The sequence below is a fragment of the Mytilus californianus genome, unplaced genomic scaffold (genome assembly GCF_021869535.1).
Source record: "Mytilus californianus isolate M0D057914Y unplaced genomic scaffold, xbMytCali1.0.p SCAF_10, whole genome shotgun sequence".
In the NCBI taxonomy this organism is placed as follows: domain Eukaryota; kingdom Metazoa; phylum Mollusca; class Bivalvia; order Mytilida; family Mytilidae; genus Mytilus; species Mytilus californianus.
This window is the reverse complement of record NW_026262582.1, coordinates 995,711-1,067,799: the sequence shown is the minus strand read 5'-3', so window position 1 is coordinate 1,067,799 and position 72,089 is coordinate 995,711. Positions and strand designations below refer to the sequence as shown.

Sequence of the window (72,089 nt, the reverse complement as noted above, 5' to 3'; positions counted from 1 at the left end):
AAAGACCAACAGACAAACAGACAAACAATAGTACACAAAATACAACATAAAAAACTAAAGACTGAGCAACACGAACCCCACCAAAAACTGGGGGTGATCTCAGGTGCTCCGGAAGGGTAAACAGATCCTGCTCCACATGTGGCACCCGTCGTGTTGCTCATGTTAGTACAAACCCGGTAATAAGTCTAATTCGGTAGGTCACATTCGGAAAAAGGGGACGGGATTGTAGTTACGACATTAGGAACATATCCGCTATCATCTGTGAAACGTATATTCCGTAACGGTCAACCAACCCGTGATGGCGTCCGTAAAATTTACGAAGGGATGATTTCAACTTCACCACATGGAACTCTTGGTTTAATGACTTCCTTGTGAGCAGCAACCCTCTATAAAGGAAATCATGATAGGAAATACAAGCCCTGGAGTATCGTATCAACTGGGAGATATATACTCCGTATGCAGACGCTGCTGGAATGTTGCTACATAAAAATTGGGAAGCTGAAATCATCTCTTTTGTCATAAAGTTTTGTTTTCAACCGACCCTCATTGTCAATTTCTAGATGTCAGTCAAGATATGAGGTAGGCTTAACTGTATCTGTTGGAACATATCCGTCGCCAACAGTGAAACAGATATTCCGTAGTGGTCAACCAACTCGTGATGGCTTCCGTAAAATTTTCGAAGGGATGATTTAAAAGGAGTAGGTCCGGTAAGGGCCGATTTTGGCCTCAAATTTCAGGTGTATCTGACGAAAGATTTTGGACACTTTTTAAACACTTAAGTGTCTATTTTGCTTGATTCTATTAGTTTATGTGAAATATTTTAACTGATTTACTCATTAAAAACGCTCCGATTCAAGCTTAAATATGAAAAATCTATCAAATATGACAAAAAATGTCACTTTTCAAATGGTTTTTGCCAAAAATGAAAATGGCCGCATCCGTGTTCATCCTCAACCTTTATATATGTTATGTATTATCATCAAATACAACTTACATTTCAATATTAAGAATGAACACAAATGCGGCCACTTTCATTTAAGACGGAAACCGTCTAAAATTTAACTAAAATGCTAAAATTGTGAAGATTTCAGTAACTTAGCATGACTTAATGATGCTAGTTCCCGATATATGTGCATTGTATGGTCAAAAACAGCCCATATTTATGTAGCAGAAGCATTCTACTTTCCAATAAATAACTAAAAGTTTACATTTTAACAATTTTGTAAAACTGCTTTATTTTGGGGCCAAAAAGGGGTCTTACTGGACTTACTCCTTTACCATTTTAAACTTGTAAGCAGCAACCCCCTGTCAAGGAAATCATGATAGGAAATATAAGCTCTTGAATATTAATGCGTTTTGTATTGTATATCGTGATCGCAAGCTTGGTTGAGGCGTTACTGATACAAATACGTCTGCCATTACAACTTTTCTATATACATTTAAGGAATGACTGTGATATTTTTTCTGTCTATGAAGAAATAACATAAAAAATGTGGTGCACACTGAATAACCCGCGTAGCGGGTTATTTATAGTGTGCACCACATTTTTTAGGTTATTTCGAATAGACAGAAAAAATATAACGGTCATTCCTTACAATTTAATTCTAAATTCCATTTATAAGGAGTAAATTTTGAAAAAAACGTTGTTGACGTCACGGTCACATGACAAAATTATGTCTATGAGCTGATAGACAAAAAACTTTCAGCCAATCAGAAGACGTGTTACATCCAAAATAAAATTATTCAACAATAACATTATCGTACATCACAATAACTCGACGTCACCAAGAAAGCGGCCACACCGCAAACGGTTAACGTAACGCAATTCTCAACATTCTGGGGTCGCAAGAAATGATATTTAACTAAAATGTGAAATACAATGCGAACTTTTGTTGAAATATTAATGTTTCTGCGCAATTGCGTAACAAAATTAAATAAAACTGTACTTAAAGTCTCTCAATAATTCTTTAAAAACTTCACTGTTAACTTTTGAATAATTTAACACTTTTACAAGTCAATCTCATAACCGTATAGTTAATTTGAAAAATCTATACATAAACTAATTTCTCCCAGGCGGAAAAGGTTTATTCCGTATTTCTAACGGGTAGAGCTTCACAATTGGACGGTCGGTAATTCCTGTGTCGGTCTTAATAGGAGCTTATCAAACCAGTCGGCATCTTTTCCGCGAACTAAATCTTGTACAACTGCTAATTTTCACATTATACGATTATTTCATTTTATACATTTTCGACTTTGCGTTTTTGCCCTATAGAATATGAAAGGCGAAATGGCCTTTCTCGTTTTTTATATAGATTAGACCGTTGGTTTTCCCGTTTGAATGGTTTAACACTAGTAATTTTAGGGCCCTTTATAGCTTGCTGTTCGGTGTGAGCCAAGGCTCCGTGTTGAAGACCGTACTTTGACCTATAATGGTTTACTTTTATAAATTGTGACTTGGATGGAGAGTTGTTTCATTGGCACTCATACCACATCTTCTTATATCTATTAACCAGTCACCTAAGTTTGAAGTCTTGTTCATACTGAGAACTTTCATTCTATATGCTATTCTTTCCACTAATTTTTTCACAGAACACAATAAAAACGAGATCGAGGAGCTATTAAGGGCTCCCTTTAGGATCCAACTTTTTGTTCAAAACATTATTTGTTCTTTTTTTTTATTTAATTATATATTTTATGTTTAAAGGATTGGTGCGTTTGACACATTTTGCAATTAATGCTTATGGATTTGGCAAAACTAGTTATCCTACATATTTATACCCCAAACAATTGGTTGCAACTAAGCTATGGTTCCGTCTTTTACATTACGAAATCCCAAAAATTAATCTCATAAAACAATGAGTATGGGATGCACATCTTCAGATGGACATTACATATTAAACTGTTTACACATAGATATGTCTCGCCAGCTCCTTTTGTAACGCAAAATCAAAATAAGAAATATTGATACACTAATAGATAACCGCATGTATTGTCTCATTGGCACTCATACCACATCTTCCTATATCTATGTATATGGAAGTGGATATCCATATGACTCATATTCTTATCAAACGTTTATTGCAAATACGCCAAAGGAACTGTTTTTTCAAATATAAACGAACTATTTCTTCATTAACATACCTTTTCAATAAAGATGACTTTTAATCAATACAAACTTTCCAGTTATCGAAGCACGCTTATTGTTTTAAAATTATTTAAAATTAAGGAATGTATCTCCCTCATGCAAAGCTCTGATTCCTTGCCCGGCTTTGGCTACAATTTTTTGTTCTTTTTGGTTTATAATAGCTCTTCATCCTTTTATAAGCTTTGGATTTTCAAATATTTTTGCCTCGAGCATCACTGAAGAGACATTGATTAACGAATCTGGTGCAGAAAATTTGGTACCGTTTATGTTATTGAATAAGAGGTTTGTGTCATAATGATATAACGCTAGGATGTAACTGTATACCGAATATCAAGGTCCCAGTATAAACACTCTAAAAAATGTAAAGAAAAACAACTTATTTGACATTTGAAAAAAAAAATATATAATTCCAAAGTCACTGCAACATACTCCCGAAAACTGTAGAATAATTCCTCATGGAAACTATATATTATTGTACATACCAAATAGCAATTAATAGTCAAGAATGTGTGTGAAATATTTGCCGCTGGAAGTTGGGCATTAAACAATTAACTTATCAATTTCTAGTGTTATGGCTTCTGTATACACGTCAGTTATAGAAAACATTTAAAGAGGCCAAAAGTGTGTCAGCAAGCACTGAGCTTTGAATGGAATGTCAAAAATATTTTTTTCATAAAATTGGTGTTTAATGATGTGTTGCATGTAATGTAACACAAAAAAGATGAAAATGTATCTTTTTTTTCAAATCTACTGGTTTCCATGGCAACAAATTTCATTTCCTGAAGTACCACCCAAAAAAACGTTGTAAAATATGCAGAACTCAATACTGCAAAAAAGTCCTTTCTCAATCTTATATAGTAAAGACGACATCTTGTCTTGATCACAGTATTGAGCAATTTAATATTTTTGAAGCATTGCTATGGCAACCTGAAATAGTAGGATTTCTGAATTTTGAAAATTGTACAAAAAATTGTAAAAAAACAACATTTAATTGCCTTTATCTAAAAATCTGGATAGCTATTGTATTGCCCCTTATTGTATTCTTGATAGTACTGGTACTGTTTGAAAAAAATATAATTGGGTAAGCATTCAAAAAGGTAAAGGAGTAAATTCGGTAAGGGTCATAATTGGCCCCGCATATAAAGTTCATTGTATTATATAAAAAAAAACACTCTAAGCACACATTGGGGTCATAAACAAACAATCTGAAATAAAATGGTTGCTTAGCAACACATGTATACCTTGGTAACAGAGTTCATTTCTAAGTAACTAAGTACAGATAATTTTTGCTAAAGAAATAATCGGATGTGTTTGATGAGCAGTTTACCAGCTTTTCCTGAATCAATTTATTTTGTATAATTTGTAGACTACATATTTTATTTTTTTAAAGTCAGTTTTCCATGTCTTCCTTCCAAAGGGAAGGTTGCTAGGCTATAAAAGGGGACAATTACAATATTATCATATTGCCTTGAAAATAAGTACAAGATTTTTTGGCATTTTATCTGAAAATATGTTCATGGGTGTTTCTCGTTTCTCGTTTTTTTTGTATAGATTAGACCGTTGGTTTTCCTGTTTGAATTGTTTTGCACTAGTCATTTTAGGGCCCTTTGCAGCTTGCTGTTCGGTGTTGGCCAAGGCTCCGTGTTGCATGAAGGCCGTACTTTCACCTATAATTGTTTACCTTTTACACCTTGTAACTTGGATGGAGAGTTGTATAATTGGCACTCATACCACATCTTCTTATTTCTATTAGATTATTTCCAAGTGCTTACAAATTAATTATATATTTTCTATAACTTGATATGAAAATTTGCTCCTCAGCAACAGACATAATCCTAGGCATCACACTTATGCTTCCCTTCTCAGCAATAGACATAATCCTAGACATCTCACTTATGTTTCCCTCCTCAGCAATAGACATAATCCTAGGCATCACACTTATGTTTCCCTCCTCAGCAATAGACATAATCCTAGGCATCACACTTATGTTTCCCTCCTCAGCAATAGACATAATCCTAGGCATCACACTTATGTTTCCCTCCTCAGCAATAGACACAATGCTAGGCATCACACTTATGTTTCCCTCCTCAGCAATAGACACAATCCTATGCATCACACTTATGTTCCCTCCTCAGCAATAGACATAATCCTAGGCATCACACTTATGTTTCCCTCAGCAATAGACATAATCCTAGACATCACACTTATGTTTCCCTCCTCAGCAATAGACATAATCCTAGACATCACACTTATGTTTCCCTCCTCAGCAATAGACATAATCCCAGACATCTCACTTATGTTTCCCTCCTCAGCAATAGACATAATCCTAGGCATCACACTTATGTTCCCTCCTCAGCAATAGACATAAGCCTAGGCATCACACTTATGTTTCCCTCCTCAGCAATAGACACAATCCTAGGCATCACACTTATGTTCCTCTCCTCAGCAATAGACATAATCCTAGGCATCACACTTATGTTCCTTCCTCAGCAATAGACATAATCCTAGGCATCACACTTATGTTTCCCTCCTCAGCAATAGACATAATCCTAGGCATCACACTTATGTTTCCCTCCTCAGCAATAGACATAATCCTAGGCATCACACTTATGTTTCCCTCCTCAGCTATAGATATAACCCTAGGCATCACATTTTGTTTTTTTTTATAAAATTTTAAAATATCTATTCCGCAACCTCGGACCATTTGTACATCCCCAAATTTAATGAAAAATTATTATTTTAAAAACACTTATCAACAAATTGCACTGCTTAGAAACATTTATCTTCATCTTAATTCTGATAGTACAGATTTGCCTAATGGAGTGAAGAAAGCCTCTTGTTGATTTTGAATGTGCTATGTTTAAAGTCAAAACACAGCAATTGTTAGTCTGTAATTGGGGCAAACATTTCGTTACTGTGTTATATCTTTTGAAACATAAGTCATAGTCAGGGGTAGATGTTATATAGAAGATGTTTATTTCCATTAAATGGGCTCACAAGGAGCATAATACAATATACATGTAAGTCATTAATAAGACAATAACAAAATGAAACAACAATAGTCTAGTATACATACAAAGAAAATAAAAAGCAGTTTGAACATCATGAACTACACACATATATAGATATATATATATATATAAACAAGTCTAAATTGAAAACAACTTTCAAACCTATGATTGCGTTGGATAAAAACCGCAATTTTTATACGTGTGCATGCAAAACAAATTTCTTGTTAGAGGGGTCTAAATACAGCACAAACAACATTTTCCAAAAGACCAAAAACTGAAAAAGTATATTTTAACAAAACGCATTTGACTAATAGGTCTAACAACAAATGTTCATAAACCCTGCTGACTACCATTGGCGATTGCCAAATAAACGGATCACCGATGTAATAAATGGATCTTAATTATAAATTTAATACTAAACAGAAAACAATAAATATATGCTACATCATAATAATGGAAAGTTGATGAAAAGAATACTGCAATTATCACATTTTTTCATTTATCGTATTTAACATTTCTTCATCAGTGTCAATTTCAAGAAAAAAGATGTACAGAGAATAAGAGAATAAGCATATTTATTATTCCACTCAAGGGCCCTTGATGGGCAGCATGACATGTAGACATTAAACAATGCATTGCGATTTGTAACAGAAAAACCTTTTTTAACATTGAAATGAAATATGAAAAGTTCAGAAAGATGTTATTATGATAGAGCTACATATATTTCTTCATTTTATAAAAGTCATATACATCTAATTCCAGGCAAGACCAGAACCATATTTCATTACAAATATCATGTATAAGGGCGATCACAAAAATAGTAAATACTAGTACAAATCATTGCAGTTTAAGTTTTAGATATAGTCTTTCTATGAATATTATAGTTAGAAAATGAGAGTAATCCGTAAAATGACAAAATTTGGCACACTCCTGGCTGTTGGGATCAAATATGTCCGATATGTATAGAAATAAGGGAACGACCATTTAACTTCAAGGGGGGGGGGGGGGTTACCACAGGACCATCGAGGCGAACACACAACCACAGGACCAACAAGGCGAACATACTTCCACAGGACCATCGAGGCGAACACACTACCACAGGGCCACCGAGGCTAACACACTACCACAGGACCACAGAGGCGAACACACTACCACAGGACCACCGAGGCGAACATACTACCTTTTACCTTTTACCTAACCTGTATTTGCCACCTCTATCAGATGAACCACTTGCACTGTTGTCTTTAGTCAGTGCAGATTCTCGTTGAATCCTTATGAATTGTCACAATATGAATATTCTCGGACACAATAAAAACGATGCACTTATAAAATCAGTTCGTTTATTTTTTGTCGTGGCATTGTCAGTTCGTTTATTTTTTGTCGTAGCATTGTCAGTTCGTTTTCGACTTATTAGCTTGATTATCTATTTGTATCTTTCGTCTCTCTTTTGCTACTCGTGCTTATTTTTCCGTGGCTTCGACGCAAGAACATTTTATTTTCACTTTTGTATACAATAGTTATCAAAGGTACCAGGCTTATAATTTAATACGCCAGACGCGCGTTTCGTCTACATAAGACTCATCAGTGACGCTCAGATCAAAATATACAACTATTTCCTGCATTTTGTGTGGCAGAATATTCATTATCATTCTGATTTCTGCAAGTTTAATTATTTGCAGCTCTTACAAGATAAAAATAAGGAGATGTGGTGTGATTGCCAAAATGAGGCAAAAGTCTATTAACTTATATGTCTATTAATTTATTAAAGGTTTGGTATTTTTACCATAAAGTTTTTTAATGTTTTTGGTAAATCTTGGACCATAATTGAATGAAAAGATTTTATTATACACAAATATATTTTAATCATAGTTCAATATGAAAATAAGAAGATGTGGTATGATTGCCAATGAGACAACTATCCACCAAAGTTCAAGGTTATTTTTATCTTATTCATCAGATATAAGGGCGATCACAAAAATAGTAAAAAAGTATGATATGGGATCAAATTGGACCAAATATTATTTGTATTTAAAAACTGTCCCTGATTGGAAAAAATAAACGTTGATTCTAGATACTAGTACAAATCATTGCAGTTTAAGTTTTAAGTTATAGTCTTTCTATGGATATAACAGTTAGAAAATGAGAGTAGTCCGTAAAATGAAAAAATTTGACACACTCCTGGCTGTTGGACTCAAATATGTCCGATATGTATAGAAATAAGGGAACGACCATTTAACTTCAAGAGGGAGGGGGGGGGGTATGTGTTTTTTTCCTAAAAAATATTCTGATCCCCAATTTGATAAAAAAAAATTCTGAATCTTGATATTCCCCATACCATATAGTGTTAAATTTTGAAGGAGAAAAAAACCCTTTTTGAAGTTAAATGGTTGCTTCCTAATATATGTCACAATCGCCAGCAAAAAGATATTCAACAGAAAGTGTTTTTTTACGTTAACACGAACAAATTAAAGTTAAGGCACAATGCTTGTCAATTTTATTTACAAACAGAGATAATCTAATTTAAGCCTAAGTCGCTCACCTGGGATCTATGTGTATTTTCAACATTGAAGACAATAATATAATTCATGACCTCTTATTTGTTGATTTTGTATTTTTTGTATTTTTAGTTTCTCTCTGTCTAATATAGTTTTTCGTACAAAATACAAAATAAGGATAAACATCTCATTCAAGGGCAATAACTTCTATAAGAAGAGAACTTACAATTTTGCCTTTTTTGGAGTATTTGTAGATATTGTTTTGCTGATCATTTTGTAGATCTTGTCCTGCTGATCATTTTTGCTATGAAAAGTTTCTCTTAAAACCCTGCTTTGTTCTAGATCAATACTACCACAGGACCACCGAGGCGAACAAAGGATCACGGCCAACATACTATCAAAGGACCACCGAGGCGAGTATACTTTCACAGGACCACCGAGGCGAACATACTACAACTGGACCACCGAGGCGAACACACTACCACAGGACCACCGAGGCGATAATACTATCACGGGACCACCGAGGCGAACATACCGGTACTACCACAGGACCACCGAGGCGAACATTCTACCAAAGGACCACCGAGACGAACATACTACAACAGGACCACCGAGGCGAACATACAACAACAGGACCACCGAGGCGAACATACTACCACAGGACCACCGAGGCGAACATACTACCAAAGGACCACCGAGGCGAGCATACTACCACAGGACCACCGAGGCAAACATACTACCACAGGACCACCGAGGCGAACATACTACCACAGGACCACCGAGGAGAACATAGTTACTACCACAGGACAACCGAGGCAAACATACTACCCTTTACCTTTTACCTAACCTGTATTTGCCACCTCTATCAGATGAACCACTGGCACTGTTGTCTTTAGTCAGTGTAGATTCTCGTTGAATCCTTATGAATTGTCACAATATGAATATCCTCGGACACTATAAAGACGATGCGCTTATAAAATCAGATATAGATAAAATGATCAAACAAATACTCTGTACACTTTACATACCCCACCAACTTTATATCTACAGAATTACAGTTTCCATTTCTGATGGGACTGCAACTTAAATGTCATCACAATTGTATCTTGTCCATATCACATACCGGTATATCCATGCAAAATATGAATATAGATAGAAAATATAGTGAGATAGATATGACATTTAAATGGGAGACTATATTTCTAAGGAAAAATTGTATTCTGTTTTAAAAGATAGTAGCACCAGAGATGAAATTCTTGGTTATGAAAATACACCGTTTAAAATAAATTGTTTTGGGGTTGAGAAAGCAGAACTGCAACTAAATAAAATATTTGAAACATTGACCATGCGCTCATGTAAAATTATTAAATCCTTTCGTAAAAGGAAATTAAAAAAGAAAAAGCCATGGGAAGATAGAGAATTAGCTGATGTAAAGAAAACTGTATCAAATCTAGCCAAATTATTACGAATAAATGACCTTTTAACCTCAATTTAAAAAATAATTTTCTTGGTCACTGTAAACAATGTAAAAAAATTGATAAAAAGGAAGAAAAATCAATTTAAAAAGTCAGTATTTAGTAAGCCTTCATCCCTTAGAGATACAGACCCTAAACAATATTGGAAATTATTAAAATCATTAAAATATGAGAACACTAATAATAGAATTGAGCTTCAAACTGGTTTCCAAACAATTATTGGTCATTTCAAGCATCAAGGAGAGACCGGCTTCTATGATCAAGAATTTAAGGCTAAAATTGAAACCGATATATTAAAAGAAACAAATGAACTTTTATTTAAAGAGGTAACTGATAAACCTTTTACTACCAATGAAGTTAATAAATGTATACAAAAATTAAAAACTGGGAAAAGCTCAGGTCCAGGTCAAATTTCTAATGAAAGTATTAAATATAGTGGTGTTGTTACTGTTGTTGTTACTTGTAAACTAAGCTTTTTGATTTAATTCTTGATTCTGATAAATATCCATCAAATTGGAGAAAATCCCTTACCATACTTATTCATAAAGCTGGGGATATGTAAAGAAAGATCAAGAAAGTTTGTATAGAACACATTTCAGTATAATTACAATGTAAATTCTGTCATGACTCATTTTCATAATCCCATATTTCAGGCAGTTTAAAACTTGAAGTTTATTGTTTTCTTTTGTTTTTATAATCTAGAAATAGTTCAAAGAATTGTTAGCTTTAGATGGAAAAAGCAGTATAATAAGAGTTATCTTTCTTAGAACTATATCATGCTACTTGTGTGAATATGCACCATTATTTTATATAAATGAATAAATAAAATTCTTTATTTAACGAAGGTAACACATTTAACAATTACATGTTAATCTTCCATGAGGCCTTCAAAAACTATTAATACAAATAGAAAAAAAAAAATACAAACAAAATAAAATACATAATACTGTTATACATAGCAGCTTAAATATTGAATAAGTACACATGCATTCAATAGAAGAAGAAAAAATACATTAGAATCAAGCATCTTCATTCTGTACAGTTAGAAAATAGTTTGAGCATTTGATCTTAAATGTATCTTAATTATTTATTTCTTTAATATTATTTGGTAAATTATTCCAGGTAATAAGACCAGAATAATTAAATGTTCTTTTTAAAAATTCAGAATTAGGTCTTGGTACATGAAGAAGTCTTGATGTTGTCGACCTGAGATGAATATGAATAACTTATCCATAGGATCTTGGAATGTAAATGGCTTGGGAGATAAGTACAGAGATGATCAATTCATGTCTTGTCTGAAGTATGATATTCATATTCTCATGGAGACTTGGAAAGGTGTTGATGATACTTCAAGCATTCCTGATTTTAAAATTCTTCAAAAATGTAGAAAAAAGAATAGACGCTCTAGAATATTTAGTGGTGGAATTATTATAAACATATTTTTCCAGAGGATTATGTTCAAGATTTCAATATAGATAGAAATTCTTTAGATAAAGTTTTTAATTTGTAAGGCCAGCAATTGATTGATCTCTTTATTGCCTCCCAGCTAAGAGTTTTGAAAGGTCGTTTTATTGGTGATATGCTGGAAAATATGACATGTTTTAAGCCTATTGGGTGTAGTACTGTTGACTATGCCTTGACCAGTGTGGACCCTAATCTTAGACCCTTCATATTTATCTGATCATGCTCAAATTGTCATTTAAAAGGTAATATATCCATGCAAAATATGAATATAGATAGAAAATATAGTGAGATTGATATGACATTTAAATGGGAGACTATATTTCTAAGGAAAAATTGTATACTGTTTTAAAAGATAGTAGCACCAGAGATGAAATTCTTGGTTATGAAAATACACCGTTTAAAAAATAATGTTTTGGGGTTGAGAAAGCAGAACTGCAACTAAATAAAATATTTAAAACATTGACCATGCGCTAATGTGAAATTATTAAATCCTTTCGTAAAAGGAAATTAAAAAATAAAAAGCCATGGGAAGATAGAGAATTAGCTGATGTAAAGAAAACTGTATCAAATCTAGCCAAATTATTACGAATAATTGACCTTATAACCTCAATTTAAGAAATAATTTTCTTGGTCACTGTAAACAATGTAAAAAAATTGATAAAAAGGAAGAAAAATCAATTTAAAAAGTCAGTATTTAGTAAGCTTTCAGCCCTTAGAGATACAGACCCTAAACAATATTGGAAATTATCAAAATCATTAAAATTTGAGAACACTAATAATAGAATTGAGCTTCAAACTGGTTTCCAAACAATAATTGGTCATTTCAAGCATCAAGGAGAGACCGGCTTCTATGATAAAGAATTTAAGGCTAAAATTGAAACCGATATTTTAAAAGAAACAAATGAACTTTTATTCAAAGAGGTAACTGATAAACCTTTTACTACCAATGAAGTTAATAAATGTATACAAAAATTAAAAACGGGGAAAAGCTCAGGTCCAGGTCAAATTTCTAATGAAATTATTAAATATAGTGGTGTCGTTACTGTTGTTGTTACTTGTAAACTAAGCTTTTTGATTTAATTCTTGATTCTGATAAATATCCATCAAATTGGAGAAAATCCCTTACCATACTTATTCATAAAGCTGGGGATATGTAAAGAAAGATCAAGAAAGTTTGTATAGAACACATTTCAGTATAATTACAATGTAAATTCTGTCACGACTCATTTTCATAATCCCATATTTCAGGCAATTTAAAACTTGAAGTTTATTGTTTTCTTTTGTTTTTATAATCTAGAAATAGTTCAAAGAATTGTTAGCTTTAGATGGGAAAAGCAGTATATTTAGAGTTATCTTTCTTAGAACTATATCATGCTACTTGTGTGAATATGTAACAGTGGTTTGATTCCACCAGTGTACTTTATCCGGAGGAAGAAAATCCCCAGTGATTTTTATCCACCAACAACAAATCACTAGGGTTTTCCATCCGGGTCCAGTGTAAAACATCCACCTGTCGTTATAAGGTTCTAAAAAGGTTTTTTGAAGGGGAAATATATATAAAATGTGGCTTAATAGTTTTTAGTGTATTTGAAAATTGCATAGTTGATTTATGTAAAAAGTGGAGAGTTTTCATCCAAGGAATGTTCACACTAGTGTTTTTGAACCAGGAATGATTACACTAGTGATTTTGTACCGGAATGATTGCACTATAGTTATTTTATACCCGGCAGGATTTATTACACTAGTGCTTTAGACCCATTCATTGATGAAGTGATTAGTCATGTTAGTACTCATCTTGAACACACGATAACACAATTATGCTTATTAACGAATGAGATTTAAATATTTTTTCTATCCAAATCTATAAAATCATATGCTTTTAAATTGTCACTAATTGTAATATTTATATTTATTGGATTGCCGAAGTTTTTCTATGTATTTGCTGTTCGGTCGACTTGGATATTAAATCAAATCTTCTATGTTCAATATCATACGATGCTTCTGTAATTTAAACTTTATGTAAGAACAAATCTGCTCTTTAAATTTGGTTTGTATCAAGTTCAATGTCCTGATCATTCATAAAGTATTTTGAGTTATAAAAATATCCTCTTCATCATCATCAATATTATTTACTAGATTGACTCAGATTAATTAAACTGGTTCCTTGAAAATCATTTTAATTTTAACCTATTTATTTATGTAAACAATTAACCGGTCTAATATAAACAAAACAACGATATCAAGATCGACGCTTTCACACTATTAACATCCAATATTCTCAAGTGAAAAACAGTTACCCGTAATAAATACACGGCGGAATGAAAGTACGCTTACAAATATGCACCATTATTTTATATAAATAAATAAATAAAATTCTTTATTTAACGAAGGTAACACATTTAACAATTACATGTTAATCTTCCATGAGGCCTTCAAAAACTATTAATACAAATAGAAAAAATAAATACAAACAAAATAAAATACATAATACTGTTATACATAGCAGCTTAAATATTGAATAAGTACATATGCATTCAATAGAAGAAGAAAACATACATTAGAATCAATCATCTTCATTCTGTACAGTTAGAAAATAGTTTGAACATTTGATATTAAATGTATCTTAATTATTTATTTCTTAATTTTTAATTTTAAAAAATACATTAGAATCAATCATCTTCATTCTGTACAGTTAGAAAATAGTTTGAACATTTGATCTTAAATGTATCTCAATTATTTATTTCTTTAATATTATTTGGTAAATTATTCCAGGTAATAAGACCAGAATAATTAAATGTTCTTTTTAAAAATTCAGAATTAGGTCTTGGTACATGAAGAAGTCTTGATGTTGTCGACCTGAGATGAATATGAATAACTTATCCTATGACTAGAACCATTGGACATTTTTTTTTATTTGTTAACTATTGGTTTATTCTGGTCAGTTGGTTGGAAAATGTTTTTAAAAAATTGAGAGATCTGCAAACCTACAAATTAAAAAATTTTCCTCACCTAAAAGACAAAGTTTTACTAATTTTCCCAAAAAAACTTTTATAGACATTTGTTCTGCAAGCTGGCTTTATAAAACATGCTTTTTTCTATTTAGATTTGTAGTTAGCAAGGAACGGTTCAACCGGCAACGAAACACAACATCTTCGTAAGATGAAAAAAAAAACACATGCAAGGAGTTAGACATTGATGTGTTTAGATTATGACTTCCAGTGACAAGTATTAAAGGCATATCCGTTGGCTTTCCTGTTTGAACTGTTTTACACTGGTCATTTTGAGGCCCTTTATAGCTTGCTGTTCAGTCGATGTGAGTCAAGGCTCCGTGTTGAAGACCGTACTTCGACCTTTTAATTGTTTACTTTTTATACATTGTGACATTGGAGAGTTGTCTCATTGGCACTCATACCACATCTTCTTATTTATAAAATGACAGGAATATATTGATTTGATGTAAATATGAACTCTTGGGCAATACATCATGTCATTTAAAAAGTCAGAATGCGAATATATTTGTTCGAACTCTTTTTATGTATTTTTTTTAGTAACAACAACCAAAGAACTATATATGTCAATTGGACCTACTTTGTTACGATAACTGCACTTGAAATTTTACTAGATAACATTTGTGTTCGCTGTGGAGATTCCGTATATCGTCAAGTTATCCGAATTCAAATGGGGACTAACTGTGCACCACTTATTGCGGACCTGTTTCTGTATTGTAATGAGTTACAATTTATGACTAAAATCAGCAAAGACCAATCAAAACAACATCTGATACAAAAATTTAATAACAATTTAAGATACTTGGATGATATATTGGCTACCAATAATGACGACTTCAGTGTGTACACTAAAGAGATTTGTCCTGCTGAACTGACTTTAAATAAAGCTAGTATTAACAATGAACACTGACCTTTCCTGGATCTTGATAGCTATATCTTTAACGGGAAGCTTAATACCAAAATTTACGGTAAAAGAGATGATTTTTCATTTCCTATTGTTAATTATCCATTTTTAGATGGTGACGTTCCCTTGTCACCGTGTTTATATATCTCAACTTGCTCGATTCGCTAGTGTTTGTTAAAACGTCTTCGATTTTAACGAAAGAAATTTCTTTATTACTGGAAAATCATTACACCAGTGTTTTCGATATCACAAACTAGTCAAAACATCTACTAAATTTTATCATCGGTACAAGGACATCATTCGTAAATATAAATCAACATGCAGACATCTTATACGTTCAGGTATTTTTCATCCAATCTTTTATGGCAATATTCTATACAAAGCACAAACATGTCGTCATTCACCTAAAATGCTAACCAAACCTTTTAACAGACTTATTAAGTATGGGTATAGTTACGAGACCGTTGTCAAGTCTTTAAGATGGTATATTTTGGAATTAATATCGATTTACTAATAGGGTCTTTGCATCGGAAAAACTCATTTATTCTAAAACCAGTTGTTGGCAAAATACGGTATATATTCTGCTCATATATTTCATAATGGTATGATACTAAACCCCTAATGGGAGGTAAAGTGCTTAATTTTCATGTGATGAAGACATAATCTTTCAATCGTTTGATTAATGCCTGGAGCTGGCATGTCAGTAACTGCTAGTATTGTCATTTTGCTTAGTTTCTTCTGTTACCTATTCTGCCACCGGACTCGGACTTCTTTTAAACTGAGTTTCACTGTGCGTATTTCTGTGTGTTAGTTTATTTTTACATTGGCTAGATGTATAGGGGGAGGATTGAGATCTCACTAAACATGTTTTACCCAGCCGAATGTTTGCGCCTGTCCCAAGTCAGGAGCTTTTGTCTTGTATGTTTTTAAATTTTAGTTCATTTATATGTTTTGGAGTTAAGTGTGAAGTCCATTTTGACTGAACTAGTACACATTTGTGTTTAGAGGCCAGCTGAAGCCCGCCTCCGGGTGCGAGATTTTCTCGTTGTGTTGAAGACCCATTGGTGGCCTTGGGCTGTTTTCTGTTCTTTGGTCGGGTTATTGTCTCTTTGACACATTCCCCATTTCAATTCTCAATATTATCTGTTGTAGATAGACACGCTGCATCGGAATATTAACGTGCTAGTTCACGTGGTACAAATCCACAGGTACTAAGACAAACCTATTTGCGAGTACCTAAAGTTTGGTGCTCATAGAAATATCTAGTATATGGTTAACTGTCTGACCGTCTGATTAACGCCAGTCCCTACAAACGCAAGTGGATATATAGGGGCTCGTGGTTTTAGTCAGACTGACATTCTGGGTAATTAAATTCTGATTAAGAGTTTATCTTTCTGTGGAGAACGGGATATAAATGTGTACTAGCTGAACATGCTGTAGTGTGAACGCAATTTGGGGAAGGAAATGCGAAAATAATTCTGATAAAAAAGAGGTGCACTATAGCGTCATACGATCAAGATTGTGAGAAATTTTCAATAAACTGTAATTTGGGAATGGTAATAAGGGGTTAAAAGCGGGGTTGCAGATACAAAACGGATTAGCCCCTACCTACACCCTCCCCAAAAACAAAAACAAAAAGAATAAAACAACGACAGAGTACATTCTATGCCGTATGGTCACTGGAGAAGAAACTGCCCCCCCCCCCCCCCAACTTCAAGTCAGCCACAGCTTCAGCACCTAGAAACTAGCCAGCTTAACAGCAACAATCCAGTTACTGTTAATGATAAGTATCTGTATCTATGTTTTTTATCTCCTTGCTATGACAGCAATAATGACGAATTCATGTCACAAGTTCATTTTCTTGAAAAAAGCTTTCTGCTAGTTATAACTTTAAAAGTGTTAAAAGACGGATTGCTAAGCATTACGATATTTGGGTTAAGATTGGAGCTAGTAATTTTGTTTGGGGTTTATACTGTAAAATTAGAAAATAAGATTTTTCACAAAATGTGCAATGTGTTTGAAATATGTAAAATGTAAAAGCTCCATCTGAAGAGATGAGAGCAATCGAACAGATCTTATTTTCGTACTTTATTTACGGGCAAAAGTTTGAAATGGTGTTTACTGATAACCAAAACTGTGTACGTATAGTATAAAACTGGAAGCATGAAGGAAGGTTTACAAAACCCATGCTTTTCTATAATTTGTATTTGTAAGGAGCATAATATATTCATTGAATTACAATGGTTTCCTCGCACATTGAACTCAAAGGCAGATTATATTAGCAGAATGACTGATCATGAGGATTGGCAAATTTCAGATGATTTTTTTTAATTTTTAGAAAGTTTATTGGAACCTTTTACTATTGGTAGGTTCGCTAGCGTGATGAATAACAAGACAAAAAGGTTCAACTCGCTTTATTGGAATCCGATCGCAGAAGATGTTAGATGCTTTTACTACACACATTTGGCACGGAGAAAATAATTGGGTTGCCCCTATCTTTTACGTTATACGCACAAACATCTGATTTCCTGTAAAACAAAAGTATTTTTTGATTGTCCCACGATGGGTTTCTGCACCATTTTGGTCATATATTTTTCATTAAGTTACTATGTGAAGGATGTGCAATAATTTATAGAAACGAATAGAATCCATTCAAAAGGAAGTAGTCCTCCAAAGTGTATCTTTGGAACTGAAAAATGTGTTATCGACTGTTCTAGCAGTTAAGACTAGACGCTAGTCTGTGATTTTGCACATGGTCCTGATATCAACGTTGGTATTGCAGAGACATGGTGAATGAGATTTTTGAGATATAACTCAGTTGAGAATGTAGAAGATGAAGGTTTTTGAGCGACATGGCCCTTAGTATCATGTGTTGTAGTATGATATTGTAGTAGACACGGTCAATTGTTTTAATGTCATATGCACTTTATTATATGAATACTTGTTTTAATTTTCCTTTATTGGGTAACACATTTTTCAGATGTCTTCAAAACCAGCAGATGGATTGATATTGGTACTTTTCGTCAGACACAATCCCCATCCATGCAGCTCCTCGTAGACCAGCTACCATCCTTTTGTTTGTCGTCTAAATCGGTCAAAACTCAACGACAGTATCTGTTCTCAACGCTTTCTGTAAGTGGTGTTTATCTATTAATATTTCAAACACATTACCTGCCTCCGATATTTCTCTTGCATCATATTTAGTTTATTTGACAAATATTGGTAAATCTACTAGTTGCATAAATGAAGCTTTTTATGCTATAAGTTGGGCTCATTAATTGCTAGAGTTGAGAATCCGTGTAAATCGGATGTGGTTATTTCTGTGAAAGAAGGAACTTTGAGATGTGCTGGACACATATTGTTGTTAAGAAAGAACCTATTACACTAGAAGTTTTGCATCAAATGGTTATTCTATATATGTTAATGAGAAATCTGTTCTAAAAGATGTAAAAAGATAGCTTGTATGTGCCTTATAAGTTTTGTTTGATTTTTAAGGTATTCCGAATTAGCAAATCAAAAGAAACCATATTGTTTTTTAAGATTCGTACATTGTTTTAACTGTTTGAGACTAATAAAACTGATATTTACCGTGAGGGTAGAGATGTTCTCATTTCGTAAACTGACAGATTACATGTACTGTTAAAATGTTAATGAGATATTTAAATTTAGCAAATATCAAGTCGGACAGTAATGATTTCATTTTTCGTCCTTTACTTTTTTGTACGGATGGATACGTCAAATAGAGTACCATTGAACCTCTGACAGTAACTAAAATTTTAGGAATTTTAAGATACACACATTTGCGCCTTTCTTTGTGTTTGTCGAAAATAGCTGCACATGCTGGAGAGCTATTCCTAGGAAACAAGTGTTTGTTTTTATTCTATAAATACTTTATATTAAATACTATCATAAACGCCACATGTATCAGTAGTTAAATAGAAACTGTTGACCCTCCCGTCAAGTACATACTACTTGTTAATTAAATGCTATCATAAACGCCGCATGTATCACTAGTTAAACAGAAACTGTTGCCCCTCCCGGAAGACTTTTTTTTGTGGCGTTTGTGTTGCTCAATCAGATTTTTTTATGCGGTTTTTATCACGTTTTTGGTCTGTTTTCTTTGGCCTGTGTTGTTTTTTTTTTAATCGGTATTTTCTGTCCTTATTTCCATATATCAGAGCTTGATTTATTATCTTCATAGCTGAAACAAAATTATTTTATCGAACCTTTATCTCAAACGCAGGAAAGAACATCTTCAACCCTGTATTATAAATCTTCAGTATTGGGGATTTTTAAAAACTCTATTGATATGATATTTCTATTTCATGCTGAATACTAAATCTCAAGCGCTATACTTATGATCTTAGACGTTCAATTTTACATATCCAGCGCTGAAATTTACATCTTTTGTAGTAATCTTAACATTTGTAACACAAAATTCTTAAAATATTGGTGCGAAAATATCTCAATGACTTATCATTTACATTACCCATAAATGCTAAATAATTACACATTATTTTACAATTCGTTGAAATGCATTGCAAATTTCAATACATTGTGTTTCACGCTCCTAAAGCCAGGTTAGAACTATAGAGTTACTATCGATTGGTCGGCAATTTACCTGGAAATACATTAAAAAATGTAAATAATAACAAGACTTAAACGGTTAATATTTTTAAAAGATTATTTGACATTTGAAGGGACATTAGCTACGATTCAGACAAAAATTAGATTATGATTACTTTGCTTGCAAACATTTATAAAATAAGAAAATTGAAATAATATTATTTTTACCATGTCATTTTAGGAAGGGAAGCAATTACCATTACTTGATAATACAGTGTTCAATCGGAAATGACTGGATTTGACGCAATGAGGTATAAAGAGACCGATATAGCTGCGGGGCATTCAATAAGATGTCCTAACTTACAGCCGTGAGATGAATAAGTACCGATGTTAGTGCATCGCATGCAATTAGATGTCCTGACTTCACGCAGTGAGATGAATAAAGACTGATATAAGACTAAAGTGAATCATATTCAATAAGATGTCCTGACTTAAAGCAGTGGAAATAATAAAGACCAAAATAAGATTCTTGCATACATTAATGAATTGTCTCGACTTAAATCAGTGATATGTATGAACACCGGTGTATAAGCATAGCGCATGCAATGATTCAATGTCCTGACTTAAATTAGTGAAATGGATGAACACCGGTGTATAGGCAAAGCGCATGCAATGATTCAATGTCCTGACTTAAATTAGTGAAATGGATGAACACCGGTGTATAGGCAAAGCGCATGCAATGATTCAATGTCCTGACTTCGATTTTTCAATTTTACGTGCAATATACATTCGACCGAAATGTTACAGCTATTTTGTACAGACTGTCAGAACCCGATTTGTTTTGTTTGTAAATCCACTTTGCATAAGAAACATGTGTGTGTAGATATTGTTAAATCAGAATACGAAAAACAATATAGATCGCTCCAAAACTCACCGACTGTCAAGGTTTCATCATTTACGTCAACTGTGGGTCTGTTCAGTTGCATAGCCCCAGTGGATTCAAATTATTCTTGGATTGGACTGAGATCAAAGTGTTTCACTTGCATTTTCCTTGGGTAACATGGCAGTTTCTCAACATGGAGAACTAATGGTGTCTATGCATAATGGGTATCGGATCATGAAACTCACATCAGATGGTATTTTTGAAAGTTTTGTAATTACTTATCCTTTTCTTGTCAAAAGGATACACGTGACAGCAGATGATGAAATTATCGTCTGCTTATTTAGCATCGAGGTCAACAAAGGATGTTTCTCGACGGTCTATGAAAGGCGAAGAATTGGAAAAAATAGTCTGGTTTACGAACCCATTGTTCATTGCGGAAAATATTAATAAAGATGTATGTATTATTGATAGAGTGTGTACATCTACTGACATTCAAACTCTGATTATTCTTGACAATAAAAGAAGACTAAAGTGTAGGTATACCGGTCCAACACATGTAATCCTTGAACACAAGTTTCTTTGTTTTGGAATGGTATGTGACAAGTATGGCTATGTTTTATTAAATGACTATCGCAATTTTCAGATTCATATGTTGGATAAGGATAGAGTTTTCATAGATTTCCTCTTAATGTCCCACCATGGCATACAATTTCCGCTTGAAATAAACATAACAAAAGACAGGATCTTGTTAATATGCAATGAAGAGGGAAGGACAGTAACAACAATCACGTTATCAAGTTCATTAACACGAACCAGTTGAATTGTGTATCTAATGATGAATTACTCTTTCCTTTATTTTTTACAATTTGCTCTTAACATGTGCTGTTACACCACTATCAAAGTTAAAGGGGGCGTGAGGTCCCTCAAACATGTCTAACCCTACCACATTCTGTATGTGACTGTTGTCAATCAGAAGTCTACAATCAGTGGTTGTCCTTGTTTGCTCTCTGCCATATATGTTTTTCATTAATAATTTTTTTGCATAAACTATGCAGTTGCTTTAATTGTATGATTTTTATCTCAAATCTTTAATTGCCATGTATATGTCATGGGTTGTGCTCATTGATGAATGCATTACGGTCAGATCAACTTTCTTGTGCTGTGGTCACTGATTTATTATTACATGTATCTCTTATTTTTAATGTTAATGATCAGTCACATGAAACATATCAAAGTGTTTATTTTAACTTTATAGTAATGGACGCATTCAAATTATTTGATATTTTTTAAGCATCTGGAGAAAAAAGTGAGAATGCTGCTTTTTGGGCAATCAAAAACCAAAAGTTTAGGAAAAACTGACAACACCATTGCCAAAAGAAAAAAATTATGAATGTTTCAATATAAAAGTCGTTGTAAACAAAACGACTACCTTTTCAGGCTTTGTAATGATATGTTTTCATATTGTTTTGTCGGTACAACAAGTGTGGCATTCTTATTTTACAGTGTGGCGTGTGCATCGTATATTCTACTTTTTCATTTTCAGAACCACTATGATAAGATTTTATCACCCTACCTATTTCTGTGTTGTCGCCTTATATTCCCAGTAAGTTGTCTGCAGATTTTGACACAACGTCCTGTTTTTGCCTTATATTCCCAGTAAATTATCTGCAGCGTTTGGAACAACTTCCGGTTGTCGCCTTATATTACCTGGAAGTTGTGTACAGCTTTTGGTACAACTTCCTGTTTTCGTCTTATATTCCCAGTAAGTTGTCTGACGATTTTGGCATAACTTCCTGTTTTCACCTTATATCCCCAGTAAGTTGTCTGCAGCTTTTGGAACAACTTCCTGTTTTCGCCTTATATTCCAAGTAAGAAGTCTGCTGCTTTTGGCATAACTTCCGGTTGTAGCCTTATACTCCCAGTAAGCTGTCTGCAGCTTTTGACACAACTTCCTGTTTTCTCCATTTATTCCCAGTAAGTTGTCTGCAGCTTTTGGCACAACTTCCTGTTTTCGCATCATATTCCCAGTTAGTTGTCTGCAGCTTTTGGCACAACTTCCGGTATTTGCCTTATATTCCTAGAAAGTTGTCTGCAGCTTTTGGCATAATTTCCGGTTTTCAACTTATATTCCAAGTAAGTTGTCTGCAGCTTATGGCACAACTTCCTGTTTTCGCCTTATATTCCTAGTAAGTTGTCTGCAGTTTTTGACCCAACTTCCTGTTTTCGCCTTATATTCCTAGTAAGTTGTCTGCAGTTTTTGACCCAAATTCCTGTTTTCGCCTTATATTTCCATTAAGTTGTCTTCAGCTTTTGCAATCATAGTGCATTTAGACATTTTTTAAGTCAATGGTAAATAAAACTCTATCAAAATTATATGCAATAGAGGACTAAAAGTGTAACTTACAAGAAAAACAACATTTATGATACCAATTTTACTGTACCAGATGTTTATTGTGACTATGAATGTCCCTTCAGTAATGCTCGAGTTCAAAATAATTGAAAATCCACACCTTATTAAAAAAATGAAGAGCTCATGAACCAAAACGGACAAAAAGTATAGCCAAAGCCGACAAAGATTCAAAGTCTCGCATGATTGAGGTATATTCCTTAAATATTTCAATATAAAAGTCGTTGCAATATATGATAGATACAGGATTCCTTACATATTTATTTATTGTTCATCCGAGGATATTAATATTGTAAGTGGTAACTGCATTGATTTTACTTGGTGACATAAATCTTTGTTTGATCTGTCGCGAATTGAGAGTTTGGGAAATAGATATGTGTGATGGCAAAATCTAAGATTAACCTCAGCATATATTGAGATAAAACAGGTATACGAGCTGATGGAGTCAGTAAATAAAATGCCATTATTTGTTATATCGGCAATTTTTCTTACCATATGTATTTTTTTTGTTTTGTTTAGCATATTAAGTTAGATGAACTTGTAAGTAATACGTACTAAGCGTTGTAAAAGTTGTTCGGCCAATTGTAGCCCGCCTCCGGGTGGGGGATTTTCTCGCTGTGTTGAAGACCCATTGGTGGCCTTGGGCAGTTTTCTTCTCTTTGGTCGGGTTGTTGTCTCTTTGACACATTCCCCATTTCCATTCTCAATTTCAATAGCACAGCATCGATTTATGGATATATATAATCAATTTTTTTAACAAATCTTTATCACTGCTAGGAATCAGAGTAATGCATGATGGACATACTTTCCTCATTTTTAACGATTTCAAAAAGTTTGTAACAGCAAATTTCAATAAAACAATAGACTACGGTATTAATCTACGGGTAAGTCATACTCTTTAGGACTAACAGTCCATCAGAAGAGGTATCTATTTGGTAGTGCACCTTATTCACATGTCGACAATTTATATGGTTACAAGAGCGCAATTATTCGTAATGCATTTTCCATAGGGTACCACTGGTGTTTCGTATTTTTTCCCTCGAAGACTACACGAAAAAGGGAAAAACGGGTAGCAGTTCCTGTTACTAGAAAAGCCAGTGTTGCATTACAACCAAAAATATATATATGGTCATGCGGCACAAATTGACTTAAAATGCAGTTGAAAAAGATCGTCTATCTTTTTCGCTTAATGAAAAAGGCATATTTTTAATGGCTCCGTCGTGCAGAAATGGAAGATATTTTCTATACTTTGTAAAATGTGAATATGATTTTCTGCATTTTTTAAACCTAATTGGATAAGCTTTCGATTAAATGTAATTCCAATCCTGTATCATCCAATCAGAAGCCGTATAGGATTCTATTCTGAGTACCATCTTGGGCTAAAAAACTTGCCGGTAAAATGTAAACAAATAATTGCGCTCTTGTTACCTATACGGTAATGAAAAAAAATTCCGAAAACTAAGCGCCCAGGCCAAATGAAGCGCTAGCGTCTATCTAGATAATATCACATCTTCAAAACATTATCTGATCACTCTCTGAATTTGGAAAATTAGTTTTTACCCACCGATCAGGCCAAAAATTGGAACTGATTTTTTCACCAAATACGGTACTGTTCAAAAAGACATGAAAATAATGTTTATTTACTGGCCTAATTTTTCAAAGGTCATCCAGCACTGATCATATTGCCGACAAAACCGTTCTGATATGGAAAAGCTACATCGAATTTTGAAGAATGGCTTTAAATGAAATCATTTCTTGAAAAAACACGTTTTTGAAACAGACTATAGTTTTTCCAAATTTTAAAAATATGATAATATTACTACTTTGGCAAGAAAAACTATTCTTGAACTACAATATTCAATGCCAAGATTAATTTTTCTACTTTGCAATGTAACTAAATCGTTGGTGTTTGCTTAGGGACCCTTTTGTCCAATTTTCACCAAATTAGCTTTTTGCTAGAATAGCAACTGAGTCACGATCATTATGGTTAAAAACCAAAAAGTATCTCCAAAATCAAGATATATATACATGCTTTTCCCAATAAAAACAGTAGATATCACAAAAACGTTCTATTATCTTCATACTTTCGACATTCGAGCCCACCCTAGATTTAGATATGGAAATCAATACAAAAAGGAAACAGACTATAGCTTGAATGCACGTTAATGAAAAGTCCATTTGACCCCATTAATTACTGTTTCACATTTTTTCTAAGCAAAATGACTATTTTTAACATTTTTCAAAGCCTTATTAAAAAAAATGTAATTTTTCTATAGGTTACAAGAGCGCAATTATTCGTAATGCATTTTCCATAGGGTACCACTGGTGTTTCGTATTTTTTCCCTCAAAGACTACACAAAATAGGGAAAAACGGTCAGCAGTTCCTGTTACTAGAAATGCCAGTGTTGCATTACAACCAAAAAAATATATATGGTCATGCGGCACAAATTGACTTAAAATGCAGTTGAAAAAGATCGTCTATCTTTTTCGCTTAATGAAAAAGGCATATTTTTAATGGCTCCGTCGTGCAGAAATAGAAGATATTTTCTATACTTTGTAAAATGTGAATATGATTTTCTGCATTTTTTAAACCTAATTGGATAAGCTTTCGATTAAATGTAATTCCAATCCTGTATCATCCAATCAGAAGCCGTATAGGATTCTATTCTGAGTACCATCTTGGGCTAAAAAACTTGCCGGTAAAATGTAAACAAATAATTGCGCTCTTGTTACCTATACGGTAATGAAAAAAAATTCAGAAAATTAGGCGCCCAGGCCAAATGAAGCGCTAGCGTCTATCTAGATAATATCACATCTTCAAAACATTATCTGATCACTCTCTGAATTTGGAGAATTAGTTTTTACCCACCGATCAGGCCAAAAATTGGAACTGATTTTTTCACCAAATACGGTACTGTTCAAAAAGACATAAAAATAATGATTATTTACTGGCCTAATTTTTCAAAGGTCATCCAGCACTGATCATATTGCCGACAAAACCGTTCTGATATGGAAAAGCTACATCGAATTTTGAAGAATGGCTTTAAATGAAATCATTTCTTCAAAAAAACACGTTTTTAAAACAGACTATAGTTTTTCCAAATTTTAAAAATATGATAATATTACTACTTTGGCAAGAAAAACTATTCTTGAACTACAATATTCAATGCCAAGATTAATTTTTCTACTTTGCAATGTAACTAAATCGTTGGTGTTTGCTTAGGGACCCTTTTGTCCAATTTTCACCAAATTAGCTTTTTGCTAGAATAGCAACTGAGTCACGATCATTATGGTTAAAAACCAAAAAGTATCTCCAAATTCAAGATATATATACATGCTTTTCCCAATAAAAACAGTAGATATCACAAAAACGTATATCTCTTCATACTTTCGACATTCGAGCCCACCCTAGATTTAGATATGGAAATCAATACAAATAGGAATCAGACTATAGCTTGAATGCACGTTAATGAAAAGTCCATTTGACCCCATTAATTACTGTTTCACATTTTTTCTAAGCAAAATGACTATTTTTAACATTTTTCAAAGCCTTATTAAAAAAAATGTAATTTTTCTATAGGTTACAAGAGCGCAATTATTCGTAATGCATTTTCCATAGGGTACCACTGGTGTTTCGTATTTTTTCCCTCGAAGACTACACAAAATAGGGAAAAACGGTCAGCAGTTCCTGTTACTAGAAATGCCAGTGTTGCATTACAACCAAAAAAATATATATGGTCATGCGGCAAAAATTGACTTAAAATGCAGTTGAAAAAGATCGTCTATCTTTTTCGCTTAATGAAAAAGGCATATTTTTAATGGCTCCGACGTGCAGAAATAGAAGATATTTTCTATACTTTGAATTGTAAAATGTGAATATGATTTTCTGCATTTTTTAAACCTAATTGGATAAGCTTTCGATTAAATGTAATTCCAATCCTGTATCATCCAATCAGAAGCCGTATAGGATTCTATTCTGAGTACCATCTTGGGCTAAAAAACTTGCCGGTAAAATGTAAACAAATAATTGCGCTCTTGTTACCTATACGGTAATGAAAAAAAATTCAGAAAATTAGGCGCCCAGGCCAAATGAAGCGCTAGCGTCTATCTAGATAATATCACATCTTCAAAACATTATCTGATCACTCTCTGAATTTGGAAAATTAGTTTTTACCCACCGATCAGGCCAAAAATTGGAACTGATTTTTTCACCAAATACGGTACTGTTCAAAAAGACAAAAAAAAATGTTTATTTACTGGCCTAATTTTTCAAAGGTCATCCAGCACTGATCATATTGCCGACAAAACCGTTCTGATATGGAAAAGCTACATCGAATTTTGAAGAATGGCTTTAAATGAAATCATTTCTTGAAAAAAACACGTTTTTGAAACAGACTATAGTTTTTCCAAATTTTAAAAATATGATAATATTACTACTTTGGCAAGAAAAACTATTCTTGAACTACAATATTCAATGCCAAGATTAATTTTTCTACATTGCAATGTAACTAAATCGTTGGTGTTTGCTTAGGGACCCTTTTGTCCAATTTTCACCAAATTAGCTTTTTGCTAGAATAGCAACTGAGTCACGATCATTATGGTTAAAAACCAAAAAGTATCTCCAAATTCAAGATATATACATGCTTTTCCCAATAAAAACAGTAGATATCACAAAAACGTTCTATTCTCTTCATACTTTCGACATTCGAGCCCACCCTAGATTTAGATATGGAAATCAATACAAATAGGAAACAGACTATAGCTTGAATGCACGTTAATGAAAAGTCCATTTGACCCCATTAATTACTGTTTCACATTTTTTTCTAAGCAAAATGACTATTTTTAACATTTTTCAAAGCCTTATTAAAAAAAATGTAATTTTTCTATAGGTTACAAGAGCGCAATTATTCGTAATGCATTTTCCATAGGGTACCACTGGTGTTTCGTATTTTTTCCCTCGAAGACTACACAAAATAGGGAAAAACGGTCAGCAGTTCCTGTTACTAGAAATGCCAGTGTTGCATTACAACCAAAAAAATATATATGGTCATGCGGCAAAAATTGACTTAAAATGCAGTTGAAAAAGATCGTCTATTTTTTTCGCTTAATGAAAAAGGCATATTTTTAATGGCTCCGACGTGCAGAAATGGAAGATATTTTCTATACTTTAAATTGTAAAATGTGAATATGATTTTCTGCATTTTTTAAACCTAATTGGATAAGCTTTCGATTAAATGTAATTCCAATCCTGTATTATCCAATCAGAAGCCGTATAGGATTCTATTCTGAGTACCATCTTGGGCTAAAAAACTTGCCGGTAAAATGTAAACAAATAATTGCGCTCTTGTTACCTATACGGTAATGAAAAAAAATTCAGAAAATTAGGAGCCCAAGCCAAATGAAGCGCTAGCGTCTATCTAGATAATATCACATCTTCAAAACATTATCTGATCACTCTCTGAATTTGGAAAATTAGTTTTTACCCACCGATCAGGCCAAAAATTGGAACTGATTTTTTCACCAAATACGGTACTGTTCAAAAAGACATAAAAATAATGTTTATTTACTGGCCTAATTTTTCAAAGGTCATCCAGCACTGATCATATTGCCGACAAAACCGTTCTGATATGGAAAAGCTACATCGAATTTTGAAGAATGGCTTTAAATGAAATCATTTCTTGAAAAAAACAAGTTTTTGAAACAGACTATAGTTTTTCCAAATTTTAAAAATATGATAATATTACTACTTTGGCAAGAAAAACTATTCTTGAACTACAATATTCAATGCCAAGATTAATTTTTCTACTTTGCAATGTAACTAAATCGTTGGTGTTTGCTTAGGGACCCTTTTGTCCAATTTTCACCAAATTAGCTTTTTGCTAGAATAGCAACTGAGTCACGATCATTATGGTTAAAAACCAAAAAGTATCTCCAAATTCAAGATATATATACATGCTTTTCCCAATAAAAACAGTAGATATCACAAAAACGTTCTATTCTCTTCATACTTTCGACATTCGAGCCCACCCTAGATTTAGATATGGAAATCAATACAAATAGGAATCAGACTATAGCTTGAATGCACGTTAATGAAAAGTCCATTTGACCCCATTAATTACTGTTTCACATTTTTTCTAAGCAAAATGACTATTTTTAACATTTTTCAAAGCCTTATTAAAAAAAATGTAATTTTTCTATAGGTTACAAGAGCGCAATTATTCGTAATGCATTTTCCATAGGGTACCACTGGTGTTTCGTATTTTTTCCCTCGAAGACTACACAAAATAGGGAAAAACGGTCAGCAGTTCCTGTTACTAGAAATGCCAGTGTTGCATTACAACCAAAAAAATATATATGGTCATGCGGCAAAAATTGACTTAAAATGCAGTTGAAAAAGATCGTCTATCTTTTTCGCTTAATGAAAAAAGGCATATTTTTAATGGCTCCGACGTGCAGAAATAGAAGATATTTTCTATACTTTGAATTGTAAAATGTGAATATGATTTTCTGCATTTTTTAAACCTAATTGGATAAGCTTTCGATTAAATGTAATTCCAATCCTGTATCATCCAATCAGAAGCCGTATAGGATTCTATTCTGAGTACCATCTTGGGCTAAAAAACTTGCCGGTAAAATGTAAACAAATAATTGCGCTCTTGTTACCTATACGGTAATGAAAAAAAATTCAGAAAATTAGGCGCCCAGGCCAAATGAAGCGCTAGCGTCTATCTAGATAATATCACATCTTCAAAACATTATCTGATCACTCTCTGAATTTGGAAAATTAGTTTTTACCCACCGATCAGGCCAAAAATTGGAACTGATTTTTTCACCAAATACGGTACTGTTCAAAAAGACAAAAAAAAATGTTTATTTACTGGCCTAATTTTTCAAAGGTCATCCAGCACTGATCATATTGCCGACAAAACCGTTCTGATATGGAAAAGCTACATCGAATTTTGAAGAATGGCTTTAAATGAAATCATTTCTTGAAAAAAACACGTTTTTGAAACAGACTATAGTTTTTCCAAATTTTAAAAATATGATAATATTACTACTTTGGCAAGAAAAACTATTCTTGAACTACAATATTCAATGCCAAGATTAATTTTTCTACATTGCAATGTAACTAAATCGTTGGTGTTTGCTTAGGGACCCTTTTGTCCAATTTTCACCAAATTAGCTTTTTGCTAGAATAGCAACTGAGTCACGATCATTATGGTTAAAAACCAAAAAGTATCTCCAAATTCAAGATATATACATGCTTTTCCCAATAAAAACAGTAGATATCACAAAAACGTTCTATTCTCTTCATACTTTCGACATTCGAGCCCACCCTAGATTTAGATATGGAAATCAATACAAATAGGAAACAGACTATAGCTTGAATGCACGTTAATGAAAAGTCCATTTGACCCCATTAATTACTGTTTCACATTTTTTTCTAAGCAAAATGACTATTTTTAACATTTTTCAAAGCCTTATTAAAAAAAATGTAATTTTTCTATAGGTTACAAGAGCGCAATTATTCGTAATGCATTTTCCATAGGGTACCACTGGTGTTTCGTATTTTTTCCCTCGAAGACTACACAAAATAGGGAAAAACGGTCAGCAGTTCCTGTTACTAGAAATGCCAGTGTTGCATTACAACCAAAAAAATATATATGGTCATGCGGCAAAAATTGACTTAAAATGCAGTTGAAAAAGATCGTCTATTTTTTTCGCTTAATGAAAAAGGCATATTTTTAATGGCTCCGACGTGCAGAAATGGAAGATATTTTCTATACTTTAAATTGTAAAATGTGAATATGATTTTCTGCATTTTTTAAACCTAATTGGATAAGCTTTCGATTAAATGTAATTCCAATCCTGTATTATCCAATCAGAAGCCGTATAGGATTCTATTCTGAGTACCATCTTGGGCTAAAAAACTTGCCGGTAAAATGTAAACAAATAATTGCGCTCTTGTTACCTATACGGTAATGAAAAAAAATTCAGAAAATTAGGCGCCCAAGCCAAATGAAGCGCTAGCGTCTATCTAGATAATATCACATCTTCAAAACATTATCTGATCACTCTCTGAATTTGGAAAATTAGTTTTTACCCACCGATCAGGCCAAAAATTGGAACTGATTTTTTCACCAAATACGGTACTGTTCAAAAAGACATAAAAATAATGTTTATTTACTGGCCTAATTTTTCAAAGGTCATCCAGCACTGATCATATTGCCGACAAAACCGTTCTGATATGGAAAAGCTACATCGAATTTTGAAGAATGGCTTTAAATGAAATCATTTCTTGAAAAAAACAAGTTTTTGAAACAGACTATAGTTTTTCCAAATTTTAAAAATATGATAATATTACTACTTTGGCAAGAAAAACTATTCTTGAACTACAATATTCAATGCCAAGATTAATTTTTCTACTTTGCAATGTAACTAAATCGTTGGTGTTTGCTTAGGGACCCTTTTGTCCAATTTTCACCAAATTAGCTTTTTGCTAGAATAGCAACTGAGTCACGATCATTATGGTTAAAAACCAAAAAGTATCTCCAAATTCAAGATATATATACATGCTTTTCCCAATAAAAACAGTAGATATCACAAAAACGTTCTATTCTCTTCATACTTTCGACATTCGAGCCCACCCTAGATTTAGATATGGAAATCAATACAAATAGGAAACAGACTATAGCTTGAATGCACGTTAATGAAAAGTCCATTTGACCCCATTAATTACTGTTTCACATTTTTTTCTAAGCAAAATGACTATTTTTAACATTTTTCAAAGCCTTATTAAAAAAAATGTAATTTTTCTATAGGTTACAAGAGCGCAATTATTCGTAATGCATTTTCCATAGGGTACCACTGGTGTTTCGTATTTTTTCCCTCGAAGACTACACAAAATAGGGAAAAACGGTCAGCAGTTCCTGTTACTAGAAATGCCAGTGTTGCATTACAACCAAAAAAATATATATGGTCATGCGGCAAAAATTGACTTAAAATGCAGTTGAAAAAGATCGTCTATTTTTTTCGCTTAATGAAAAAGGCATATTTTTAATGGCTCCGACGTGCAGAAATAGAAGATATTTTCTATACTTTGAATTGTAAAATGTGAATATGATTTTCTGCATTTTTTAAACCTAATTGGATAAGCTTTCGATTAAATGTAATTCCAATCCTGTATCATCCAATCAGAAGCCGTATAGGATTCTATTCTGAGTACCATCTTGGGCTAAAAAACTTGCCGGTAAAATTTAAACAAATAATTGCGCTCTTGTTACCTATACGGTAATGAAAAAAAATTCCGAAAATTAAGCGCCCAGGCCAAATGAAGCGCTAGCGTCTATCTAGATAATATCACATCTTCAAAACATTATCTGATCACTCTCTGAATTTGGAGAATTAGTTTTTACCCACCGATCAGGCCAAAAATTGGAACTGATTTTTTCACCAAATACGGTACTGTTCAAAAAGACATGAAGATAATGTTTATTTACTGGCCTAATTTTTCAAAGGTCATCCAGCACTGATCATATTGCCGACAAAACCGTTCTGATGTGGAAAAGCTACATCGAATTTTGAAGAATGGCTTTAAATGAAATCATTTCTTGAAAAAAACACGTTTTTGAAACAGACTATAGTTTTTCCATATTTCAAAAATATGATAATATAACTACTTTGGCAAGAAAAAACTATTCTTGAACTACAATATTCAATGCTAAGATTAATATTTCTACTTTGCAATGTAACTAAATCGTTGGTGTTTGCTTAGGGACCCTTTTGTCCAATTTTCACCAAATTAGCTTTTTGCTAGAATAGCAACTGAGTCACGATCATTATGGTTAAAAACCAAAAAGTATCTCCAAATTCAAGATATATACATGCTTTTCCCAATAAAAACAGTAGATATCACAAAAACGTTCTATTCTCTTCATACTTTCGACATTCGAGCCCACCTTAGATTTAGATATGGAAATCAATACAAATAGGAAACAGACTATAGCTTGAATGCACGTTAATGAAAAGTCCATTTGACCCCATTAATTACTGTTTCACATTTTTTTCTAAGCAAAATGACTATTTTTAACATTTTTCAAAGCCTTATTAAAAAAAATGTAATTTTTCTATAGGTTACAAGAGCGCAATTATTCGTAATGCATTTTCCATAGGGTACCACTGGTGTTTCGTATTTTTTCCCTCGAAGACTACACAAAATAGGGAAAAACGGTCAGCAGTTCCTGTTACTAGAAATGCCAGTGTTGCATTACAACCAAAAAAATATATATGGTCATGCGGCAAAAATTGACTTAAAATGCAGTTGAAAAAGATCGTCTATTTTTTTCGCTTAATGAAAAAGGCATATTTTTAATGGCTCCGACGTGCAGAAATGGAAGATATTTTCTATACTTTAAATTGTAAAATGTGAATATGATTTTCTGCATTTTTTAAACCTAATTGGATAAGCTTTCGATTAAATGTAATTCCAATCCTGTATTATCCAATCAGAAGCCGTATAGGATTCTATTCTGAGTACCATCTTGGGCTAAAAAACTTGCCGGTAAAATGTAAACAAATAATTGCGCTCTTGTTACCATATCTCTTCAGTGACGCTCGTGGCCAAAATATTTGAAAATAAAAAAAACTAACAATCGTTGAAGAGCTGATAAAATAACAAAAAAGGATCAAAAGTAAATTTCAAGAACTAAAAAGGAGGAAAATAAACATGGCCCAAGTTTTCGACATAATAATTATCTACAGGTCGAGAAATAAAGAGAAATCGGTACATAAAAATGACACATATTGATGAAATGTTTTAATTTAATAAAAATATACGAAAATATAACAATGTGTAGATATGTATATGACTATAAATTTCATATAAAAGATATAACATTGTGTAGACATATTTATTACAATAATATAAATTATCAAAGTGAGAAAAGTGTATCTATTAATAAGTAAAACAATAAGAGCAAGGCATGCATTTATTTTTGTTGTTGATTTCAAAATCAATAAGACGATGTTGCCGCTTTATTATCGCCATATTTCAAGCTCCCAAACAATTTTTATTCTTGGATGTCCAAAGGGTCTGTCATGAGTGTACATGATAAAGTTGATGCATGTCTGTAGAGGGCAATGTAAACTTTGTTTTTTTTTTTTTCTCTTTTTTTTTCGATTTGCTTCCCTATCTTCATTCTCAAAATTGTTAAGCCTTACATACCAAAAAGGACTTGAAGAAAAAAAAACTCAAACGTGTTACTTGCCATAGTCAATAAAAAAATAAGAAGATGTGGTATGATTGCCAATGAGACATCTATCCACAAGGGACCAAATGACACAGAAATTAACAACTATAGGTCACGTCACAGTACGGCCTTCAACAATGAGCAAAGCCCATACCGCATAGTCAGCTATAAAAGGCCCCGAAATGACTGCATAGTGAAATAAGTTTATGTGATGTCAAAGTATTAATTTGAAAATATTGGTAAATGATCATTGAGGTGTACCAGTATTAAATGATACATTGTATAAACTTGAAAAACTGCTATGAATAAAAAAAAAGAAAACTCAAGACTGAATTGAAGAATTTTTCTTGTACAATATAGTGCAGGCTATTTTCCACCTGCATATGATTTGAAGCCCACTCAATTTCCAAATGCATTTTTATAACATTGAAAACACACAAAAGACTTCCTTATTTTACCAAGTTGTTGTTTAAGTCTTTGTTTTTTAAGGAAAACAAACCATACCAGCTCCAAAAGGTGGACACAAGGGACATGGAAAAGTTTCGCTCACTCTTACAATGGATGGTACAAAATGGCAAACAAACACGTGTCTGAGTCAAAATCAATATTAATGAAAATATTCATTATAAATAAAAATTAACATACATATAAATGCGAAGATGTGGTACGAGTGCAAATGTATGTTTGTCTTTACAGCGTAAACAACAAGAAGAAAAGTTAACATCAAATGCATCTTTATGTGTAATAGATCAAACGTAATATACTGCCTATTTCAACTGTGTTTGTCATGATCTAACAAAAATACTATAAACATGATTTGCATTCCATACTAATTGATAAATACCTGCATTTATTTCATATAACTGAAACTGTACATAAAAAATAATCTTATAGACCTTTTTGGAAAAATAAATCTATATATTTTACACATGAAATAAATGTATTATAAATATGATGGAGATATTTCTCAATTAACGTCGATTATCATGTGGTAGATACAGATTAAATATATGTATTGATTCGGAATATTTTCGGATTTATACTTTCTTTTCATTTCATGGCTTTATTGGAAAATCATCGTTAACATAATAAAGACAAAATTGTGTGTGCATATTAAACCAAGCACTGCTCGCCCTTATACATTTTCCTGTTATTTACCCCAGTTAGACCTATAGTTAACAAAGTTCAACTTAAAAAATGAAAACAACAAGTTATAAATTTTCATGCGTCCGAAGCGCTTTCTGGATTTACCTTCATCAGGAACGCTCAAAGCCGAATATTTGAAAGCCAAGGATGTATAAGAACCTAAACAGTTGAAGAGCTATATAACCAAAAAGTAACTAAACAAATAGCCAAATCCATCTAAGGTCAACTTTGCCTGAGGGAGATGAAACCTCAGTTTCTAAAATACCGTCTGTTTAAAGTTGATGTTACTACACCTTCAAGGTTTACTTCCTTAACACACAAAAACCTTCAACCCGGCACTGGACGGACTTACGAACGTGCGTACGAATAAACTTGACAAACATGATGACCCCAACAATTGTAGGGGTAAAAACGCATCACTATTTAAAACTCAAATAATTCTATTATGTAAAAAAGCTACCAATCTTTACAGTATGTCTGAATATCACTTATTATATGGCACGTTCATAGTTCTAAAGATTGTCTCACTTTACTATGTGAAAATTTTGTAATTGTATCTTTTCACATAGTTTTTACTAATTAAGACTTTGATACATAAAAATATAAAACATATTTCAAAGAACACTAACAAGATCACTGATTGAAGTTTTCTCAAAAACTTTTCTTTTGGAAATAAATTATCTTGTAAATAATGAATCGCTACTAAAAAGTCATTGATATTCATTGTTAGAACTAAAAATTACTATAATATATCAGATACAAAATTGTGACAGACGAAGGACAAGTAATATAAATAATCAAACAAATATGAAAAGGCCTTCGAATATCACAGATAATAGGAAAAGGACGGATCATAGATTAAACCATAGAGAAGTCTATTAATATCACATGGTAAAGATTGAATAGATTAAAAATGTAAATATCTTATACCTATTAGTTGGACGGATGTGATCTTCACATGGTCATGTATATAAAATATCACAGAAAATATATAAATAACATGAATGAATATACAAAATAGAATTATACAAAAACAACTTTTTCTCTAATTTCATAGCAATCGTTAGTTGGTTTGGTTTTCATTTATCTAATCTTATAAATAGTTCTTAGACTAAAAGATTGATTATTTTCCAATATTAGTTCACTTTTATCAATAAAACATCTGTTACTATTCTTAATATTTTGGTTAAGGAACACATAATCAAATAAAACTATCATAATACTTTCACCTATAATGACTTTAGCATTCCGAGTCATGAATGTTGTTTTAAATGGATAGATTAAAATGAGTTATAACGTCCCGCTGCATTTGTCGTATATATATCACAAAATTAATAACATGCCTAAAGGCTGACTAGTATATACTGGAATATAGCGGCTAGAGAGATTCCTATTGCATGTCCAATTCGTTCTGTTGAACCTGAGACATCCATCTACAATGAAGAAAAAAAACCACTCTGCAAAACTAGAAACAAGCTGATTGAAATACATATGCTTAGATAGTAAAGATCTGGCAACGCTCTATTTTACTTTTAAAGACTCTCCGGGATCTCAGGCTTTTGTCGTTATGAAACATTTTCAAAATTTTGAGGCTGACATTTTATTGGCTGAAGTAATACTTGCCAAAAGGGAAAATATAATGGAGTGTTTTCAGATCCTTGTAAGGCTGGAAATAAATATAACAAAAATATCGAACTCCAAGGCAAAATAAAAATAGGGGAAGTCCATAAAAATAAACTGACAACATTTCAGATTTGGTACAGGCATTTTACGAAGAAAATGATGGGTTAAACCTGGTTTGATATAGATAGCTAAACTTCCCACAGAATCTGTATTTTCATCAGAAGGAACTAAACACTGAATGATATAACAAATCATGGTATACTTCTATGATTTAGCAATTACAACAGCATTATCTTTTTATGAAATATTTTTTATATGAAATAAGTGTTTTCTTTCATCAGACATTAAACTCTGGCTTGGCAATTTCAAATTATAAATATTAATATCAGTTTGCTTAATATGTGTTATGTCTATATGCCATTTTGTTTTTCTTTTTTGACATATTTGTTTGTGTTTATGTGATTAAGATTATAGCACAATGTTGACTGCTGTACCCCTATTTTTGTCATTTGTACTTATTATGTCGGTTTGTTTTGTTCACATATTGATGTCAATATAATGGAATTTTAAGCGACTGTCATGCAAGTGAGAGGTTTAGCTAGCTATAAAACCAGGTTTAATCCACCATTTTCTACATAAGGAAATGCCTGTACCTAGTCAGGAATATTAAAGCTGTTTTCCATTCGTTTGATGTGTTTGAGCTTTTGATTTTGCCATTTGAATTTTCCTTGGAGTTCGGTATTTTTGTTGTTTTACTTTGTACATGGTTAAATAAATGTTGAAACTCACCTTCCAAAGAGAGAAGTCAATATCAGGTAGATTTGTGCAGTTTACTAACGAGCTGAAATAATAATTAGTTCTTTTGTCATATTGTAAAGTCAACCATATAGTAGAAGATTAAAATTCAGATGCGTTAGTACTAACATGATTTACAATATACATTTCATAAATTGTCAATTTAGAAATTTAGAAATTATCAAGATACAAGGTCCAAACTCCCTTCGGCAAAGTTGACCTTAGGTGGATTTGGCTATTATTTTTAGAAAAAAATTTTGATAAAGCTTTTCACGTATTTCGGATCTGATAAATCATTATATTTCAAATATTTGACTTTGAGTGTTCCAGATATAGGTGAATCAAGGAATGTGCTTCGGAGGCATAAAGTTTATCAAGTGATATTTGCCTTTTTTGACCGTATTATAACTACGACCATCAATTGAACACATAAAAAAATGGTAATAAAGAGAAAACAATATCGATGTTACATACTCGTAGGTCCATTTGGAATATATCCAAAAAGTGCAAACGGAATACATGATGATGAGCGGCCGCGTCCACACGATAAGCGTCTCCTACTATGCATCAATCATCAGCCATGCGCAATTACATACACAGAACAAATTCCGTGATAAGAAATAGGACACAATCCGTAAGTTGATAGAAGGAAAAAGTACCAAATATAACAAATATAACCAAATATAACTCCAAAAATAAATCCTAAAAATGAAGCCCATAAAACCTGACAAAGCCAAACTCTTGTCTATATATACCAATAGAACGACTGAACAACAACTTTTATATTTTGAGGAAGATCGTGTAAATCAACAAATTCGTTATAGTCTTGACTTACATCAAGAAATTGACAATGAATTTCGGTTGAGTTTTTACTACAAAATAGATGATTTCAGCTACCCAATTGTGAACTTTTAATTTTTATGTAGCAACATTCCAGCAGCGTATGTGTTCAAAATGTGATTGGCTTTTTATCCCATTTTTCACCATTATGCAAAAATCAAGCATCAAGGGCATATTTTAATAATGTTATTCAAACTATCACTTTTACTACGACGTTCTTTTCATCTTACCTTATGTCTGATGGATTTCGGAATACATCGCCATGTATTTTTTGAAGACCAATAGTTTCACAAAATACTTTTGAAAGACTTGCACTTCTTTTGATTGAATTTACTTGAGCTAAAAAATATAATTGAGAAACCTTCAATAACATAGAGTATATGAAGGGGCATCTGAAATATATAATTGAGAAACCTTGAATAACATAGAGTATATGAAGGGGCATCTGAAATATATAATTGAGAAACCTTGACAATAACATAGAGTATATGAAGGGGCATCTGAAATATATAATTGAGAAACCTTCAATAACATAGAGTATATGAAGGGGCATCTGAAATATATAATTGAGAAACCTTGACAATAACATAGAGTATATGAAGGGGCATCTGAAATATATAATTGAGAAACATTCAATAACATAGAGTATATGAAGGGGCATCTGAAATATATAATTGAAAAACCTTGGATAACATAGAGTATATGAAGGGGCATCTGAAATATATAATTGAGAAACCTTGAATAACATAGAGTATATGAAGGGGCATCTGAAATATATAATTGAGAAACCTTGAATAGCATAGAGTATATGAAGGGGCATCTGAAATATATAATTGAGAAACCTTGAATAGCATAGAGTATATGAAGGGCATCTGAAATATATAATTGAGAAACCTTGAATAGCATAGAGTATATGAAGGGGCATCTGAAATATATAATTGAGAAACCTTGAATAGCATAGAGTATATGAAGGGGCATCTGAAATATATAATTGAGAAACCTTGAATAACATAGAGTATATGAAGGGGCATCTGAAATATATAATTGAGAAACCTTGAATAACATAGAGTATATGAAGGGGCATCTGAAATATATAATTGAGAAACCTTGAATAACATAGAGTATATGAAGGGGCATCTGAAATATATAATTGAGAAACCTTGAATAACATAGAGTATATGAAGGGGCATCTGAAATATATAATTGAGAAACCTTGAATAACATAGAGTATATGAAGGGGCATCTGAAATATATAATTGAGAAACCTTCAATAACATAGAGTATATGAAGGGGCATCTGTAATATATAATTGAGAAACCTTCAATAACATAGAGTATATGAAGGGGCATCTGTAATATATAATTGAGAAACCTTCAATAACATAGAGTATATGAAGGGGCATCTGTAATATATAATTGAGAAACCTTCAATAACATAGAGTATATGAAGGGGCATCTGAAATATATAATTGAGAAACCTTCAATAACATAGAGTATTTGAAGGGGCATCTGAAATATATAATTGAGAAACCTTCAATAACATAGAGTATATGAAGGGGCATCTGAAATATATAATTGAGAAACCTTCAATAACATAGAGTATATGAAGGGGCATCTGAAATATATAATTGAGAAACCTTCAATAACATAGAGTATATGAAGGGGCATCTGTAATATATAATTGAGAAACCTTCAATAACATAGAGTATATGAAGGGGCATCTGTAATATATAATTGAAACCTTCAATAACATAGAGTATATGAAGGGGCATATGTAATATATAATTGAAAACCTTCAATAACATAGAGTATATGAAGGGGCATCTGAAATATATAATTGAGAAACCTTCAATAACATAGAGTATATGAAGGGGCATCTGAAATATATAATTGAGAAACCTTCAATAACATAGAGTATATGAAGGGGCATCTGAAATATATAATTGAGAAACCTTCAATAACATAGAGTATATGAAGGGGCATCTGAAATATATAATTGAGAAACCTTGAATAACATAGAGTATATGAAGGGGCATCTGAAATATATAATTGAGAAACCTTCAATAACATAGAGTATATGAAGGGGCATCTGTAATATATAATTGAGAAACCTTCAATAACATAGAGTATATGAAGGGGCATCTGAAATATATAATTGAGAAACCTTCAATAACATAGGGGGCATCTGAAATATATAATTGAGAAACCTTCAATAACATAGAGTATATGAAGGGGCATCTGAAATATATAATTGAGAAACCTTCAATAACATAGAATATATGAAGGGGCATCTGAAATATATATATAGATTCTTACATTGATACCAGTGGATTATCGGAATTATCCAATCGAGATAGTTAAATTATCAATTTTAAAGTCTGAGCCTTGGCGAGGACTTTAAAATTTATAATTTAACTATCGAGATTGGATAAATTCGATAATTCACGAGTAACCATGTAAGAATCTGTTTCTCTAATGATTAAAAAATACATTTTCATTTTTTGTTAAACCAAAACCCCCTTCGAGTGCCTTCCACATTTCACAAAGTTGTCAATTTCATTAACACCTGTTAGCATATTTTGAGCTGATAAAGGTTATGACCCTTAAATTCATCCAATCATCTTCTGAGATCACCGACGACCACACGTTGATTAAAATTTTTTATACAATGAGTGCAGAAAGGTATAAATTGTCAAAGAATTAGAGAAAGATATTTATTGTGTTAGTAACTATATGCCTGAATCCACTTTTGATGTTTTGGGTTGATTTTGCATAGAAAAAATAGTTTAGCGATTCCAACGTTTCCTTAAATTCACGCACCGTGATAATGATCTAGCTTTGTGTTCTGGTATGCATTGTTCTGAATGTTCATGGTGTCCCCATATAAAAATGATAATGCTATTCAACCATCAACAGTACATGAGGGTCAGTATTCTTTCATTTATTTAGAAATAATATTAACTGTTCTGACATATACTAGAAATATTTAGTCAATGTGGAAACAATGCCAAAAATATTAAACAAATTGTAATAATTTTGTTTTAATTTCGAAATCAAATTCTATTCTGGTAATCTCTACAAACTAACTGAAATAATTCTTTGTTGTATTACCTTCTGTAAATGCGAAATTTGAATCAGGTCTTTCATACCAGAACCTGTCCCCTTTCTTCATTAGTTGGAACTGTTTGGCAATCATACATGCGAATGTTGGACCAACGCTTCCGTCTGTTCCCGTCTCTAATAATGCGCCAATAAATAAATCGATGTCGTCCGGTGATCTACAATTAGAAGAATCGTGATTTGATGGATTTTATTTTTTTAATTTGGTTTAGTTTTCAGTATTTATAATAAATTGGAGTGAGGTGATAGTTTTTTCTTATTTTCTTGTGTGTTGAAGGCCTCACTGTGACTTTTAGATGAAGAATAACAATTAAAGCGCTGTTTCTTTGTTTTGTGTATGTGTTTTGCTGTGCATGTACTGATTTTGTGTCATGAATGGATACCCCGTATCCTTTGCTTTTCTATTATACATTGTAAATTATGTAACTATCTTGGATAGAATATAAGTACGTACGCATATACACTTGCTAGTTTTGAACTTGAATTTCCAAAGTCATTGAAGGTCATATTACTAAGTCCACAAAACTCCCTCCACTTATTAAATGGAGGTGTTCCCTGATCTCTGCCTCTTTGTATATTGATTGCAAACAGATCATCTCCGGGTGGATCGGGTTGCACAAACAAATCATCACGTGCACTGTCTACGAGGAAGCTGAAAGAGAAAAGGAAAAAAAAAACAGATTATATATTCTGAAACTATGCTTTTAGGATCCTAATTAAAGTAGTCATTCAGTTGAAAATGTCATTCTGGTGATCTAAAAACTATTGTTATATTTTTTTCTGATTTCTTTTATTATATGTCACTATTTATAATAACAACATACATACAAATGAGAATAAAATGCGAATTCTATAATGCAATTTAATTATTCAAATATTGAAAAAATATACTCCGGTGTTAATTTGCCAAAAAAAAAAAACAATAAGTAAAGATCAAAAATACAAATGAAAGAGAATAGAAATATTTTAGTTCTGTATCAAACAGCAGATTTTTAGCCAATAAAACACAAGGTACAACGGCTTAATATCATTATAATAATAAAGTATAACAAAAATACCGAACTTCAAGGTACATTCAAAAAAGGGAAGTCCATAAAAACTGACAAAAATGTAACGTTGTCAATCAACGGAACGAGTGAAAAACAACTGTCGTACTCCTTACTTGGTACAGGCATTTGATAAAACGTAGTAAGTAATACATCTTTACGTGTATACCTTTATCAATAACTCTATGTGTCAATACTCACGGGTCGATCAGATCAGCAGGATGAAAGGTCAACCATCTTGCAAAGTTTTGGATATTTTCTCCATTATTTGTAAGATAAATTTGTGGATTTTTAAAATTGTCTTTAAGTGAGTTAACGTTCAATGTGACGTAATCATCATGTAAGAATGACAAGTTATTCATAATTTGCGAATGTCCAAAACGAAACGCGGCTGTTCCGAATGCGTTTCTTATAGAAACATCCGTTTCAGAGTCGTATGTTTGATCATATCCTGTTGTTTTGGAGTAGAGATTATAAGCTGACATTGTGCTCTGATCAAGTACTGTAGGTAAATAATGATTGTATGTTATATGTTGAACCATGGCTATTATGATTCTCCTTGTTTCTTGGAAAATGATGTCTTCTCTTGTCTCTTGGTAGAACTTTCCATTTTCTATGTATGATATTGTAGCATTAACATCTGTAATGTTATCTAGGATGGTGGCTATACGATTGTGTTCCCTGATCCATACCAAATGGTTAAGTCCTAGATTAGGAGCTTCTGCAATTCTATTTTCACCTATGGAAATCAGATTAGAATATTTCAGTTACAACACACGATATTCCAATTTCGATTTTATATAGGTGATGCCCAGGTTGACCTAGTTAATTTGGGTGGAAAACGCGTCAAAGGAAATTGTGACTAGAATATGTTTGTTTCGTGACGTCGTAAAAGCACTAATTAAAAGATCCTGTAATGTCATATAAGAAACATTTCATATGATCAACAGCAGAAAAAAAACTATATTCAAGTTATCTAATGACAATTATCAAGGAATTCGTACTAACAATGGAAAAGGTGACGGGTGTCATATATGGACCACCTGAGTTCACTTCCGGATTTTTGGTGGTGTTGCTCTTACTTTTGTTTTCTACTTAGAATTGAGTGGACTCTTGTTTGTCTTCCGCTGTGTTTTGCTTTTGCCATGGTTTTTTTCAATTTTTCTTTTACTTATGAATTATTATGTTCTTTTGGTATCACCCACCTCTTTTTCTTGAATTTGCCTCAAAAACAAAAACAAAAAAACAAAACAACTGTTTGAACAAAAGCACAATGGTAATGCTCCAAATAAATGCAACAGTAGTATACCGCTGTTCAATAGTCATAATTCGATTAAGCAAAAACAAATCCGGGTAACAAACTAAAACCAAGGGAAACACATCAACTATAAGAGGAAAACAACAAAAAAACTGAACTACTGTGGATTCATTATTATTCGTTGGATACCAATTTTCGTGGATTTCGTGGGTACAGGTGAACCACGAAATTAAATGTTCAACGAATAACAAATTTTCCATAGGCGTGTATGCAGACTTCGTCAAAACCACGAAATTAAATATCAACGAACATGTCAGTTTTCCTTAATCCACGAAAATTGGTACCCACGAAAATAAATGAATCCACAGTACAACAAAACGTGTTTAAAGGATTGTCAGATATATGAATCGGTTGATGAAAATCCTTTCATTTGATATTGTTATAATTTACTTCTCAGTTACTAGAATTCCTTTCAACATATGTTCACTCTCACGTAAGTTTTAACGTTAATTTTTAATAAAGTGCTTGTGTCACTATAACCATTTAAATCCTTCACTATGTTTTAAGATATACTTTATTTTGCATACTACGATTTTAACTTTTATATGTCAACCATGCACTGTTTGTTTAAATTTGTGTTGTTTTCATAACTTTTGTATGTGTGTATATATTCTGTGATTCAGTCGATTTGAAAAGCTCACTAGAGCTTGTGTTCATGTAGTTTATTGAATATCGACTTTAAATAAAACCTTGAATGCTTGAATGTGTACTTTTACCTTTTCGTCTCGTAACGAATCTTAATTGCCGACACATTCATGTCTTAGTGTAAGATTAAAGTCAATTACTATTCCGCTATTGCGTGATGCCTAATCACTTGATATAACTTATCATCATATTTTATAGGACTAACAAGACGGGTTTGATATTTCGAGCAGGATCTGCTTACCCTTCGGAGCACCTGCGATCAACTTCGGTTTTTGTTAAGGTTTATGTTGTTCAGTCTTTAGTTTTCCATGTTTTGTTTTTCATAAGGTTGTTTGTCTTTTGGTTGTTTTACTTAGTGTGCCATGGTATTATCAGTTTGTTTTCGTTTTATGAGTTTGAATATCCCTTTAGTCTTCTCTTCTCTTTTTGGAATTTTGGGTCATGAATGCTCTTCAACTTCGTACTCTATTTGGTTTTTGAAACTGGTTTTGAATACGAAACGCGCGTTTGGCGTACACAATCTTGATCCTGGTACATGTAACTATGAGGAGTTTATTACCAATTGGTTACTCGACATCGTGTCAAACTATGCTAACAATTCTCAAGCACCTTATATTACATCCGGTTTTGATAAAAACTTTAACTGCACAAAGCTTCTAGGCTGGGTTGTATGTCTTCTCGTTTGCTCGATATCATATCTTATATCAATGTGATATACTCAAAAGTATCAAATACCGCTTCAACTTAGATGGTTTTTGGGAGATGATTTTAGACCCTTTTTGGTCATATAACTCTTCAACTGTTTCGGTTCTTATACATCTTTAGACTTTTAAATATTCGGCTTTGATCGTTCCTGATGAAGGGAAATCAAGTAAAGCGCTTAGGATGCATGAAATATATAAAGTGTTGTTTTCATTTTTTTTCAAATACTAGTATCATATTTCAATTAACCATTTTAATATATCCCTGCTCTGCAACGTTTGTAGATAATGTACATTTATAAAATACCTGCTAAGGGACATTGCCCGTGGAATTGAACACATCCACCTCCAGTCATCAATGGTATGTTATTGTTTGTTCCTGTTTTCATTAGATCTGAAATGGACGTTTTATTATCAATTGAATATGTTTTTATTGGTTTTAGCTACAAATTGTTAACTTGGTTTTATATACCAACGAGAAAAATGTATGACACTTCATATGTTCATGCTTGATTGGGTGTAAATATATAGTACTATTTCCCTTAAACCACAAGTAACATCTACGTCTTGTATGATCGAGATTCGCGTTTGCATAATGATCCACATATAATAAATGATAAATATAAGATGATATCCCTAGTGGAGCAGGAACTACTAAAAAGTAAAATAACAAACATACCGAACTCCAAGGAAAATTCAAATCGGAAAGTCCCTTATCAAATGGCAAAATCAAAAGCTCAAACACATCAAACGAATGGAAAACAACTGTCACATTCCTGACTTGGTACAGGCATTTCCTTGTGTAGAAAATGGTGGATTAAACCTGGTTTTATAGCTAGCTAAACCTCTCACTTGTATGACTAAGTGTTTTTATTGGTGTTAATGTTGCTCAATCTGATTTTTGTGTAGCATTCTGTTGCCTGCTGTTTGGCAACTTTTATAAAATTTGATGTTTGAAGGAGAAATAAAAATACGTCAATGATTATGCAACCTTTATCACATTCTACACATAAAAGGCACTTGTATGTATAGGTCAAAATTCTGTCTAAACAATCAAGCTCATTACGTTTTGAGTCTTGACAAATTGCGAATAAATTTGAAGAGACTTCCAGACATCGACTATCATTTGTTAATGGACTCGTCTGTAATAACATAAACGATGCGCATTTCGACAATCAATGTCTCTACAGTGTTGCTCGAGGCCAATATATTTGAAAATCCAATGCTTATTAAAAAGATGAAGAGCTATAAACAAAAAAAGACCCATCAGTGGCGCCGGAATAGGAACAATTGGTAGGCCAAGTCAAAGTTAAAAAGTATTAAAACCAAACATTACGTAAAGTCGTGCTAAATACAACTATCATAAGCTATGTCTGGAGATAGTGTGTGGAGTAATTTAACATTGTATAGACAGTAAATATACAGGAATTAATCAATGGTATTTCATGACAACACAAAAGTGATTATTACAAGGCTTGTGATATCATCGGGGACGAAACGTCCACCAGAAGTTGCATCGACTCAGTGGTTTTTAAAACTACCCAAAGATGCCAGGCTTATAATTTGATACGCAGGGCGCCTGTTTCGTCTACATACGACTCTTCAGTTGCGCTCGAATCAAATAAGTCGGAAGGCTAAATGAAAAAAAGCAAATATGTCAACAATGAAAATCACTGAAGATCGCGATATAAAAAATATAAAAACAAACTTATAATTTGGTACGTAATAAGAACGTTTCGTCAACAACACTCGTCGATAGTCGTGCTCGAATCAAAACTAGTGGACGGCCAAATGACACAGTTGAAAGGTATTAAAAACCAAAGATACCAGAAAGTTGGACAGAATCAGTCTAACGATATCTTTCCCTTGTGTTTAGGTCAATACAATAGTGCTGATGATACTATTGATAGAATTGTTCACAAAAAGTAAAACGATATAACTTTCTTTCTATTTGATTTTTTTTTTTTTTGCATCATAACATGTCATGTTAAGTAGGCTTTATGTATTAACCCTATGTAACTAGACTTACATGTGCCATTTTCACGTAAAGCTTCTACTTCTTCATCCGAACTACCATACAGAAATCCAGCATCAATAAATGAAGTTATCAAATTCAGATTTTCTCTGTATGCTGAAATAAGGTTACAAATACAAACTAAAATGTTGGCCTTCAATAGTGATAGTAATCAATCATGGTTGCAAATTGAATAACGCCTCCAGCAAGTGTAATATAAAGTCTGGGTCCTTGTTATGTTATCATTTTATTTTAATATAAAACCATTTCCTAGTAGGATTGATTGTGTATATGATTTTTTTAATTTACTTTTTTCTTCCAGCGTTTTTTAATTTCAATGTGGTTGTTGATATTACTGTAATATTCTCAAACTTGACTTTTAATTAGCTGCTTAATACTATTTGCTTTGAATACGTTGTGAGTACGCGTTATTGTTTAAATTGTTATTTAAAGAATTTGTAAATTTGAACAAAACCTCAATGGGGCTTGTGTTTTATTGTTTTGTACATTCCGAATCTATAGAAATAAATATTTCTTATTATCTTTTCTAATCTTATTTTTATCTCATTGTGTAGACCCTATATATACGTTTATTCATTTTAAAAATATATACATCTAATAGGAAGGAATTTCAATGCATTGTATTTCTGAGTTAGAAGTCAATTGATTGGAAGGTGAAAATAAAAAAGATACAAAAATATATGGATAAAAGGAAAAACAAGAAATAACAGATTGATACACAGCACGTTTTTCAGAAAGATATTTTTTCATTATAATGTTTTTTATATGAATATGAATTTTTTATTGTTAGCAAATGCAAAAAACATTTTGATTTGTATATTATAATTTATGAGTAAATCGGCGTACCGATAACGGAAGTGTGATTGCAACTATACATATGAATCAATTGTGATGCGGGGTATACGTAAATTCGACGGCAGCCCAACGACAAAAATAACCAAACGATATCCAGAGGGCAACATACCCATAATCAGATGAATATATATATACATTGTAGTATGTGAATCTCTAAATCTTTAAGAGTCTAAAAGAGTTGCGAAAGAATTAAACAGAAACAATCAAAGATCTGCCAGTATAACCAAATTCTCCAAACAATAAAAAAAAATACATTTCTATATGACGTAAGAAAACGTCAGAAGTTATACCGACCTACACTTAATTCGAAATCAACTGCTGTACTTCAGGGAAGATATCATACAGCAATGTCATAGACGGTGCAAAAAGAAACGATCTTGTGCAATGCCCAGCTGTCCCAAATGTCTGTACCTTTCAAAGGTCAGCCTATCTGGACCATGTGTTTTTCGTTTTTGTTTGTCTCTTTGTGTACGTTTTTTTTTTGAGTCGGATGTAGTAGGAGATGTGGTCTATTTTACTATTTTTTAGATATTTCTGCTAATGCTTTTGATAATGTTTAGGTGTTATAATCGAATCTCGACTTCCTTGAATTGCGTTATCACTTTATTTTCTGAGTTTTATTACTGTATTTTCAGAAGTAGTTTATCATAGCCTTACAGTGACAATGAATGAAGACCAATATAACATTAAATCGTGATCAAAAATAAAACTGCCTGTCTTAAATGTTTCTATTGTTTCATGTATCAAACACAAGACCGATATTAACTATCTATTTTGCACAGAATGTCAGAACCCGATTTGTTTTATTTGTAAATCCACTTTGCATAAGAAACATTTGTGTGTAGATGTTGTTCAGTCTGAATATGAAAAACAATTAAAATCGTTATATAAATCACTAATAGTCGCGGCTAAAATTATTTCATCAATAACATCGCCAGTTTGTCTGTTCAGCTGCATTGCATCAGTGGATTCAAATCATGCTTGGGTAAGACTGAGATCAATATGACGTGATATAACATTAATACCACGTGAAGGCGAGATACGACAAAGTGTTTCATTCGATATTTCCTTGGGTAACATGACAGTTTCTAAACTGGGAGAACTAATGGTGTCTGTGGATAATGGGCATCAGATCATGAAACTCAAATCAAATAGTGGTTTTGAAAGTTTTGAAAGTATTTATCCTTTCCTTGTCTGTTTATTTAACAATGAGGCCAACAAAGGATATGTTGTCAGACTTTATATGACTGGAGAAGAATCAAAACAAATATTAGGGTTTACACATTTGTTGAATGTGGCATAATACATAAACAGAGACGTATGAATCAATAATAGAGTGTGTACATCTGCTGGTATTCAAATATGTCATAAATTGATAATTATTGACACAAAAGGAAGACTAAAATACACATACGATGGTCCTGATCACGTTTAACGGCGACGAAAGTTTTTTTGTTATTGACTGGTCTGTGATCAGTATGGTTATATATTTCTAGGTGACTATCGCAATTTTCAGATTCATTTGTTTCATAGATTTTATATTGATGTCCCATCATGGAATACAATATTCGCTTGATATAAGCATAAATAAAGGCCGTATCGTATGGATATGCAATAAAGAGGGAAAGAAAATTACAACGTCCAAGTTATCCTTTTTTAAAACGCTTAAAAGAGGTACGAAAGATACCAGAGGAACGGTCAAACTCATAGATTGAAAATAAACTGACAACGCCATGGCTAAAAATAAAAAGACAAACAGACAAATAATAGTACAGAAGACACAACATAGAAAACTAAAGACTAAGCAACACGAACCCCACCAAAAACTGGGGGTGAATGTTAAATCATGATCAAGAAAATGACATAATCTTTGAAACCTTATTTCAATAAGGAAACACATGAAACCAACTTAGATTCTCATTTTGACTTTCAGACTGGACCAAATAGGAAACCCCACTAAAAAGGAAGGAGTAGATACTAAGAGGATGGGCAACATAATACAACAAGTCTAAGAAAAAACAGACACTATTTTAGCCAAAAGTTAAAAAAAAAAAAGGAAGGAAAACAACACAAAGCAGAATAACAATATCCTTTTTTCATTTTACTATTGTACCTGGAAGATTTGAACCGGATGTTGCCTTTGGTGCTCTGATAAAACTCTTACATCCAGGTGTAAAACGTGTATCGTTGGTTGGAATTTCAAAATTAAAACATACTCCAGTGCTACAAAAGTCTAAAATTATTAATATAAATCTATCTAGTACAAGGTATTCTTTTTGTCTACAATTCCCCATTTTCTACGTTGTTTTATATGACATCTATCTTTTGAATAAATTACAATATGTGAACTTGAATTGTGTTTGCAACAATATCTTAACTATATTCGTGTAAACAATGAAAACTCGTTCTTTTATGATTTATAAGGGATCTTCATGCCCATGTTTTATATGAAACAACAAGTGTAGTATTTTTTTTTTTAATGGGTTGCGTGCATTTGACTATTTCGTATTTTTATTACTTTTTGCTTCTGTTCCTTTATGGTTCTTGTACTCTAGATAAGCTTAACCTTTATCTTTCTTGTTTGTTATGGTTTATCTTGCCACAAAGTAAAATGATTAGTCTTCCGAAACATCTAATAAAATTGAGAATGGAAATTGGGAATATGTCAAAGGGACAACAACCCGACCAACGAGCAGACAACAGCCGAAGGCCACCAATGCGTCTTCAACGCAGCGAGAAAATCCCGCACCCGGAGGTAGACCTCAGCTGGCCACTAAATAAAAATGTGTACTAGGTCAGTGAAAATGGACGTCACACTTAACTTCAAACCATATAAATGAACTAAAATTAAAAAACATACAAGACTAACAAAGGCCAGAGGCTCCTAACTTGGGACAGGCGCAAAAATGCGGCGGGGTTAAAATGTTTTGTGAGATCTCAACCCTCCCCCTATACCTCTAGCCAATGTAGAATAAAGAAACACATAGCAATATGCACAGTAAAACTCAGTTTAAAAGAAGTCCAAGTCCGATGAACACTAGTTCCAATTTCTGAATTATATTTCCAATGATGTATGTTTATATTTGTACAAATTTATTTGGATTACATTGGCGCAGATAAGGAGGGAAATATGTATCATGATAAGTTCTGAAACACGACGGGTGCCACATGTGGAGCAGGATCTGCTTACCCTTCCGGAGCACCTGAGATCACCCTAGTTTTTGGTGGGGTTCGTGTTGCTTAGTCTTTGGTTTTCTATGTTGTGTCATCTGTACTATTATTTGTCTGTTTGTCTTTTTATTTTTGGCCATGGCGTTGTCAGTTTGTTTTCGATCTATGAGTTTGACTTGTCCCTCTGGTATCTTTAGTCCCTCTCTTGAATTGATATTAGTCATTGCCATAAATCGAAGATGATCAATTTGTTCTTTAAATATAAAAATAAGGAGATGTAGTATGATTGCCATTGAGACAACACTCCACTAAAGTTCAAATAAAGTGGATGTAAGCAAGTATAGGCAACTGTACGGCCTTCAACAATGAGAAAACCCATACCGTATAGTCGGCTATAAAAGGCCCCGACATGAAAAATATGAAACAATTCAATTGAGAAAACTAACTGCCTAATTTATAACAAAATAATTAATGAAAAGCCTGAAATAATATATCAAAACTAAGCAGAATCTTTTTGAAGCTTAAAAGGATTACTTACTCGTTGTAGTTTGAATTACTTGCATCACAACAATCAAAACCTGCAAATCGATTGATTGATTAATAGCTGTTTAAAGTTCAACACCATATATAGCAAGAACATTCATAACGATATCATTTTTATGCGATTGAAATATACCATTATTTGTACTGGGCTGACAAAGGGATTTTTAACGTGTAAGCTCACAAGGTAACAGTCTGCAGACATGTCACCTTAATTACTGTACAATATTCTGACTTGGAGCCGACCAGTCTTTACTCTTACTACTAAATGACACTTGCTTCAAGTGGCTTGCAGAAAGCATCAAATACCTTTATTTAAACCTGCTTATGACTCCACCCGGATCTATTCCTTAACTTGCCGCACTCGAGGTGAGAAAATAAGAACCGGACAAACGACTACTTGTGGAAAAGAGAATATAATACTTGGAAAATAACAATGAAAGCAATAGACAAAATTATATTGCAGTTGGTCATCTTAATAGCTTCGAGAAGGTGTATTAAAGGGCTCATTCTTCTTGAAAGTTTTGTATCTCTGATAGAAGTATTTGGAAGCGAAAGAGTCCTTTATCATGATTAAATCCAAGTATAACTTGTTTGGCTGTACATTTTCTAAAAACAAATTCATAAAGGGTAAGAAAGAGAAATCATATATCTATTTGTGTTAATTAAGGCAATAGAGATATTGTAAGATATAATTGAATTGGTTTTTATACGTGTAGGCTGTCGCTAACTGAGTTTTTGGAAAGCTGATATTTGCGTTTGTAAAATCTAGAACTCATTAAAGTTATCTGGCTTGTAATCTGGTACGCCTGGCGCGCGTTTCGTTCGCATACCATAAGACTCGTCAGTGGCGCCTGCATCAAAACAGTTGGAAGGCTCAAATCTAAGATTAATGTCAGAAAGTCTTAAAATACTTAACGGTTGTTCCTATTTCAATGCAATTTCTAAAATGACTTTTTAGATCGACGGAAACTTTATCTTCGGTTTCGCAAACAGTTTAGATAGATAGTGTGTATGAAGTTGGTAATTTAAAATCGTTAAAAACGTACTGCATTTATTTAGAATGATTTTTTTTTTGGTAATTTTTGAACATCGAATCAGATTACGTGATTATTCCGAGGAGAAAATATTTCATTTAATATGTTTCTTATTTTTGTCATTCCATGTGTAATGTCTCATTCATTTTCAAAAATATCAACTCTTTTAAAGCATAGTACTAGCATAAAATTAGCTTTTGATTGGATTACATTTGCCTCAAACTATTTTATAAGATATATATAAGGACATACTTATCAAAAAAGGGTAAACAAATAATTAAGAACTAACCAGAAATAACTTTAGTTTTGATAAAATCGTGAGCCATCAGCTGACCAAACGCCATTGTCTGTCCAGATCTTGTACTATCGGATTGGTTGGCAGGTCCATCCGATTCCTTACTGATGGTATTACTGACCAGTCTGGGACTGGGTAGTCTACTTGGCATTCCACCTCGTGGTAGATCAACACCTAAAATATAAAACACACATATGACTTCATCATCAGGTCCATCAGACTTAACTGGGGTTATTAATGACCAGTCTATGACTGGGTAGTCCGTTTGGTATTCCACCTCGTGGTAGGTCAACACCTTAAATATAAATCACACAAATGACTTGATCCTCGCATCCACCAAAAGCTTAATTGAATCAGATGATATAAAACATAAAACTGACTTGATCATCAGGTCAATCAGACCCTTAACTGAGGTTATAAATGACCAGTCTAGGACTGGGAAGTCCGTTTCGTCTTCTATCTCGTGGTAGGTCAACACTTAAAATATAAATCAACAAATGACTTGATCCCCACATCCACCAGAAGCCTAATTAAATCAGATGATATTACTGCCTAACTAGAACTGGGTAGTCTTATTTGTATTCCACCTCGTGGTATGTCAACACAGTCTAGTACTGGGTAGTCAGCTTTGTATTCCACCTCGTGGTAGGTCAAAACCTAAATGAAAAATATTGAAGTTGTAAATTTGTGTCGTTGGATATGTTGTACCCACATCTGCTTTTGTACAAAAATTCTTCAAAAGGGAACATGTACATAGAAATTCCACTAAATACTTTAAATGACAACTCTAACCTGCACCAAAAAAAATCAAGACAAACTAACCCAAAATACCAACTTTAAGAAATGTTCTATATGCCTAAACTAAAGTTTGCTAATTATCTCTAGCTCTAATCAATTCTTGTTAGACGCGGTATAGAGCCATATCCTAACGTCAGAGATTGTACCCGAGGCTTCGAATTCTAATCACCAACAAAGATGAAACTAGATAATTCCAATTCCTGGAGATGACACATTAAGTCAAATTTGGTATGTCCTACTTTATTTCTGAAAGATATATTACTGCTAACCTTTCACACATTATTTATCACTTCAATAACTATTAAAAACTATTTACCGTCTTCATAATCTACCATTGGATTGCCATTTATGTCTTGAAACCTTCTCTGTATAGTTCCTGCCTGACCCCAGGTCGGGTGTACTAAGTTGTTGCAATATCCGTTAAAAGTTCTGTACCGTGCAACGCTCGGGCACTGGGCTAAAATATATAAATACACTTCTGAGTCGTACGTGCAATACATGAGCAAAAGGTTAAAATGTGTAAACAAAAATATGTACCGTGTCAAAGCATTTAGGCTGGTATATATAGGAAATTTCAGCATCGTAAGTCTTGGGCACACTGCTAAAATATACATAATAGATTAGCATCATGTTACACGTGGACAGTTAGCTGAAATAAATAATATATGTTTGCTTGACGTGTAAAACACAGTCATAAACTAGTCTGAAATATATTTTTTTTAAACTTGTATACCGTGCAACACTGGGGCACTGGGCTGACATATATGCAAGAGTTAAATCTATATACAGCCTTAAATCCGTGTCCTTTTCTCAAATCTGTGTCGCGTGACGTCATGAACCTCAAATATTTTTTCCTCTGTTTATTCAAAGTTGTGTTCTTTTTATAAGGTTTACTTGTTTATGTAACGTCACAGAACTCAAATTGGGCCCTTTGGTTTCTCCTCAAATCTATTTGAACGTTTGGCCATCATGGCTCGTTACTTTTTTTGCAGAACATAAAAAAACATAGGGACAGTGCTCAAATATCACAAAACTTGTTTATTGAGAACATTGTTCGGTACTGCATCCTTCCCTCAAGCCATTTACATCTTAATGATATAAGTCACTTTACTTATCATTATAGGTCATCAATGACCTACATGTATATATACAATATCTTAAGTTTTGCAATTTTGTATTGGTAGACTTTTGTCCCTCAGAAGTTTACCCACCATTAACCCTATAAACAAGCAAACTTTCAACCAATTACTGTCTGAGGAAACGTTACAGACCTTCTAGAAAACTGTTAGTTAATTGTGCATCGGATAAAACTTTAGACACTAAAATAAAACATATAGGCAAGTTCTACACAATTCGGCATTGGACTGGAAAAATAAAGAAAACTCTTGAGTCGAAAAAAACTCGGGCACTTGTCTCAAGTGTATAAAACAGTAAGTTCTGCATTTTGCATTATAGGTCTATAATATAAAGTCGTCCAACGCTTCGACACTGGGCTAACCGATATAGAAAAACTTCTGTATTGTGCAATACTAAGTCACTAGGCATAAATATAAAGAAATTTTATGTATCGTGCAGCACTTAGATGGTGGGTTGAAACCTATAGAATCATTATATATTAGGACAGTGGGAATGGGGCTGAAATATATACCAGAAGGAAAGCTGTAGTTAACATCCTAAAGGGTAAAATGAAATTTAATGATACGTATTTCATAGTGTACTTTTTCAATATAAAAAAGGATTCTTAAATCATAAAAAAAATCTCTATTGGCTTTATAGTATTTATGTTGTGTTTACAATTATGTAATGCTATATCTTTACTTTTGTTTAAAGTCATTTTTCAGCAATGAGACACTATTTACTGATCGAATGTTCAAGGACATTAAATAATTATTTATGTATAGTGACATTTTAAAATAGCAGTTTAGTAACAATAGATACAAAGAGTCAATGAGTTGAAAATTAAAGGTATTCATATATTTATTCTACAGTATGTAACATAAATACCCGATCTGGTTAATATGTAACAATTAAAACACAGTCTGATTTCCGTTATCAAATCTGCACCTCACTTAAATTAGACAGGTAGGGTTAATTAATCCTGAATTTATTATACGGCAAGACATTTTTTCAACTAATATCCCACACGTTCCTAGAATTCACAGTACCATATGTTTATTTGTGTTCTTTTTGTTGTTTTATATCATTTAACGGGTATTGATAACAAAAAAGTACCAGATTTTAATTCATTTGAATATAATTAATTTTTGAACAATTGTGTTCTGCAAGCCTATCTATTTAAAAAATGTAAACTATAATTTAGCATCATAGTAGTTATCAATTGTTATGCATAGCATATAGTTACATTTCCACTGATTCGTATATTCACAATAATTTCGAAACAAATATTCAAACAAAATCATTTACATTCTTGTTTATTCAAATTCCTTCAACTTTTAAAATTTTTGTGTTTGAACAAAACAAAGTGCTATTTAAAACGTTAAGATTCTAAAGATCTAAATGTGTATTTCTCATCCTTAAATATATCAAGGTCTATAAGGGGGTCTTTTTATGTATTTTTTTTTTCCAGTTATTTTCTATTCTTTATATTTTCATCCTATTATTTTCTTACTATAATTTTTTGGCCAATGATTTTCTAGTCTAATAAATATAAAGTCATCACGATTCTCACATATAGGTGTAGATACGTCATCTATAACATCAAATCAAATATACAATATATAGAATATATAGAATTGTTCAATAAATACAGAAAACACATAATACCAATGTAGTCATTGTAATTTCTGACCTCAAGATATAGTACTTATTGGACCACCTATTGCGTAATAATTATATATAAATGATATTATCAAACTACGTAAATGTAGAATTCTGGGTAGTGAATTGATACTTTGAGAAAGAAATGATTGTTGCACGAAAATTACGTCATTTTCTTCGAAATTCTGTTTAGAAGAGCACCGCTTTTAACTGGTGTGGGGTAAAAACCTTTCCAAATAGTGTCTGATACGGTCACTAAAAAAACATCGCATTTAATTTATTATAGATAACGCTATATTTATCGATAATTTATAGTACGTCTATTTCTACCGGGTATCACTTTTATACAAACTAAGAATAAGAATAAGAATATTTATTGAATCCAATTAAAGGGTCCGTTTCCGAGCATATACATATATATATATATATATATAGTATTAATTATACAGTAATTTTTAAGATATATTACATTAAAAATAAATGATTAAATAACTACACTCCATACCAGATACAGATTGTCTCAATTCGACAATTTCAGACAATTCAAAGAAAGTTTGGTCAGTACATTTTCCAAAAATAGAAAAAAAAGTATAACAAGAATACGAAACTCCAAGGTAATTTCAAAAAGGGGAAGTCGATAAAAACTGGCAAAATCAAACGTTAGCACTCAACGAAACGATTGAAAAACAACTGTCATATTCCTGACTTGGAACAGGCATTTTCCGAAGAAGAAAGTTGAAATGGAATAAAAAAACCTTTTGTAATGTAAACTCTAAATTATTTATCTATTATGTCTGTTTGTTTTGCTCACACATTGTTGTCAATATAATGCAATTCTATGCGACTGTCATACAAGAGAGGGATTGAACAAGCTACAAAACCAGGTTTGATCCATCATTTTCGTCATAAGAAAATGTCCGTACCAAGCCAGGAATATGACAGTTGTTTTCCATTCGTTTGATGTGTTCGATCTTTTGATTTTGCCATTTGATAAATGACTTTCCGTTTTGAATTTTCCTTGGAGTTCGGTATTTTTGCGCTTTTACTTTTTTATGTCAGAATTAACGAACTCGAAAGTTAAAAAGAACATTAAAAGTAGTCTAAAACGTACAAAGAGCTCCATAATGATTTTTTTTAGGAATTGAGACTTTCCGTTTATCAAATGAAAATCGAAAATTTCCAATTATATATAAAACAATTGGTTTTCCACCTCCTACATTGAAAACTATGTATCAGAGTAATATGACTGTGTATCCCCTGTTATACTTAGTCATAGTGTCATACTATACACGACTAATACTTAGTCATAGTGTCATACTATACACGACTACCGGGTACAAATGGCGTATTTTAAAGTTCTGTGCAATTCCAAATATGCATCATCATTGAGTTATTAACAATATCCCCGCAAACAATAGTTTATATTAGTTCATAGAGCATCAATAGTTTGGTGGGGTTTCTTGTGTTCAGTCTGTGGTTTTCTATGTTGTGTTTTGTTTACTGTTGTTTGTCTATTGATCGTATTTCGTTTTTGACATGACTTTGTCGGTTTTTTTTGTCTAATAAATTTGAATGTCTCTTTGGTTTCTTTCGCCTCTCTTTTTTAGATTTGAGAGCAGACTAGCTTATCAATGTATAACACTCTTCTATAGATATATTTCTCTTTCGCAAATAAGATAATGGGAATGGGGTACCGCACTTAACGACAAACGGTAAAATTTTGCGAAAATAGAGTCTACTATAAACTATAAAAAAGCTCAATAATACGATGTGACGAATGGCGATAAAAAAAATTAACGCTATCGGTAGCAAACATGAGGCACTTGACAGATGATTGTAACGGTAATTCCTATCCTCATAATATAGAGTATGGAAACGGGGAATGTGTCAAAGAGACAACAACCTGACCAAAGAGCAGAAAACAGCACAAGGTTACCAATGGGTCTTCAACGCATCGAGAAAAATCCCGCACCCGGGCTTTTAGCGTTAACTCATATGAACAAAAAAATATCAGGTTTGACATCTTGATTTTGTTTTGCATAAGACTTTATGAATATAAGTTTTCTTATTCTCTGATTACAGATATTTTGTATCAAAAGGTATTAGTTGTGGTACTTTTGTAAGGCTATCATCGTAATTTGGGAAACATTGCAAACGTTTAAGTCCTAGATATCCAACTACAGTTGTATAAAAATGTCTTAAAAAAAAGGAAAATAACAAAAATACCGAACTCCAAGGCAAATTCAAATCGGAAAGTCCTTTATAAAATGGCAAAATCAAATGCTCAAACACATCAAACGAATGGAAAACAACTGTCATATTCCTGACTTGGTACAGGCATTTTCTTATGTAGAAAATGGTGGATTAAACCTGGTTTTATAACTAGCTAAACCTCTCACTTGTATGATAGTTGCATAAAATTCCATTATATTGACAACAATGTGTGAAAAAAAAACAGACATAAAAGTTAAATATTCAAAAATACGTATAAAGCAGTCAACATTGTGTTATAATCTTAATCACTGTAAAAACAAACAAATATGTCAACAAAGAAAAACAAAATGGTGGGTTCGTGGCCTAGTCGTTAAGACCGATGGCTACAGTGCTGAAGGTCCCGGGTTCGATCCTGACTCGGGGCGCTGGAAATTTCAGTACATTAGTAGGGTGATTGTCACCCTCCCACACACATCTCTGGTACCTAGACCGGAGATTAAACTAGAATGGGTACTTTGGGGGCCTCGGTTGGTCAAAGTGGCCCCCGAATTTGACCTGGAGATCTATCTATAGAAATCTCTTCGGTTTGTCTGTTCCCGCCGAGAAGCCCGGTGGTTCTCTCCGAGTACTTCGGCTTCCTCCACCATAATAACACACTTCCCTGTGTCTCCTAACACTCCCTCTGTGTTGGGTTGGGGATTGTCCTGGTGGTGGGTTGTTTATAAGTTAGTGACACATCTCCATTAATCCTGATAGGGAGTGTACATGGATTCCACTGTACCCTCGCAGCAATCGAGGGGTGCTCCGTTCACGGAGGGATCTTCGTACATACAATACAATACAATACTATGGCATATAGACAAAGTGTTTACCCCAGATTAACATGATTAACATCACGAACGCGGAACAACTAACTGACATACATTATTGACCCTACGCAATGTCTATATCAATACCCATAACACAATAAATCTCTTTTCTTCATTCTTTTGATGTGAAGATATTTTATTTGATATACAAAATTACATCTCACGAATTGCTATACCTTCGTATTCTTATTGTTTGCAAATCACCATTCAAAATATGTTTAAAATTGAGAATGGAAACGGGGAATGTGTCAAAGAGACAACAACCCGACCAAAGAGCAGAAAACAGTCCAAGGCCACCAATGGGTCTTCAACACAGCGAGAAAATTCCGCGGGCTCAGCTGGCCCCCAAACAAAAATGTGTACCAGCCCAGTGAAAATGGACGCCATACTAAGCTCTAAAACATATAAATGAACGAAAATTAAAAAACATACAAGACTAACAAAGGCCAGAGGTTCCTGACTTGGGACTGGCGCAAAAAATGCGGCGGGGTTAAACATGTTTTGTGAGATCTCAACCCTCCCCCTTTGTTTACATGAAATGCAAACCACTTTATTAATAAGAACGCAGAACTACCGGGTATCTTTGATACGATGCGAATAAAATTTGATCATATCAAAATAAAACAGTATTAGTATTTAATTTTACCAATCACAGCTTTACCTGTTTTGTGTTTGTTCCTTGTCGTTGAACAGCATACCCATGCTGCCCAATAAAAACTAAGTATTTCGGTAAAATAAAACCTTGAAGTTCAGTAAAGCATTTCCTTGTTTCATCTTTATTTAAAGAAAAGCAAAGGATACCAAAGGGACATCCAAACTGGAAAACAAACTGACAACACCATGGCCAAAAAGGAAAAAATCAAACAGAAAAACAACAGTACACAAAACAACATAGAAAACCAGAGACTGAGCAACACGAACTCCACCAAAAGATGGGGTGATCCGGAAGGATAAGCAGATCCTGTTCCACATGTGGCACCCGTCTACTTTTCATTTCTATTCCTAACAGTTAGTTCCAAATGGCATCTAGAAAAGCGCTTACTACGTCATACATCCACTTACCTTCCGTCTAAATGATTGATTGGGTCAGTGCAGTCTTAAACTTGAAGCGAGTTTGGAGATTTTAGGCAGTGTTGGATATCTGTAATAATAACTTTTCCCTTATCCTAACATTCAAACCTCCCTATCCCCATGGCATAGATAGCCTTAGACAGATTTGGGATAACCTCCCTATCCCCATGGCATAGATAGCCTTAGACAGATTTGGGATAACCTCCCTATCCCCATGGCATAGATAGCCTTAGACAGATTTGGGATAACCTCCCTATCCCCATGGCATAGATAGCCTTAGACAGATTTGGGATAACGTTTTGAATTGCTAGTCTTAAAAGCTCAAATTCGTTTTTTGGCTTTCTACCTGATATGATTCGAGCGCCACTGGTGAGTTTTACGAGTATTTGACGTACTAAATTATAAGCTTTGTATCTTTCATCACGTTTCTTTTATCTTGAAATGTAAAAAAAAAAATACAACAGACACTTATGGACAAAAATGCAATAAACTTACACAATTTGTGAAATAAATAAAAATTGATGTTATTTTCCTTTTATTTTGTTGGAGTTTTTGATGTTTTATGCTTTTCGGGCAGGGGATGTCTAGCGGTTTGGAGAGGAAAGTTACGTTTGGAATACTGATCCGTTGTCATGCGAATCCTTACTAAGTCAAAAATTGACAATCGAGAATAAGACACAACCGGTAAAATTACAGATAAGGCGTCTATTCTGGTATCTGAAAGATCCGAGACTGCGAAAACATGTCGCTAGTTCGGATAAATAGGGGGGATTCATGGGCATTATCGATAAATAGGGGGGATTCATGGGCATTATCGATAAATTGGGGGATTCATGGGCATTATCGATAAATAGGGGGGATTCATGGGCATTATCGATAAATAGGGGGTATTCATTGGCATTATCGATAAATAAAACGTTTTGAAAATGAAAAGAAAAATTACAAAAATAACACTTTCTTACTTTTGAGCGTCCAAACGTTTTTCTGAATTTACCCTCATCAGAAAAACAAAAATCCGAAAAACAAGTACTAGTACTAGTATGTAGAAATACATGAATACGTGAAGAGCTAAATGACAAAAAGCTACTTTAAAAGATTAGCCAAATCAATCTTCGGTCAACACTGTCTGAATCCATCTACGGTCAACATTGTCTGAATCCATCTACGGTCAACATTGTCTGAATCCATCTACGGTCAACATTGTCTGAATCCATCTACGGTCAACACTGTCTGAATCCATCTACGGTCAACATTGTCTGAATCCATCTACGGTCAGCATTGTCTGAATCCATCTACGGTCAACATTGTCTGGGGGAGTTTGGACCTAAATTTCTTAACAACTTCTAAGAACTCCCTCAGGCATAGTTGGCCTTAGATGGATTTGTCTATTTTTTTTAGGTACTTTTTGGTTTATTGCTCTTCAACGTTTTCGGTCCTTATACATCCTTGGCTTTCAAATATTCGGCTTTGAGCGTTCCTGATGAAGGTAAATCCAGAAAAGCGCTTCGTATTTATTACTTTGTAAAAATATCATGTTTAGCGTAAACTGATTTTTATTTCATATTTCATATAAAGTCCTTTTGCCAAAAAATGCTTTGCTTCCTAAACCATAATCAAATCTTTCGCAATCCCTTTATTTTTGTTACAACACACATTGTTTTCTCTCCTAGACACATGTTAACAGTATAGTTCACAAACAAAAAATTCCTCGAAGATATTTAAATGAACACTGAATTAAGACGATCTGCACTTACAACAAGTAATCTTTAAATACCAATTATGTCTACATTTATTGGAATTGAAATGGTATAAAAATATGAATGCATGTATGTGGTATGAGACCGACCGTGCGAGGGCTGAACAGCCAGTCAAGGTCGTTAAACACTTCCAGTAGTGGTATGAGACCAAAGAATAAAATGAAGTATAGCCTTCAACAATGATCAAAACACATACTACATAGAAAGCTATAAAATGCCCTGACATGATAAAATGGGAGGAAATCAAAGGTCTGAACTTATTCTAAAACAATATATGAGAAACAAACATGGCAGATATTACAGGTTTCATAAGGACAGACATTATTACCATGATATATTGTACAATGATCATTTTGTTTTGTATTATTCAAAATGTATGAAGATAAAAAAATTTAAGTGCAGGATTGAATTTAATAAAAAAAAAAAATAAACAAAATTTCTTAACAAAATCTAAATCTAAAAAAACAGGGCTTATCTTTTTTTCAATGCTCCCTTTTTCTTGTTTTATAAATTAAGTTGACATATATTAACTTACCTTTGTTTTTGTGAACGCAAATAAATGTTAATATAACGACGAATACACGAGGATTCATTCTGTAGTACACACGAGTTATACATGGGATATTGGAATAATGAAATGCACTCGTCATTTCTCCGCTTTTTATATTCCAAAAACTCCATTGTATCTAATATACTCGACATCTAAAATTCTGCACGGCCAATTTAATTTCCAATTTTTCTGTTTCATTTGAAATTTTAAATTCGTTAGTTTTAACTTGTTCAGGGCTAATGTATGTAATGTCAAAAATCTTTCTCTTACATTTTCGAGTCAATTAAGTAACCTAAAACCATGTTGTTGGAACACTCAAAGAGATTAAATCAAACATGAGGGTGGGAACGGGGTACCTAATAGGACGAGTAACGGTAACGATTTTGTTAAAATAACGTTAATGATGATATTTTTTTTCTTGATTTGACGTTAACAGTAGCTGAACAATACGACGTTATGAATGACAATAATATTTTAGGCGCATTTGCTTACGAAAAGTGGACGTTTTATTTTTTACTATGAAGGCTATTCACACCCTCCGAACTGAACCATTTAAACTGTGTAATTTAGTAGCGGAAAAATAGGTTGCTTAAAGAATTTAAAAATATGTGTATTATGTAATATAACAATTAGGAATATTATCACAATATACGCATCATGATCCTTCAAATAAAATGTCAAATTTAAAAAGCAATAATCTAAAATTGATAGCCTATTAGTATGTTTTTGCACAAAAAAATTTGGATTGGACTGTTTTAAAGGCCAGGTCAAAAATCTTGCAAGAGTCATTTCCGTATGTATTTTGATACAGTCAGTTCTGGTTTTATTTGTATGGCATATCTACATTTGGTTCATTTGCTGATTGATATAATACAAAAAGGGGGGAGGATTTCAGATCTTAAAAAAAACTTTACTCAACACAGGCACATGTGTATGTGCCTGTCATGTGTATGTGCCTGTCATAAAAGAGAGGCGAAGGATACCAAAGGAATATTCAAACGCATAAGTCGAAAACAAACAGACAATGTTGCCTTTGTTAGTCTTGTATCCTTTTTTAATTTTAGTTTCTTGTGTATAATTTGGAGTTTAGTATGACGTCCATTATCACTGAACTAGTATACATATTTGTTTAGGGGCCAGCTGAAGGACGCCTCCGGGTGCGGGAGTTTCTCGCTGCATTGAAGACCCATTGGTAGCCTTCGGCTGTTGTCTGCTCTATGGTCGGGTTGTTGTCTCTTTGACACATTCCCCATTTCCATTTTCAATTTTAATGTCATGGAAAAAACGAAAACGACGAGAAGACACAAAAGTACACAAAACACACCATAGAAAAAAGGAAACTGAGCAGCCAAAAACTGGGATTGATCTCAGGTTCTCTAGAAGGGTAGGCAGATCCTTCCCACATGTGGCACATGTCATAAGTTAAGTATCTCATCAGTAATTGTTGTACAAAATTCTTATTTGGTAATATCAGGTGTTCTGGATGGGTAAGCAGATCCTGCTCCACACGTGGCGAATGTCATAAGTCATTGATCTCATCTTTAGTTGTCGTATGACATTCTCATTTGGTGATCCTAGGTGCTCTGGAAGGGTAGGAAGGTTCTGCTCAACATGTGGCACGCGACATACGTCTTAGTCTCATCAGTAGTTGCCGTATGACATTCTCATTTTGGTGATCTCGTGTGCTCTGGAAGGGTAAGCAGATCCTCATCTTCATGTGGTAGACGTCATAAGTCATGGATCTCATCAGTAGTTGTCGTATGACATTCTAATTTGGTGATCTCGTGTGCTCTGGAAGGGTAAGCAAATCCTCCTCTACATGTGGAAGACGTCATAAGTCATGGATCTCATCAGTAGTTGTCGTATGACATTCTCATTTGGTGATCTTTGATTGTTTCTGTTGTAATTAATTCACAATGTTTATGGCCTCTTCACGAGTAAGAGCTTGGCATTTATACACATCTTACTATCTTTAAAGACTGTATGTTTAACTTATAATAATACGTCTTTTGGTCATGTTGGTCGATTTGTTGTTTTCTCATAAACGTATATCCAACATTTCGTTTTTACATATATTTGTATATAGATTAAGACAACAGTACATTATAATGGGATATGTGAGTGTCATTCAAGTGAGAGGTTTAGCTAGCTATTAAACCAGGTTTAATCCACCATTTTCTACATAAGGAAATGCCTGTACCAAGTCAGGAATATAACAGTTGTTAACCGTTCGTTTGATGTGTTTGAGCTTTTGATTTTGCGTTTTGATAAGAGACTTTCCGTTTTGAATTTTCCTTGGAGTTCGGTATTTTTGTTATTTCACTTTTTACCGATCTTAAATCTCATAAATCTATTAAGATACAAATTCAGGTAACAAACAAAAACTGAAGGAAAATCGTAAAGTCATCTAAAGGAACGATATTGGGAGCGTTGACAGGATATTCTAATGCAACATCGTTTGTAACGTTCAATTTGATTGGATAACGTCATCCATTTTCACAATTGATGCTATGAAAACGTACGCGCAAGCGCAGACAACGTATGACAGATTTTAAATGCATGATTTCACGTTTAAGTGTCAAACCTTAGAAATTTGTAGAATATTTTGAGTATCTAATTGAACAAAACAAACACATCATTTTTTTCAATTGCACTTTCCACAGAAATAATCTGTTTCAATAAAAGACAACTCTTGTATAAACGATTCATATATATTTGCGCATTGCATTGCAGTATTTGATATGAGCCCGAATCTGTGTTCAAAGGGCCGTCTTGAATATGAGGTGTGGTATGATCATTAATCTGACACTCTGAGACGAAGAATAGTAATACAAGTGTCATTTCTTTGCTTTCGTTTTCTCAAATACATGACTGGGTTTTGTATGACTTAAACGAAATATGGGGTTCACGTCAATAAGACAGAAACGAAACGATACAAAAATCAAATAACAACTAGAGGGCAACTTGCAGTGTTAAACAATAGACATGCGTATGCATAATATGCCAACCTAAAACCCATGCCGTGTCTATACTAATTGTAGATAATATGCCAACCTAAAACCCATGCCGTGTCTATACTAATTGTAGATTATATGCCAACCTAAAACCCATGCCGTGTCTATACTAATTGTAGATTATATGCCAACCTAAAACCCATGCCGTGTCTATACTAATTGTAGATTATATGCCAACCTACAAACCATGCCGTGTCTATACTAATTGTAGATTATATGCCAACCTACAAACCATGCCGTGTCTATACTAATTGTAGATTATATGCCAACCTAAAGACCATGCCGTGTCTATACTAATTGTAGATTATATGCCAACCTACAAACCATGCCGTGTCTATACTAATTGTAGATTATATGCCAACCTAAAAACCATGCCGTGTCTATACTAATTGTAGATTATATGCCAACCTAAAAACCATGCCGTGTCTATACTAATTGTAGATTATATGCCAACCTAAAAACCATGCCGTGTCTATACTAATTGTAGATTATATGCCAACCTAAAAACCATGCCGTGTCTATACTAATTGTAGATTATATGCCAACCTAAGAACCATGCCGTGTCTATACTAATTGTAGATTATATGCCAACCTAAGAACCATGCCGTGTCTATACTAATTGTAGATTCATTGTTATGTGTGGGATACCAATTTTCATATCCAACTATAGCAGTCATCACGTGACATTGGCGACGTCACACATCCATATCCAACTATAGCAGTCATCACGTGACATTGGCGACGTCACACATCACCCGTATCATGCCCAAGTAAAATGTATAGAAATGCACAGGGGCTTTCAGGAATCGATAAAATAAATTACTTTAAGTTCATGATAAAATAAGTGTGGAAATTTATAGTAATTCCTCATATATTTAGAAATATATTTATGCCTTTTGGAAAAGTTTAAATTTTGGTCTTCTCCCTTCCAAATGCTTTTGAAAATTTGTCTTGTTGCCTCGATAATTCACACTGTTAAATCATCTAACTCCGATAAATATTGGATTTTCTGTCGTGTTAAACCTAAAATTGCGATTTAAACAAAACAGATGGAAAAATTGTGGAAATATGTGCTTATTACTATATTCATAAATATTTGAAATATCGTACATGCAATAGTTTAATTTTTTATTACGTCCCTTCCAAATTGATTTGAAAATTAGCTATTTTCAGAAATTCGGGTATTATTTTTCAAGATGGCGACCACATTGACAGCGTGGGCCGACTTGGTAAAAATATATTTTGTAAGATTGTTACAATGAAAACCAAATAACTGTTGAATGCTCGCGTTTTCAGTCATTGTCTTACCTTAAAGCAGCACAGAATCAAACATTTGTTTAAAGCGTTTAACACAGAACAAATTTTCTATAGGCTTGTATAAAATAAAATTGAGAATGGAAATGGTGAATGTGTCAAAAAGACAACAACCCTACCAAAGAGCAGAAAACAGACTTTTGCAAAACCATGAAATCAAATATCCACGAAATATATGTTTCTATCAATCAACAATAAAATTGGTACCCAAGAAAATGAATTATTCCACAGTCGGATGTGAATAAATTAATCATTCTCTTAATAACTAAAACATTACGACAAAAGACGGCAACCTGTCTAGGGGGGCAGGAATATGAATATGAGATGGAACTAAACTAAGCATGTTGTGTCATACCTCCCTCTTTAAATCTAGATCACTAGACTAAACAAAACATTAATAGGACTGTCGTGTATCAGAAATCGTAACCACACGCTTTGAGTTTAAGAAAAATAGAAAGCGTTTAGCATTAGGACCTCTTCCCAATTATACATACAAAATGTTACATCATTATAACACATTGACACAAAACATACTTATCTATGCATTATAGTAAATAAAGTGTTCCATAAGTTCGGTCACGACGTCCTATATTATTACCGATTACTTATTGTTAACTTTGGTTTTATTTTGTGCAGTTAAAATAAAAACAAAAATTTGATTTTAACAAGTAATCAACCGAATGAAATATAAGTAGCGGTAATTGGTCTGCCTTTATTTTTAAAACATGGTTACGCAATCATGTCACATCTCAATTCAATGCGTTGTTATATAGATTACACCAAATATAATGCCCCACACGTAATACAAATAATTTCATTGACCAATCAAGGTCCATATTATCACGGAATATACTTTGTTTATAACTTCCGTATAGTTGCTGAGCAATTAGGAATATGAAACAATATTTTTTATATCAGTTTATCAACACTTTATAATGAGAGGCGATATTCAAACTCATTAGTCGAAAACAAAATGACAATGTGATGGCAAACAAAACAAAATGACAATGTGATGGCAAACAAAACAAAATGACAATGTGATGGCAAACAAAACAAAATGACAATGTGATGGCAAACAAAACAAAATGACAATGTCATGGCAAACAAAACAAAATGACAATGTCATGACAAACAAAACAAAATGACAATGTGATGGCAAACAAAACAAAATGACAATGTCATGACAAACAAAACAAAATGACAATGTCATGACAAACAAAACAAAATGACAATGTCATGGCAAACAACGTAAAACAATCAAAAGACAAACAACAGTTTACAAAACACAACATAGAAAACTAAAGACTGAGAAACACGAAACATCCAAAAACCGGGAATGGTATCATTTGCTGTATGTAATAACTTAATGATTAAACCAGAAGGAAAATAAGACATTTCCACACCAATGTACATTATATATTTAAATTCATATTACCAGGTTGATAAAATGTACTCTCATGAATAATACGACATTAAGATATTTTTATTCCAAATTAAAGGGCCAATGATAAGCATGTTATTTATTCTGTGGATTCAATTATTTTCGTGGGTTTCAATTTTCGTGGATTGCTGAAAACTTGCATATTCGTGGATATTTGATTTCGTGGTTTTGCCAATCTCTTTATACAAAGCCTATTGAAAATATGTTATTCGTTGAACATTTGAATTCGTGGTTCGCGCTTATCCACTAAACCCACGAAAATTGGTATCAAACGAATAATAATGAATCCACAGTACAATGATTTTTTTATAATTGAGTGACACAAATAGTTTTGACAATCATTTACAAATATGAATATGATCAACTTAATTTTATTATTTTAAGCCACAGCCAGACACGAGCCATAAGCATATGTGTAAAAAAGCAGTAATAAAACAGATTATACAAAATATTAACAGGCATATATTCTCAATGGGTTACATATCAAGATATGTGTACTATATTGATAGTTTTCAGAGTTCAAAAAGAAAGGCGAAAGATATCAAAGGGACATTAAAACTCATAAGTCGAAAATAAACTGACGACGCCATGGCAACAACGAAAAAAGACTAACAGACAAACAGCAGTATACAAAACACAACATAGAAAACCGAAGACTGAGCAACACGTACCTCACCAAAACAAAAACCGGTGGTGATCTCAGGTCCTCCGGAAGGGTAAGCAGATCCTGCTCCATAAGTGGCACCCGTCATGTTGCTCATGCTTTAAGTACTAAATAAATATATAAATATATGACGGGATTGTGGAAATGACAATTTAAACGTATCCGTCGTTATCTGTAAAACAGATATTCCTTAACGGTCAGCTAACTTTATAAGTATAAGTTCCAATAATTTTCAATAACTCTGGGTTTTTCTTGATTAAAAAACTATATTCAACTATGAATAAGCAATAAAGGCTGTATGATATAAAGTTTTATATATTAAAACTTACACATAAAATATACAACAAAAGATGAAGTTGATTTTTTTAGTTCAAATTTTGAATAGTATCTATAATGTCTATTTTGAACTAAATGTTTTTGCTTTAAGTAAAAATGTAGCTTTACTATGCAAATCGATGTTCATAGCGTTGCGGCGTCTGGCATACAAAATCTAAATCCTGATGATCTATGATGAATTTATTTCCTACACTACAGGACATAGTTGCCATCACTGGGATCTGAGATGACCTCCCTCCTTATGAAAATTTGGTCAAATGTAGGTAATGGCCTAAGGTTTCATGGGCCAAAAGGCCCTGCCTGTCAATCACGCGATTTGTCTACGCAATAAGTTCAACATTAAATGGTCTAAAATAACACCATCCCCACTTTTAGAAATTGTAAAAAAAATCCCTCATGGCAATACTTTTGTCCACACTTAACCCGAATAATTCCATAAAGGTTGTCAAAACGCCACATCTTACTTGGGAAGTTGTGGGGAATTCCCTTAGGCATAATTTGTGTTCACACTTTGTGTTAATCAGGGTTATTGCACAATTGTATATACTAGTACTGGGCTAAAATGTCATGATAGGAACCATTGGTTCAACTTGTTGTCATAAATTATCCCCATCCCGTCCTACTTTTGGTAGTTGTGAAAAAATCCCGACGGCAATACTTTTTGTTCAAACTGGATGCAAATTTAGACACCTTACTAAAATGTTCTGGGATCAAAAACCCTGCTAAGCAATAGCCCGCTTACCCTTCACCTCAGGTTCACTTTGAGGTCTCATATAACCCCATCCCTACTTTCCGAAGTTGTGAAAAATTCCCTACGACAATTTTTTTTCCACACTTATTAATAATAATTGTAAGTTATGGCCCATGGTTTCCTGATTCAAAGGCCCTACTAGGCAATTGCCATAATTGCCTAAACCCTAGCTCCAAATTTGGGTCTGACATAAACCCCCACCCTCTTCCTATTTTCGGAAGTTATGATAACTTTCGAAGGACAGACCTTGTCCACGCCTAAATTCAAATTATGATTATAATCGCCAGATGGGCCTACACACAAAAAAATTAAAGATGGAAGGATCAAATCATTTGAAGAAAAAGGTTTGCTCTAAATAAAATAATAAACTTGGGATATTCTCCGTTAAAAATCACTCCATATCGCTATTATATATTTTTAAAGAAAGTTTTAATTTTATTACAAATGTTCAATAGAAACAAAATAGTTTTCCCGCGCTTCTGTCCTGAAATTTAAAATCAAACAATTAATTTTCAAAAATATCCTGCTACTCACCAGTCTTATGTATAAAAGAAGAATGGTCGGTGCCAAAGCACACTCTTTAATTGCTGGAGATGTTTCATTGCATTCAAACAGCAGAAGAGACTGACTTTATTCGCTTTTAAGGGATAAATATTTTCTTTTTAATATCAATATCCACTTACCTTTAATTGTGCAAATACAGGAGAATGTAAATATATAGAAATATATAAGAGGATGCATTCTGCAAACAAGTTGTCA

At 33.0% G+C, this 72,089-nt stretch overlaps 1 protein-coding gene across 1 annotated transcript; it reads right to left on the bottom strand.

The window, feature by feature from the left end:
- Positions 1 to 34,161: 34,161 nt before the first annotated feature.
- LOC127717444 (peroxidase-like protein) lies at positions 34,162 to 64,114 on the bottom strand. Its single transcript, XM_052223084.1, has 13 exons — positions 63,796 to 64,114; positions 54,888 to 55,028; positions 53,768 to 53,947; positions 52,440 to 52,479; positions 50,844 to 50,953; positions 47,870 to 47,971; positions 46,148 to 46,234; positions 43,378 to 43,915; positions 42,585 to 42,782; positions 42,122 to 42,288; positions 39,242 to 39,350; positions 38,166 to 38,217; positions 34,162 to 37,186 (listed from the first exon to the last, which is right to left on the bottom strand). Exons 1-13 carry the CDS (start codon positions 63,908 to 63,910, stop codon positions 37,097 to 37,099), a joined length of 1,929 nt encoding a protein of 642 aa, XP_052079044.1. The 5' UTR covers positions 63,911 to 64,114; the 3' UTR covers positions 34,162 to 37,096.
- Positions 64,115 to 72,089: the final 7,975 nt, after the last annotated feature.

What these genes read in the sequence shown, in the direction of transcription:
- LOC127717444 (XM_052223084.1), bottom strand. Translation starts at nt 63,910, where the DNA reads ATGACGAGTGCATTTCATTATTCCAATATCCCATGTATAACTCGTGTG. An exon ending in CGGGCAATGTCCCTTAGCAG is followed by an intron (nt 43,916 to 46,147) that starts GTATTTTATAAA and finishes TGATTTCCATAG; the next exon opens with GTGAAAATAGAATTGCAGAA. An exon ending in CCTGCTGATCTGATCGACCC is followed by an intron (nt 42,783 to 43,377) that starts GTGAGTATTGAC and finishes TTTCTCTTTCAG; the next exon opens with CTTCCTCGTAGACAGTGCAC.